Here is a 72,089-nt window from a genome sequence, read left to right on the forward strand (position 1 = left end):
CCTGAAAATTGTTAAATGCACAGAAATAGAAATATTTGACTGGCAGAAACACACAAAATATTATCTTAGTAATTAAGCAATATTATGACAAATAGTACAACATTTAATACTGACAGTATAAATATTACATACTATTGAACAGTACGACGAATAGACGGTACGTTTAAGAAAATAAGAAACACGACAAATTTTAAAAATGACGGTTGACGAACCATGCTATGATTAATAACATGTAGATGATTGGGAGCATAACCATTGCAGGTCCACACTCCTCAGGACTGTGCAGGCAGAAGAAAGTCATGATCACCGTAGCAATGGTGACGACTGTAAGAAGCAGTGTCTCTATCCATTTTGCCATTCTTGCTAGGAAAGAGGAAAGAAAATGGATGATGAAGTAGAAATTTGAAAGATGATTTAGAATTTGATGTGAGATTTGTGGGAAGAATGAGAGGTATTTATAGAATGGAAAGATGATAGAGACGTTGGGGAATGATGTGATTCCGTACAAAAGGAAATTTGAGTGGTAGTGAGATTTGAAAGAAAGTGTAAGGTATTGTTGGGAAAAGAGAGATGGATAGAATAAAGTTGAGATTTGAATTTGAAAGGATAGATTTGAAAAGATTTTGAAAATAATGGAATATAGCACAAAAGTTAGTGGGAAAACAAAAACAATTGTTACCAGTACAGTGTGAGTTTCCTGCTTTTGCGCCTGCAAAAAAGATTTAACCCTGCATGAACTGTGTTAGTACTATTTATCTGTAAAATAAATAAATAGTATTTGTGAAGTAAAGAACAGTATTTGGCGTTTGCGTAAGAATAAATTCCACTGTAAGCCAAGTTACTGTGTAAGAAAAATTCTGAAAACCAAGTTCTTCATATGTCAGGATATTTTGAAAAAATCCATGTTTATATGAGACTCTTAATTTTCATATTGAAACTTTCCTGAAAAAAGAAGTGGGCAAATTTTGGGGTATAACAATATATATTTGTTTACTTTGTTTATTCTGTATCGGGAAAGGGCTTGATTCCCCCTTGTGGTGAGAAATCCTATACCCGGATTTGAGTGCAACATAAGATAGGATGGAGGATGTCTTCCCGGTGAAGGCCCTCTAATATTGGTTTCCAAATCTACTCTTGGGATTTTCCTGGCTGGTTGTGATTAACTGCGCCACTGCATTCCGAGACTGATTTGTACCAGGAGGACCTAGAAACACATTAACCCCACTTAAAGCCTTTTTTAGGACGTAGAGCGGTGATTACGGAAGTAATTGTCACGCAGATACTACACTCAGAGGAAACTCTCTTATAGATACCAATCAACGTATCTTTAAGGTTGAGCAAAAACTCTGAGACCCCTAGAACCCGTTCTACAGGTACAAAAATCCTTAACCTTAGTTTACCATTGGGGCGGGGTTTGCGTTTTGACTTCATGACCACTATACCCTTCAACGCCATGTTTGTTTAAAACTCTTGTGTGTGCATTCATGCATTCATGCATCATTCATTAATAAACAACTAAAAACAAAAAGAGTCTTTTTCGAGTCGTTTTTCAAGGAAACTAAATAACGAACGTTTTGAACTTCATAGAAAGAGAGAAACGGAGAAAGGACTTAAGGATCTATACCATGGATTACGGAAGAAAGAGAGCTAGGAAATACACCTTCAAGATTCCCCAGGTCGAGGAACTGGGAAAGCTCGGAAAACTGGTGGTCAACCCCCAGGCTTTCAAGGAGAAGTATGGAAAACTTCTGCCTTTGCTCAATACCAACATTGTGGATGGGATCCTTCCCACCTTGGTACAGTTTTAGGATCCAACGTATCACTGCTTCACCTTTCCAGATTATCAGCTCATGCCTACGTTAGAGGAGTACTCTCGTCTGATTGGAATACCCGTGTACGCGCAAGATCCGTACTCCGGTTTGGAAAAGAATCCTGACGACGTTATCATTGCTGCAACTACTCCTTTAAACGTAGTCGACATCAGAACTCATATGGTGAGTAGAGGAGGAATTCAAGGATTGCCCTCCAAATTCCTGTTTGATCAAGCTCGGTACTTCGTCAGCATCCAAGATATGAGCGCTTTTGAGGAAATCTTGGCTTTGCTTATCTACGGATTGTTTTTGTTTCCTAACATTAACGATTTCGTCGACATCAATGCAATTAAGATCTTCTTAATTGGAAATCCAGTTCCAACCTTGCTTGCGGATGCTTATCACTCTGTGCATTCAAGAAACCTGCAGCGAGGAGGATTAATCACATGCTGCGTACCGTTGTTATACGAATGGTTCGTTTCACACCTGCCAAAGTCTAGCACTTTCTGGAACATGAGGGATGGCCTTTACTGGTCACAAAAAATCATGTCTCTCACTCATACGGACATTGAGTGGTGTAGTCCTGACAACGACGAAACCAAGATCATCTTCAGTTGTGGAAGTTTTCCCAACGTACCCCTTATTGGAACTAAGGGAGGAATCAGTTACAACCCAGCTTTAGCCCGTCGTCAATACGGCTATCCCATGAAAAATATACCAAGTAATATCCAATTGGAGGGTCTGTTCTTCAAGAACATCGACGATCATGGCAACATGTTGAAGAAGGAAATTGTCCAAGCCTGGCGTCTTGTACACAGCAAAGGGAGAAGATTGTTAGGAAAACATCTTTGCATCTCCCTGGATCCTTACCTTCAATGGGTACGCGTCAGAGCATTCAAGCTCAGGATGCCATATCAACATCAAGAACCTATTCCCCTAAGGGAACCAATTTACCTTTTCTCCACCGATGTTGAAAAACTGCAAGAGGCATTAAACAAGGTATGCCAAGAAAGGAATGCTTGGCGGAACAAGTATCGAATGGTCAACACGGAAAATGTTGAGATTCATAACATCCTAAGAAGGAAGGATGAGTTACTTGAAGTACTCGATCGACAAGTGACACAATCGTCACTTTCTCATCATATCCCTCCTGCTTCCTGGATCATCGATCAGCTCACGTCAGAGAACGCTCAGCTCAAGAAACAGAAGAAGATGTTAGAACGTGAAGTCGGCTCATCATCAAAGTTTTAGAGTCCTTTCTCTCAGTTTCTCTGTATTTCCCTTTTCAAAGTGTGTAAAAACGGCGTTTTCGCTTAATTAATAAAAGTTTGATGTTTCATAACGTAATTATGGTGTTTCCTTGAAAAATAGTTAACTTAATTGCATATCATACATCGCTTTAGTCGTACGCACTGACACGAGAATTGTCGCGGATCTAATAGTCACTTTCCTTTCTCCAGAAAGAGAGGAGGAGAAGGAGGTGAACCAAGACTTTCAAGCTGTCTCATCCATACAACACTCATTCAAGTCGCAAGAAAAGAATGGAAGACTTTGAGCAAGAGAATGAAGAACTCAGAGAAGAGATTAATACTCTCAAAGGTACTGTTGAAAGACTCAATAGTATGGTAGAAGCCCTGGTAGTTGCGCAGAATCGACCAACGCCAGAAGAACCGCAAAGGACTGTGGTTTCCGAGATTGTTTCTACTCCTATTCCTCAGTATACCATGCCGCCTGATCGACCTTGGGGCATGCCGTATAATTTTACTCCAGAAAGGTACATACCTCCAGCTTCTGAAGCTCCAAAAGTCACCATGGATATGCGTCCACCGGAGGGTTACAAACCTCTGGAAATTGAAGTTCCAAGAGCAACGGCAATGGGTTTCGCCCAACAGAACGCTGAGATTCCGAGATCTGCTGTCATGGCTTCTCCACAGCCCATTATGCATACTTTTCCCCCGCAAGGCGGACAAGTATATCATCACGCTCCAAGTGAGGATGCTGGCGTGTATGAAAGATTGGACGAGTTCCAGGAACAATTTTTGCAAATGCAGAAGGAACTCAAGACTCTCCGAGGACAAGATCTATTTGGAAAGAATGCTGCAGACCTCTGTCTGGTTCCAAATATTAAGATTCCTCACAAATTCAAAGTACCAGAATTCGAGAAGTACAAAGGGAATTCATGCCCACAAAGTCATCTTGTGATGTACGCTCGAAGAATGTCAACTCAGACTGATAATCAACAATTGCTCATTCATTATTTTCAAGACAGCCTGACTGGTGCTGCACTCAAATGGTACATGAACTTGGACAGTTCAGAGATTCGTACTTTTCGAGACCTCGGAGAGGCCTTCGTCAAACAGTATAAGTACAATCTGGATATGGCTCCCGACAGAGATCAACTTCGGGCCATGACTCAAAAGGATAGAGAAAGTTTCAAGGAATACGCTCAGAGATGGCGTGAAGTCGCTGCTCAAATTTGTCCACCACTTGAAGAGAAAGAAATGACAAAAATCTATCTCAAAACTTTGAGTCCATTTTACTACGGACGAATGGTTGCGAGTGCACCAAGTGACTTTACCGAGATGGTAAACATGGGTGTACGTTTAGAAGAAGCAGTTCGAGAAGGACGCTTGAACAAAGAACCAGAATCTTCTGTTGGTCCAAGGAAGTATGGAAGTTCTTTCCAGAAGAAAAAGGATCAAGATGTCAGCAATGTCTTGCACAAAATCAAGAAGAAATTCCAACCTCAAGTTGCAGCAATAACTCCGGTTGTTAACTCAACGCCAGCTTATCAACCTCAGGTCTCGCAACAACAAATTCAACAAAGGTCGCAGCAACCTCAGCAGCAGGTTCGACCTCCAAATTACAACAATCGGGCTCCAAGGTATCCTGCCTTTGACCCCGTACCAATGCCGTATGCAGAATTGTTTCCAACATTACTGGCAAAAGGACTCATTCAGACAAGGAGTCCTCCAAATCCTACAAACAGTTCCTCACCATGGTATAAGGCTGACCAATCTTGTCCCTATCATCAGGGGGCACCAGGTCACAATATTGAGAACTGCTTCCCTTTCAAGATTGACGTCCAACGATTAGTGAAGAGCGGAATGCTATCCTTCAAAGATACTAATCCAAACGTCCAAGCAAATCCTTTGCCGCAGCATAAAGAAGCTTCAGTAAATCTGATAGATCAACACCCCAACGTCATTCAAATCTACGACATTCGTCAGATAGGGGAAAATCTTGTCAAGATGCACGCTAAACAAGCTGGGTACGGTCATGTACCACCTCACAACTACTTCACATGTGAAATTTGTCCAAAGAATAATCAAGGATGTGCCGTAGTTCAAGCTGCATTACAAGAACAAATGGACTTAGGATGGATTCAACATATCCGAGTCAGAATTGAGCATGACATCAACATGGTTCAAGGATGTCCAGGAGAATACAAAATCTACAAAGTTGAAAATCTTGAAGGATCGGTAGTCAGGTTCCATAAGACTTTAAATGGACTTGCCTACTTTGGAACTGATTTCCACGCTTACAGTAGATGCGAAATCTGTCGAAGAAATTCACGAGGATGTTTGCGTGTTCGCAACGACATTCAAAAGCTGATGGATGACAATACCATTACTTTTCTTGCCAACAGAGAAGATGACGAAGTCCTTACCGTATCTTCCCAAATTAATCAAGTTGAACCAATGCAAGTCAAGTATGATAGCAGGAAGACAGCAGTTGCACCACTAGTCATCTACTTACCAGGTCCTGTACCGTATGAGTCCAGCAAGGCTATAACATACAAGTACAATGCTACATTCATTGAAAATGGTAAGGAAATACCATTATCGTCTGTTGTCAACATTGCTGATGTTAGTCGAGTCACCAGAAGTGGACGAGTCTTCAACAGAACAACAGAAAATGTGGAGAAACCTTCGGAGGAAGTACCACATAGGCAAGACCATCATCCGACCAATGCTGTTCAAGCGAAAGAAAATGATGAGATCTTGAAGTTAATCCAGAGGAGTGAATACAACATTGTAGATCAATTACTACATACTCCGTCTAGGATTTCTGTTCTTTCCCTGCTATTGAGTTCTGAAGCTCATAGGGAAGCTCTACAGAAAGTTTTGGAACAAGCTTTCATAGAACCAGGTGTTACAATAAGCCAATTCAACAACATCGTTGCCAACATCTCCGCCGGAACTAACCTAAGTTTCTGTGACGAAGATCTTCCTGAAGAAGGAGTGGACCACAATCTTCCACTTCACATCTCAGTTGGCTGCATGGGTGATACACTCACAGGAGTCCTAATAGACAATGGATCCTCTCTCAATGTCATGCCTAAATCAACATTGTCAAGATTATCTTTCGAAGATTACCCTCTAAGAAAAAGTCATGTCATCGTCAAAGCATTTGATGGATCAAGAAAGTCAGTTTTCGGAGAAGTGGATCTTCCCATAACTATTGGACCTCAGACGTTCAAAATCACTTTCCAAGTTATGGATATTCCAGCACAATACAGTTGTTTGCTAGGTCGCCCATGGATTCATGAAGCCGGGGCAATTACTTCAACACTTCATCAGAAACTGAAGTTCATAAGAAAAGACAAATTGGTAACCGTATGCGGAGAGCGAGCTCTGATCGTCAGCAACCTGTCATCATTCTCCGACATAGAACCAAAAGAAGTTGTTGGAACTAAATTCCAAGCACTTTCCTTAGACAAAGGAAAGGAGAAAGCAACGTCTATCTCTTCATACAAAGATGCAATCCAAGTTGTAAAGGATGGCACTACCAGTGGTTGGGGGCACATTAATATTCCTACCAACAACAAGAACAGAACAGGAGTTGGATTCTTTCCGACATCATCAAAAGCTGTTCCAGGGATTGAGGTAGTTCTCCCTATTCAAGAAACTTTCTGCAGTGGAGGTTTTCTTCAACCTGTTCAACAAACAGTCAATACCATCGGTACGGAAAACACTGATGAAGAGGAATGGTTATCCTATCTTAACAAATCAGGATACATCTCCCTATCAGAGTCTGAACCACTTTGGTGTTATCCGACTAAAGGATCTGAAAGTAAGACTCAACCAAGCAGTGATGAAGTTACTGACAGCTTCACCACCAGAAGTCATGGTTCATCAGAAGAAGTTCCTCCTATCCCCGAAGAGACTTGGGATACATTAGGAGAACCAAGCGGAAAATTCGACTACATGGTAAAATACTCCGCTCCTGAAAGTTCAAGAATCTCTCTTGAAGATATTGTTCCAACTGGATGGAACATTGATTATGAGTACCTCTCTCAGCCAAAAGAGATGTATAACCCTTGCTATTCATCATCATCTACTGGTGAAATCATCATTGAGGATTATATCCCCAAGTCACCTTCCGAGGCTACGGATATAGAGTTCACATATCTAGTCAATGCCATCTTGGGAGAAGAGCAAGACCAAAATACAGAAGAGGATGATCTCGAAAGTGTCTCCGACAACGAGTCTCTCCATTCAGAAGATTGGAAGTTTCCTCAAAAGAAAAACCGACATACTCCACTTGGAAATGGGTATGCTCACACCGCTCAGTCTGCTGAAGTAGAAGAAGATCGTCTGAGTGTTGCAAAGACAGTGGTTGGTAAATCAAGACCTACCACAGGCCAGCTTAAGCCTAAGGTTCCAGATTACTTAGTGCACAATGGGGTTCGCCACTACTGGACAGCTGTTGAAGTTACAACTGTTGTTCGCACTCCTAAGTAGGAACTTTCACCGTTATTTTGTCCTCTCACCATAGCCCAGGGTGAAGAGATGTTTCATAGGGCTTTGCATTTTACTATTTCTTAGGAAAATGTCCCTCTTTGCTTCGCCCAAAGCAATAGAGTTTTGTTTTATAGGGTCTTTGTTTCAAAAAATGACTGTCCATAAATAAAAATGTCATTCTGTTCCTTCGTTTAGTTTTTCCTTTTCTTTTTTTCGAAAATTGGTAATCCTAAAAAACACCCTAAAAAACATCAAAATATTCCATTAACTGCATACACCGAGTCTTCCCTCGTTGTCTAAATAAAACTTATCATACATATGCAGATTAATCATAAAATACCCCGTTGAAACGTACGACCGTATGACTTCTCCAAGCTTTGAGTTTCCTGTATTCGAGGCAGAGGAAGAAGAAGACGAAGAAATATCGAAGGAAATTTCACGATTACTTCAACAAAAGGAAGAGGCCATTCAGCCATACAATGAGCCTCTAGAGATCATTAACCTTGGTTCCGATGGAAACAGAAAAGAGGTTAAGATTGGAGCTTCGCTCAGTTCAGAGATCAGAGAGAGTTTGATACAGCTGCTCAAAGAATTCTCAGATGTCTTCGCTTGGTCTTATCAAGATATGCCAGGGTTGGATACCAGTATAGTGGAGCATCACTTGCCATTAAAAGCAGAATGCCCTCCGGTCAAGCAAAAATTAAGAAGAACTCATCCGGAGATGGCCATGAAAATCAAAGAGGAAGTTCAAAAGCAGATCAACACAGGTTTCCTCATCACTTCAGAATACCCTCAGTGGTTAGCTAACATTGTTCCCGTTCCTAAGAAAGACGGAAAAGTCCGCATGTGCATCGACTACAGAAATCTGAACAAAGCTAGCCCTAAGGATGATTTTCCTTTACCACATATTGATATGTTGGTAGACAGTACAGCAAAATCCAAAGTTTTCTCGTTCATGGACGGATTTTCAGGATATAACCAAATCAAAATGGCACCTGAAGACATGGAGAAAACAGCTTTCATCACCCCCTGGGGCACGTTCTGCTATCGAGTTATGCCTTTTGGACTGAAGAACGCAGGGGCAACTTATCAAAGGGCCATGACTACGCTTTTCCACGACATGATGCATAAAGAAGTGGAAGTCTATGTGGACGACATGATTGCCAAATCAGAAAATGAAGAAGATCACATACAGAATCTGACAAAGTTATTTCAACGCTTACGGAAGTTTCAGCTTCGCCTGAACCCCAACAAGTGCACCTTTGGTGTCTACTCAGGAAAACTCCTTGGTTTCATTGTCAGCAAACGAGGAATTGAAGTAGATCCAGACAAAGTCAAGGCAATTCAAGAAATGCCTTCACCCAGAACCGAGAAACAAGTTAGAGGATTTCTTGGACGTCTGAATTACATCTCGAGATTCATATATCTCATGACTGCAACTTGCGCTCCTATTTTCAAACTTCTACGGAAAAATCAAAGTTGCGTCTGGACAGACGATTGTCAGAAAGCGTTCGACAGCATTAAGGAATATCTGCTCGAACCACCCATCTTGTCTCCTCCAGTGGAAGGAAGACCTTTGATAATGTACTTAACCGTCTTAGAAGATTCCATGGGTTGTGTCCTTGGACAGCAAGACGAGACAAAGAGAAAAGAGCATGCCATTTACTACCTGAGCAAGAAATTCACTGACTGTGAATCCCACTACTCCATGCTCGAGAAGACGTGTTGTGCTTTGGCCTGGGCTGCCAAGCGTCTCCGCCAGTACATGATTCGACATACTACTTGTTTGATCTCTCATATGGATCCAATCAAGTACATCTTTGAGAAGCCTGCCTTAACCGGGAGAATTGCCCGTTGGCAGATGTTGTTATCAGAATATGACATTGAGTATCACGCACAGAAAGCCGTGAAAGGAAGCATTCTAGCTGAGCACCTGGCTCACCACCCACTCAATGGTCATGAATCAACCAGTTTCGACTTTCCGGACGAGGACGTCATGTACCTCAAGATGAAAGATTACGACGAGCCACTACCAGACGAAGGACCTGAGATAGGATCCCAGTGGGGCTTAATCTTTGACGGAGCTGTCAATGCTTATGGACGAGGAATTGGGGCAATCATTGTTACACCTCAGGGTACCCATATTCCATTTACTGCCAGATTAACTTTCAAATGCACAAACAATGAGGCCGAATATGAAGCTTGCATCATGGGTCTCGAAGAAGCCATGGATCTAAGAATCAAACACTTGGATGTATACGGAGATTCTGCTTTGGTCATTAGTCAAATCAAAGGAGAATGGGAAACACGCCAACCAGGGCTAGTTCCTTACAAAGACTACGCGAGAAGATTGTTACCATTCTTCGACAGGGTAGATTTTCATCACATTCCTCGTGAAGAAAATAACTTGGCTGATGCATTAGCAACACTCTCTTCCATGATTAGGATAAATCATTGGAATGACGTTCCTCGGATCGATGTTATGCGCCTGGATAGGCCCGCTCATGTTTTCACAGTAGAAGCAATCATCGACGACAAACCGTGGTATCACGACATCAAGAACTTTCTTCAAAAGCAAGAGTACCCTCTTGGGGCATCAAAGAAAGATAGAAAGACTTTGAGAAAGTTAGCTTGTAGATTCTTCCTGAATGAAGATGTTCTGTACAAGAGAAACTTCGACATGGTTCTGCTCAGATGCGTTGACAGAAAAGAAGCAGAAATACTCATGAGAGAAATACATGAAGGTTCCTTTGGTACTCACACCAATGGACATACCATGACAAGGAAAATACTGAGAGCAGGATATTATTGGCTGACAATGGAGTCAGATTGCTACCAATACGCAAAGAGGTGTCACAAATGTCAGATCTACGCTGATAGAATTCATGTGCCACCATCTCTTCTCAACATACTCTCTTCCCCTTGGCCTTTCTCCATGTGGGGAATCGACATGATTGGAATGATCGAACCAAAAGTGTCCAACGGACATCGCTTCATCTTGGTAGCCATAGACTATTTCACCAAATGGGTTGAAGCAGCTTCATATGCAAACGTTACAAGACAAGTTGTCGTCAGGTTTATCAAGAATCACATCATCTGTCGCTACGGCATTCCTAGCAAGATAATCACTGACAATGGGTCAAATTTGAATAACAAAATGATGAAGGAGCTTTGTGAAGAATTCAAGATTGAACATCACAACTCATCTCCTTACAGACCAAAGATGAATGGAGCTGTAGAAGCAGCTAACAAAAACATCAAGAAAATCATTCAGAAGATGGTCATCACTTACAAAGATTGGCATGAAATGCTCCCGTATGCTCTTCATGGTTACCGTACATCAGTACGTACTTCGACTGGAGCAACTCCTTTCTCCCTTGTATATGGCATGGAGGCAGTCCTACCTATAGAGGTTGAGATTCCATCAATGAGAGTTTTGATGGAGGCAAAATTAACAGAAGCCGAGTGGTGTCAAAGCAGATTCGATGAACTGAACTTAGTCGAAGAAAAGCGCATGACAGCTTTATGCCACGGACAGCTATATCAACAAAGAATGAAGAAAGCTTTCGACAAAAAGGTTCGACCTCGCACAATCAAATAAGGCGACCTTGTACTCAAAAAGATTCAATCTTTTCTCACAGATTCAAGAGGGAAATGGACTCCCAATTATGACGGCCCCTACGTGGTCAAGAGAGCTTTCTCAGGAGGAGCCTTAATACTCACGACTATGGATGGAGAAGAATTCACCCGTCCTGTGAACGTCGACGCAGTCAAGAAATACTTCGCCTAAATAATTAAAAGAACAGCTCGCTAAGTTGAAAACTCGCAAAGAGCGGCTTAGGCAAAAAAGAGCGTCTCGGTGAATCGAAAACCCGAAAGGGTGATTCAGGCAAAAATTAGAGACATATAAAAAAAATAATAATAATCAATCCCGGTAGACTTAAAACCCGAAAGGGATAGTTTACGCAAAAGTTAGGGATATATGGCAAGTAACTGTGTTCAGGACAAAACTTGATCATTCAAAATCCATAGCGGAGTATTCATCAGCAGTAGGTCATCTTCTACGAAGCACGAATACAGCGCAACTCGGAGTGGAAGGGAAAGATAACGGCCGTCACGTTTCATCGTAGCCCTTTTCCCGAAAATTACCAATTTCCAACTTTGTAAATACTCCATGGAATCAAGCATTTGGCTGATTACCATTCCATATATAATAATTTGAGCCTTGTGCTTTTTCTTTGCAATCTAGTCTTTTTCAGTTTCTTGAAATGCATTTTAAGTTTAAACAGTCAATTTCTTGAAACAAATGTTTTCATAAAATAAAATGAATTTACTTGCAAAAATAAAGGTGAAATTTCTTTCTAAGGTTTACAAACAATAGGAAGAATGCAAATAGTTGCTCCGAGAACGGTTGAGACTCCGGGAACCAAGATTTCCCCATGAGGTCGCTTTGCGAACATATCCCGATGACGGATCTTCACTTCAATTCATATTACTTACTTCGGACAGCGGACAACTGATAACCAGATATTCCCAAGAGAGTTCGAACTACAAGAAGAGGACATCTTCTGATCAACAAGAATTCAAGTCGTATCTTAGGATTTTACATCCGCGACAATTCTATTCACATTCACTTTACATTTTATCATTGTCATAATGCATACATTACATCATAATTGCATAGCCGAATCAGGCTTTGATCCTGTGAATGCCCGAGTCATTGAGGCATGAACTCAAGTTTCCCCTGCGAGTTCCGGAGAAACTTTTTCCTTCGAAACGACAGTTCATACACAAGGATCTCACCAAGCAAGTCAACAGATGGTAGTCTCCCTCAAAGACATAGTTTGTTCACTTTTGGAATTCCTCAGCCGAGAATCCCCTGCAGAGCGGCATTCGACAGTCTTCTTCAGATAAGATAGTCTGCTTCGCATTTTGGAATTCCCTACAGGTTTGGTATTTCCCCAGCAAGATCCGGAAATGCCGCTTTTCGTCAAAAAAAAGTAATTCAGAATCTCCCAGCAGATCGACAAATGATTCCCCAGCAGAATCAGTGAATGGTAGTCTTCGTCCAGAAGATAGTTCATGATCCCTAGCGGAGTCAACAAATGGTAGTCTTTCCCCAAGGAAAGACAGTTTGTCTGTTAAATACTCAAGAGATCGACAAATGGCAGTTTCTTCAAACAGTTTGTCTGTTTCAGGGATGTTTAGTTCCTCACAGCGTCGATGAATGGTAGTTTTCCCCTTAGGAAAACAGTTTGTTGATTCCCCAGGCACCAGTCGACGAATGGCAGTTTTCACCCCGAAAACAGTTCGTCCGCCTTCAAACAAAGTCATTAGCCCCTCAAAAGATCATGAGGCCATATGACATTCTTTCAAAGACGTCAAGTCAAAAGGGAAGATGTTGAAGTTTCTTTATTACCATCAAATGGTATCTTACCTCCAAGTGCTGGTAAGAAGTTTGATGAGGAAACAAACCTTTGAAGTTTCTTTATTACCATCAAATGGTATCTTACCTCCAAGTGCTGGTAAGAAGTTTGATGAGGAAACAAACCTTTGAAGTTTCTTTATTACCATCAAATGGTATCTCATCTCCAAGTGCTGATGAGAAGTTTGATGAGGAAACAAACCTTTGAAGTTTCTTTATTACCGTCAAATGGTATCTCATCTCCAAGTGCTGATGAGAAGTTTGATGAGGAAACAAACCTTTGAAGTTTCTATTTACCATCAAATGGTATCTTACCTCCAAGTGCTGGTAAGAAGTTTGATGAGGAAACAAACCGTTGGAAATTTTCTCTTTATCTGAGATATTGTCCAAACACAGCTGAGGCCAGTTTCGAGATATGGACATCCGAAACGAGGGGAGGTTGTTTACCTTTTTCTAAGTATCAACACTTAGTTAAAGAAGATGGATTACGCATCCTACATTGCCATCCATTCACCAGAATCCACATCAAGTATTTCTGCAGGAGTTTGTCTCCTCATCCCCCGCCAAGTGCGACAACGGGATCAAATCATGCAAAGATTTTATCATCTCAGGAGCGCCCAAAATTCGGGCATTCTTTGATATTTAAGTCTCTTTCACGCAGGAGAGATCGAGATATCAATCTCTCTCCCTCCAGATAAAAGAAACTTAAATAGGGGCATCTGTCATACCCTAATTTTTGACCCCCTGAGATGACATATCTTCAGGATTTTTCATCAAGTCAAAGCAAGTACCCAGAACAGCCTGACATTCAATCGAGGGTGTTCAAAAACAAGAAAACTCAGGCAAAGGATCAATCAATAGAGGGATTAGTCTCTAACACAATCATGAGACTCAAAAGCCTCATTATTACACCTATGATTGATTAAGACACCCAGTCATCTAAGTACAGGATTACTCAGATCAACAGACTAGGGTTTGGAGCCTATCAAGGACTAAAATCAGGGATCACCTTTGGGAAACCCTAAAAAGCCCCAGGGAATCATTCAAAGACATCAATCATCTTCAAATAACTCATATAACAAGATCCACTGGACATTACACCTCAATTCAAAGTCTACACTCATCATTGTCCTCTGGTCGACAGTTAGGGTTTTTGACCTAATTCACCAAGATAGTTGACTTTTAATCAGGGCATGGATCCAAAACTCAAGACATGATTCAAGAATCTCTACTACCTCAATATAATCCATTTACACCATTCATTTGAGGATAAGATCTTGTTTCTACACAAAAGTCCAAAAATTCACTTTGTCAGGAAAAGTCAACTGTGTGGGATCATCATTGACTTTTAAGGTTTTTGGTCAAAAAATGACTTTCAAAGATCAATATCATCAATAAATGGATATTAAAGTCATTTGACCAAAGAAATTCAAAGAAATTCATCAAGGAGCAAAAAGTCGGGAATTAGGGTTTTTGAAGGCATGGTGAGAACTCAAAATTTCACCTACACAACTCAAAAAACTTCCAACATGAAAGTTGTAGATCTTGCAAAATAAAACAACATCTTACAAAGGAACTTTTTTCAAAAGATCAATCATTTATGAAGTTTTGGAAATTTTGAAGTTTAGGTCATAAACACTTAGAAATTTTTCTAAGTGTTTTAACCTAGTTTTCATCCAACTTTGGGCTCATTTTTCACAAATTTCCCAAAGGATTCTGAAGAAACTCCAAACTAATGATTTTAAGTAGATGTTTAGGGCTTTCCAAATTGTGTTTAACCTTCTCCAAATTCAATTTGAGCTAGGAGTTATGCTTGTTCAAAGTTGGCCTCATGAAGTAAAATTATAGGTCATGTACAATTTGGAACTTTGCAATTTTGTGCATTTTGCTTCACTAAGTGATGCTACACGACCTCTAATGCATCTGAAACCATACCATACATCAATTTCCATCATTGCATAAGGATTAGAGAAGATTCCCAAAAACAAAGGCATGTGATTATGTAATGATTGCATTTTTGAATTTATGGCAAATTGGTGATTCATCAAAGGAATCTTCTCCCAACCAATTGGAGCTCATTTCTGCAGCCATTTGGTCCCCTAAGATCAAGCAAAACCGATGGCTAGGGAGTGGTATCAAAGAGCTCATCATTGCACTTGGAATATTCTTTGAATTCCTTCATGGCTAAGAAACCAAACTCACTACACTAAGCAAGCTTACTATGATCAATTGCTCTGAACCAATTGCCTATAAATAGAGGCCTCTTTCTCATTCAGAAAACACACCAAAGCAACCATATTCCTTGCTTTCTCTTTCTCTTCTCATGTTCATTGTTTTTCAAAGTTCTTTGGCAAGAAGAATCGATTTCTTCAAACCAGAGCTCATCTTTGAGAAGTGAACATTCTAACATCTCAAGGGAGGTCATTTGAGGTGATCCAAGCACCTGGATCACTTCTGTAAGTGGAGGAACACCATTGTTGCTCTCACTTTGGATCATTTGCAGTTGGAGGTCCATGGAGTAATTCAGGAGGTTCTGAGCCAAGCCAATCATCCAGGCACACTCCTCAGGTCATAGTGAAGCTAACCAGATGGCTGCAGCTCATCTGTAACTCCAAATTCAACAACCTCCATGTTCACTTGAAGCTGAAATCGAGGGAGGTCCATAGAGCAATTCAGAAGGATTCAAGCTCCAATAAGCATTCAGTTAGCATCATTGAGTCTCAAGGAAGCTATTGAGATCATTCATTCAAGCCCAGGTGCTCTCAATCATCCTCACGACCTCCATTTTCAGAGGTAAGTTTCTGAACTTCACCTCTTTAATTTAAGCACTCTTTGAGTTAAAGCTCGATTCTATCTTGTTTAGCATCATCAGAGGATTGAAAACCCTCTATCATCTTTCATTTATTCATCTTGTTTGTCATTTAATTTCAAATTTAGGGTTCATGTGTTCTTAGAGTTTTCTGAGAAATTAGGTAGCTATAGTTCATATAAATAAATGTTAGTTACATATCTGAATTCGTGAGGAAATTTAGAACAAGATTGATGTTTACATCATGTCATTTAGTTGAGAAACCAGAGAGTTAGGATTTTGAAAATCCTTGAGCTCGAGGAAGAAGATGACAATGGCCATGGCGCGCAAAAATTTAAATCTGGGGCCAAAGTTTATTTTATGTTGAATGGAAGTTGTTTCATAAACGACTAAAACGTGATAGCCCAGTGGTAAAGAGTGTTTGTGTGTTGCGCGTGCCCAAGGTCTGGGGTTCGAATCCCCCTCGCCCCAGACCTTTTTGGTTTTATTTTCTTTTTGTTCTATGCACTTGAATAACATATGTATTGCATTGGAGTCATTCCTTTGACACCAAGCGCGCGTTGGCTCAGTGGTGTTGTTTTGGGCTGGTGACTTCAAGGGCGTGGGTTCAAATCCTCCAAGGGCCAAAAACTATTTTTTAACACATAATTTCTTTTATTTTCTTCACAACTTCACATGAATAATTCACCTACCAAATTAAATCATTTTCACTTCATTTTTCACACACTTGTCATTTAATATATCTATTTTGTGAATAATCAAAAAAATCATAAAAATATTATTTATTTCATGTGTTTTAATTAGGTTTAAAATAGTATGTTTTAAGTGTTTTTTTCTTAAATACTTTAAATATATATATTCACTTTGTTTTAACCTAATCATTTTGTAAATAAGTTTATGATAAAACCCTAATTGTTTAGGTCTTAATTAGTTAAAAATCTTTATTTTTACCTTAATTAAGTTGACTTTTGTCAATTTTCAAAAACTGTTTTCAATCTTCGAATAAATCAAATGAATAAGGTTTTCAAACAACAAAACCTTGTATCATTCTAAATCATTTTTCAAATTGCTTTTACACCAGTACTGTAAAGTACTGGGCCTCTAATAGAGTGTAAGTCCCAAAAAACCTTCTCTTCTTAGCTTGTTTTCAAAACTGTATTTTCAAAATCTTCTTTCTGTTTTCAAAACATTCTTCTGGTATTTGAAGGGCATTATTCCCGGTGAAACTCTTCAGATACCTATGTGACCTTTGTCCATCTTCACTTCTTCTGTTTTCAAAAACCATTAACTGTTTATTATATATACTCAACTGTTATCAACAAAACAACAAAATTACTGTTGAGGCTCTGTACATACTTCTTCAAAGGCCTCCACTCCATCCAGGTTAGGCTTTACAAGCTTTCAATTTACAGTCTTTATTTAAATTACTGTCAAATATAAACTGTGCATATATTAGTTTAGAACTACGTTTGAGTATAAACCCTAGGACAGTTAAACTATATATATATTATAGGAATATGGCCTAGGATTGAGAATGTTTTCCCGGTGAATGCTCTTTCCTAATTAGAGATCTGTAGTTCAAACCCCCAAGATGAATTATTCCCGGTGAAACATCTTGGCAAAAACCTTAGAATCCAAAAAAATAGGACACATCCACCCAAAGAGGAATTATTCCCGGTGAAACCTCTTACCCCTTTGCTTAGAGCCAAAATAAGTTCAAAACCACATAGCCTCCTCTTGGGCTTTGTACAAGGACCCACAGGCTTCTTAAAAGCATTTCTAGCCTCCTCTTGGGCTTTGTACAAGGACCCACTGGCTTCTTAAAAGCATTTCCAGCTTCCTCTTGAGCTTGTATACAAGGACCCATCAGGTTTCTTATAAACATAGGAACAGGTCTTTAGTCACCTTTTAGCCTACCCTGGTGAGTTTCTTCCAATTTAAACCAGACTTTAAACAAGCTAAGTTTGTCTCAATTCTACATTTGAGTACACTTTTGGAATGAGAGACATGGACAGTCTCTGTCACCCTCATCTTCATCAATTCTCCTTAATAGAGTCTAGGATCCATGTTTTGGTCATCCTCAGCATTGAGTTAGCCTTTATCTTGGGCTTTAAACAAGAAGTCTCCACTAGATAATCTTTCTGCCAATCCTTTCATCCTTTAATAATTAATGGAGAGCTACCCAAATCATTCATTTCAATAAAAATCCCTGGAAAGGGTTAGCCTCCAAAGTCAATTAAAATCAACCTCCATTTTAATAAAAATCCCTGGAAAGGGTTAGCTTCCACACATTCCTCCATTTTAATAAAAATCCCTGGAAAGGGTTAGCCTCCAAAGTCAATTAATAAAAATGTCAAAAACTAAAGGTTCATTTCTCTTAGGAGATAATTTCCCCAAAAGAGTCAAAACCCCTGGAAAGGGTCAGTCTCCAAAAAACATGATAAAATCAGTCTTTTAATAATTTCTCCAGCTGAGTCTAAATCCCTGGAAAGGGTTAGCTTCCAAAGAAAAACAGTCTTTCAATAAAATCTCCTCAGTAGAGTCAAAACCAACAAAAATAGTTAGCCTCAACCTTGGGCTTCATACAAGGCACCCAAACAATAAAACTCCCCTGTCAAGAGTCTGCCTCAACCTTGGGCATTGTACAAGGCAGATAATAGAGTCTCCCCAATGAGTTCTTCATCACTCAGTAGCCACAACCTTGGGCTTTGTACAAGGCAGAAAAACCATATTTTCATGTGTCAAAGATTCCTAACACCCAGGATCTTTTCCCCATAGAGTCATCCATACTCAGTTTAAAAAAGAGTCCGCCACAACCTTGGGCTTTGTACAAGGCAGAAAATAATGTTTTCCTTAGCTAGAGTCAGCCACAACCTTGGGCTTTGTACAAGGCACATAAAATAGAGTCATTCATTCAATTATCCTCAACAGTCAGCCACAACCTTGGGCTTTGTACAAGGCACATAAATAGAGTCTCCCTAAGTAGAGTCAGCCTCAATTCTGGGCTTTGTACAGAACACAAAAATACCCCTATAATTAATTCCCAGTGGAGTCATCTCCCAGAGTCAATAATAATTAATTAATCAATCAAAAAGCCTCAAGCTTGGGCCTCATACAAGCCAGCTAAAGTCAAATCTTTTATACAGTAGATAGACATAGCTTATCTCTATAGAGAGATATTTTTACTACTCTACCACATTCAAACAAACAAACATTTCCATTTCAATTTCAATTTTAATCAAGTCTCCCATTTAGGATTTTGAAAGGCATGAGCTGGCAGTAAAACCCAGACATGTGGTAACTTTCCCTAATTTGGATGAGCATCTTTCTTTCATTTAAGAGGCATTTGACTGGTATACTTGCACATACACAAGTAAGGTCCCCCTCTTGAATGAAATGAATTCAGTTATTCTGTCACTCCTTTAATTGTTTGTGGTAGAATAGTACAAATACCTCTCTGTAGAGATGATTTCATGTCTCTTTACTGTAAACAGAGATTTAATTCCAAGCTTCAACCTTGAGCTTCAAGCAAGGCACGGAAAACAATTAATTTCCCTAGTTAGTTCCCCGAACTACATTAAGCTCTGACCTCCACTAGGGATATGTAGGCACGAGGTTCACAAGGAATCTCAGCGAGCTAATAAAATTCCAAAAATAGTCAGTCTGTCTATCTGTCTGTCTTTCTTTAATCAATTCAATTCCTTCTCCTAATACAAAGGAGAAACTTTCCCAATCATTAGCAATAAACACAAACACAATGACACAGAGAAGGTTCCTGTAGAGTACTACAGATATGTAGGGTGTTTAAACACTTCCCTATGTATAACCAACCTCCCGGACTCCAGAATTTCTAGTCTAGGTGAAATCCCCACACTTAGCAAACTCCTAGGGTTTAGTTGAGATCTTTTTTCCCCTTTCCTACTCGTAGGACAAATAAGAAAGTTCGTGTGATATCGTAGGAAGAACTGAAACAAAATTCATCCCACCACGGGCGCATTCTCCTTCCAAATTTCGCGTGAAGGGTTTAGCGTGCCGTCCTCCCAAGTGAAACGGGGAGGTAAAGAAAACGACCACCACAGCAGCCGCAACTGCAATTTAAAACAATGCTTCCATGCATATTTCAATGTTTCATCAATCACTTTTCCAACCTTGTTCATTTTCTTTCTCCTCTATTCCATCTCCAAAATCTTCCTATTTTCTTCAACTTTCACACTTCGATGTAAAGAAATTGCGATGGTTGAGACAGAAAGCTCCTCTGGGGTGATTTTCTCAAATTAAAGAATTCATCTTTCAGTTGAAACTCAAAACTGGGTAGCACAGGGCTCCAATATAGGATAGGTTCCATTTATTCTCCTCTTTATTCAGATTATGAGATTGTTTTGTTTAAATTAAATCCAAAAAATAAGGGAAGATATGTCACTAAGATCATGTTATTCGTCACTACAATAGGTAGACAAGAGACAAAAGACCTGTGGGAGAGAATCACATCAAAGGGTGTGAGGTTAAAATGACATGGATGACAAGTTCAAATCATTGTGTTAGCAATAGGTCGAAGCAAGTTTTGGACCAGCCTTTGTGCACACATTGGCATCTTGAACAATTTCAAAATCGAGGTATTTAGAGGAAAAATTGATGTTTGACCCTTTAATCGAAGTTGTAGAGGTGTTCAAATGTGACATTTTGATAGACGTAGATTTCAAAAATGTTGAGAATTGAGAGAGTTATGTTATTGTGACCAAGTGACATGTCATACTCGAATTTAGGTCAACCAACCATGCACTAACTTGTGTGTTTTGCTATTTCTTTGCATCCAATGGCACAATGATGAACACTTTAATACCAAATGAAGAAATCTTGATTGTTCGTTAAATAATTTTGATAATTTGGTGGAGATCGCATGGAATTAAACACATGAATTATACTGGAATCTTCTTTGAGATCATGCACCAACTTGAAATTTTCTTGACCACATAAAGTTGAAAGAACTTTGATATGAATATGACATAAGATTATAGGACATGGCTTGAAGTAAAAAGCTCTTTGGACCACTTGTTGACCAAACTTTGACTTTTTGAACCAAAACCCTAATTTAGAAACCAAGCTTGATCTTTTGATATCTTCATCCCTAAACCAAGTTACGTGGAACCTCCAATCATTCCTGATCAGGGAAAGTTAAAGAAATAACAAGAAACTTATCTGAACGCGAGCTTTGTAAACTGAAATCAAACTATGTTGTAACCTTCAGCCCCCCTGCAATCCTTTCGTCGGCATTTCCCAACCGATGTCGGTGATTGGATTCCATGGATTGCGATCCAAATTGACGACAAGGGCAGTTAGCCTTTGCCGCTGTCGTTCATGTTTTAGGCTCAACGCTTTTATTAGCAATTACATCCATGGAGGTCTTCGATTTGTTCGGGAAAATGAGATCGTCTATGATATGATTGAAACCCCTAAAAGACAGACCCCTTAAAGTCATACGAATGACAACATGACAACATAAACCAAATCTAAGTTGGTGCCGACGTCGTTCCAAATGACTTTTGATGGAGTCCCAAATGACTAATACTATGAAGAACATTCACCGAAAAATCACACTGTACATGTGATGAGACCGAACCAGAATCGATTTGGATCGACGTGCAGCTCAATTACAAAAATGATCTAGTTGTTACATTATAGTAAACAAATAGCTCACAGTTACGAACATCTTATATGGACATTTATTGAATTATTATTCCAACAGTGAATTAAAACTCAGGAAGCCAAAATGAGACTTACCTTAGTTCACATGCTGACGTCGGAAATTTGATTTTTAAAACTACAAAAACAACTTGATTGCAATTCTTTCTTAAAGAGAACTAGTGGAATACCCGTGCTTCCGCACGGGTACTGGTGTGGGCTGGACCGGTTGCACCATATAAGATTTATTGTTCGCCACAATGAAAAGGCTTAAAATATCTGAAGGTGTCAGAAATTATCAAAAAGATAATATTGAAGTAGCTTAAACTATATTTGAAAACTATATTTGAATATTATTAGTAGGTTGATTAAAATAATAACTTAATCGATATGCCAAAATCAGTTGTTTGAAAAATAAATTAGTAGTTTCACAAAATATGAGATGAAAAAATAAGTAATGTACATTAAGATAATATCATATTTAACTAATATATTATTATAAAACAATGTAGAAATTTGGAATGTTAATTGAATTAAAAGCAATATTTTGGTAACCCAAAAAGGTGGTAAGTAAAGAACGCGAGAATTGGAACGGCAAAAAGTATTCAGATAGATTTGGGCTGGACCGAATATACCAGATAGATTTCATATTTAATTTTAAATCGAGAAGTATTACATGTAAAATTAAAAGCATATATATTTTAATGTTGAAAAGTAAAACTAAATCGTTGTTGAAAGACAATGATTTAAAATATCAATAAAATATGTTTCAACTAATCATATATAACCTGTGCGTTCACACAGATTTTGACCTGATTACCCGTGCATTCACACGGGTACTGGTCTCTTACCCGTGCGCTCACACTGATTTTGGTCTTGTTACCCGTCCGTTCACACGGTGTGTTACCTGTGCGTTCACATGAATTTTGGCCTGATTATTTGTGCGCTCACACCGTACTGGTGTATTACCCACGCGTTTGCACGAAATTAGTATGTCACCTGTGTGCTCACACGGTACTGGTGTGTTACCCGTGCGTTAGCCCAAGTACAGGTATGGTACGTACATTTTTGTTTTCAAAATGCATTAAAAATGTAAATAAGAAAAAAAATTGTTTTACTAAAATAAATTATTATATTTATAAGATATATTTAAAAAAAAAAACAAAATTATTTTAATAATGAGTGGAATAATAAAGATATACAAAATTATTTTAATAATGAGTGAAATAATAAAGATATGCAAAAATATTTTAATCAATAATATATATATATATATATATATATATATATATATATATATATATATATATATATATAATTATATCGCTAATCAATATTAAATAAATATATAATTATATATATATATATATATATATATATATATATATATATATATATATATATATATATATATATATATATATATTCAAGTTTTTATTTTAAAGCCTAATTCATTATTCTTACCACTAAATGTTGAAATATTTAAATTGATAATCTATGAAAACTATATGATTTTATATAACCATTCTATCTAATCAATGTAATATATCGGTAAAAATTCAAGAGGTCCTTTAAAATGTATAAGCACCTAAATTATTTTATCAAACATATATTTTGAATTTTTGGGTTATATTTTTATGTAAAGTTTCAGAATATATTTTAACAAATAAGATATGTAAAACAACCTTCTTGTGAGTAGTGTTTTACTTTTAAATTAAAAGACACATAAAAGATATGATTCAAATGCATAGTAGAATTATAGTATGTTATCAACAAACTCATTGACTTGACACCCTAAATTCCAAACAAATAAAAAAAACGCAACTATCCTTAATAAAGCAAAAGAAATACAATTCAAGCAACTACCTTCATCTTTTGATGATTGATGAATCAATAATTACTATGTATATATTTGAAAATGAAAACACAAATTAAGTTACATTCTTCTCTATGCATTCAGCAGACTTTATTATTGTAAACTTTGTCCTCAACTCTATCAGAAACTATAGTTTGTTTTGAGGATATTCTTGAGCTGATGTCTTTGATGAATCTTTCAACCCTTTGAATGCTCCATTCCCCCAAATGAAACTTCAACCTCGTCTTGAACTGCATCAAAAGCTGGATGGCTAAAAATATTACTCAGCAACAGTGTTCCTCTGAGTGCATTTGTCAAAGGTAAATGACCCTCTGGTGTATCATCATTGAGCTCCCATATAAACTGTGTAGGAAAAGAGCTATAGTTATATTGCTCCATCTCAGTGAAGTTTCTTCATCCAACCAACCTTAATGAAGAAGTTGGCTAAATCCATGCTTTCTACATAGTGCAGTTGTGCTAACTTTTAAATACGTTCTTAAAAATAGCTTATAATCCTGAATTTTACAAAGAACTAAAAAACATTATCATAGTTTCTATAAATATCAGATGATGCCACCTCTGATTAGATTCAGATCCACGGCCATTCTAATGTTCACACTGTAGCAACATGTGGGCACTTACTAAGAGTATTCCATAAAATATAGTCCCAGAAGTAACCTGGAAAATAAATAGTACATGATAATGAATATATATCATTGACACAGGAAGAATCGGAAAATTTTGGGTTTCCTTAAAATATGAATCACCGATATTACAGACACAAAACAAACAAATACCTGCCGTGAAAACTCGACCGGTGCTTCTACAGCTGGATAGATGCTTAACTGCAATGTACACATATAATCAGACATACATTAAAAGGATGATGACTCCTATAGTGGTGAATTTGTGATTACTTCAATAAAATTATATAGATCTTAATTCTAGGGTTTCAGCCAAAAGTGAAAGAGACTCACAAATTTCGAATCAATGGAAATTACAGATACTGATGCCCCGACAACCTTGAATGATACCTGTATGATAAGTATATATCTATATAAGAAAACCAATTTGTCACGGAATCAGGACTTTAACGTGCATTCAACAAATGTAATTTCTACGCGCAAAAAGATAACAACTAATACTCTAAGCATCAAGCAGCTAACACAGGAAAGTAACATATTATAATGACATAATAAACTAATGAAAAATGAAAAAGTAAATAATCAAACAGATTTTGGCTAATAAAGAAATGTAAAAGTTCATAAAATACTAATGGGGAGGCATGTACTTTAGCATAATTGTATGTTAGCAAGCAAAATGGATCCTCTAGATCAACGGGAGGAAGATCCTTGTTCATTTTCTCCATCAAATATTCTCCATTAACCATATTGCTAGCATTTTCTGCCTTGTTATCACTATCCTCGTCAACAATCATTCCAAAGGGTGGCCTAGAGGAAGGAACCACTTGTTTTTTCCATGGTGCAAACTTGACTGTTCATGGGAATGTCATTTCAATACTTTTTCCACTCATTCCCCGTCCACTTGTCACGATTTTCCATTCAACGGAGTGGTCTGAAATTGATATGGTTCCCATGAAAAGAGTGTCATCCAAGGTAATTATCTTCCTCCTATGAAAAGGCATAGTCACAGTACAGAACTCAATTGTTAAAGGAGACTTGTAACCTTCCATTAGACATAACTTGAATAGAAATACACCTTTGTCGACAAAAACCATTGACAACTGATAGAATCCCTTTACAGGAGGTCCAAGAGCATAAGTTGCCTAATAACACATCAACACAAAATTACTTAACGGCAGAGAAAACACCACCCCTTGCTTATCTGGACCTTGGTCTGAAACTTGGGCACAAAGATGGTATAAAGAAACCTCAATATTTGCGGTGTTTAATCCTGTTAAGGGAAATGATACATCTGGCAACCCTTCCAGATCAGCTCTACAGTTAATTTGACCAGAAACTCAATATTCTCTTCTTTCCTTTGAATATATACGACTTCCATGCTAGTTGTTTCTGGTTTGTAGGGGCCAAATCTGAAGCAGAAAAACCATTAGCCTTGATGGTAAAAATATTGGAATAATTAAGGACCAAGGGTGTGCCTGTATATAAAATATACACTGATGGAATAAATTTGCGAGCAACAGGTAATTTCAAGCTTAACTTGTAAAACAACAACAAAAATATGAGATGAGGAATACCATAATAAAAGGTACCAACCAAAGGGCATTGAACTACTGATAAATGTTCTGAGTGCATCTTTGTATAAAGGCCTAGACCCCATTTTTGGAGTATCGACTGTGATAGATCCTTGTCTAGTTGTTCCCATAGGAGAGGAAGAACAAACTTGCGGGGTTAGAGGTTTGGCCCGAGAAGATATGCCCATACTACCAGTTAATGAATCAAACAGTCCACCAACAGAGGGAGCTGCAGCTATGATTACTTCAGGTTCTACTATATCACCGACAATTATGTCACCAATGTTATGGTTCCACTACTTTCAGAATCAACCATCCTGAATAACTTTTTCAAACCACCAATTTCTTCCTCGAACAACCTCTCCGTAATAACCTCGGAATAAGAATGCAAAACATGACACACCATACAAGGAGTTCACATATATACACATAACTATTAAATGAAGAATATATATTCCAACCCAAAAGAAAAAAACATAAGCTTAAAACAAAAACTGAAGAGTTACCATAGAAATTAAGCAAAAGAGAAGGGCACAATAACCAAATCAAAACCTACATGTTCATAAAATCAATCAATTCAAATATTAGTCCGAAATCATCACTATATAACATGATATTATTTCTAATTGGATCATAACTCATACCTCACCAATAACTATTTGAAATCTACTTCATACCGAACACAAAGTGCTACAACTGCTACAATTGCGACAGAGGGAGGAGACCAGAGGACAAAGATGGAGGCACGACAGAAGGAGGATACCAGAGACATCTGTTACTGTATCCTTGTTTTATCAAGGAAAAACCTTAAGATGATTAACATGTAATAAAAGACCATAACTAAGCAAGGTCAGCTTAAATAACCATATGAACCTTAAGCAGAACAACACCCCCGTAAGCTTGGCCAATATTTCTGTAATTTCTCTTCTGAAGTCCAATTTTCAACTGCAGACCTAGTCCATAAATCAAAATTCATAACATGAAAAAAATCATAAGAAACATCATTGAAAAACCAGACCTAGATCTATATGAAAATGGTAAAATCAAATTAAATAGGAGATTTAAACAAACCTGCTCACATCTTTCCTCGATAGCTTTCTTATCTCCAGCACCGTAAGAATGACCGTCTACATTCTTTACCAAAACCAAGAGTTCGCGGACATCAACCAAAGAAGTTAATCAAAACTCGATTGGGAAATAAAATCATACAATAATAAAGCTAAACATCTAACTTTTTGCAAGAACCAGCCATTTACAGATCCAGTTTCCAGTGAACAACTAACTCTCTAAAGAGTGAAAACTCAAAATTCTCCAATCTCCACCATCTTCAAAACTCAAAGCTTCTTAGAAAACTTGAATTCAAAAACCAGACAGATATTTAAGAAGCTCAACACCAGTTAAGCTACCAATGTCCAATTCCTGTGAAAAACAACATTAATTAGTCAAATCAAATACCAATGAGAAGATACAAAATCGCATCTGTATGATTGAGTTCAATAATTTTATTGGCTTCAGTTAGGGCTTCGTTAGCGACGTGTTATAGAATCTTGATTTGTTATGGGAAGAACTTGGACGGTATTATTACGGCTTAGAAAGAAGAGGAAAAAGGAAGCAGGATATGAAGAAGGAAGAAGAAGGAAGAAGGAAGAAGGAAACAAATCATCGAGTGAGAGAGAAAGAAAGAGAGAAAGGACGAGAGGGAAAGAAAGAGAAAGAACATGGGAGGGATCTGAGATATGGAAAAATGAGAGAATCGTGGGTGAGTGAGGGACAATTTGTGCATAGATGAAACCGCTTGGGAGGTTGAAGATAGAAGATGGAGAGGTTGAAGATGGATGAAGATGGAAGCTGGCTTTGATTTCAAATCGCCCGTGAGTTGGAGAAAGAGGAAAAAGATTGAGGTAGATAGAAAGAGAATAACAAAACCTAATGAAAAGACTTTTGAGAAAGAGTTTGAGTATGGCATAGTGTAAAATTGTGTTTTTCAAGAAACATAGCAATATAAAAGTATTTTTATTATATTCAAAAATCTGAAAAGATTTTCTTTGGCTTGTTTTGAAATCAGACTCGGTGGTATAGAAAAGGAGAGCAAGTAAGGTGTCCATGTGGCAGTTTGGGGAAGCAAAGGGGCATAAATGTACTTTCCAGATCAGTTAATTTTCTTATATTGTAGATAAAACATATGTACTTTATCCAACAAGTTAAGGCGCCTTCTGAAAGCTTAAAATTAAGTATGCTGACCTCTTTGAAAATGATGCTATGCATGGTTTTAAATTGCGGTCCGCAACCGCAATTGCACCCGCAATATTGCGGATGCGGTTGCCTCCGCAACCGCATCGGACCGCAATTGCGGTGTGATTTTAAACTCTCGTCTCCGAATGTATTTGGAACCCCATCGGACAATTTTCATCATGTTTTTTTTAAGTATTTTCATCAAAAATCAATATATTAGATTTCTAAAACTCAATTTATTTTTTATATAATGAAAAAAATATAACATTAAGTGTTTTTCAATATAATATTTCAAACACTTCCTTTAAAAAATTCACGCCGCAACGGCCGCAATGCGCATCGCAACAAGCGCAATGACCGCAATCGCAACATCCGCAACCGCAACCGCATTCGCAGCCGCAACCGCATTCGCAGCCGCAACCGCAATTTAAAACCATGATGCTATGTGATGTTTCCACAAACCCCTACATCAAAACATAAAGCTAAGTCAGCAGAAGAGAAATTAACAAGTAGAAACCACTTAAAGCTTCTTAACACTAGAGTACATGAACTTGAAAGATATAGAAATTTTAGAGACAAACCAATTTTTTGAACAAGTTGATGGATTCTAAATTTGATTCTCCAATTTTAACCTGAAAGATGTTAATCCCTAACTCATCAATAGCAAAGGTCATCATCATCAGAACAGTCTCCTTTCCAAGTCATATGCCACGACTATGCTAATAAAACACAAACAATGTCACAACTTTTTTTAATTGGAAATGGCGTTAATTTCTAGGTCAATTTCCAACACAATTATGTGATGAATTTCAAAATAGTAGTTACCTGGTTGGTTCATCAATCATAATTTCAATCTCAGCAATTTGGGGATTATTGATGTCATTCATGAAAAGTTGTGAGAAAGTCCCGGCAAGCAGCTCAATGTTGTGATGCGAGACGATGAAACTATGTTGAGAAAATTCAAAAACATGGACGCCTCCTTAGGACTTCTTCCTCCCTGAAGCATGAAGCATTGGTCTTCATTGGCAGAGGGAAGTTGGTCATCGGACTTCATGAGACATATGACTTCTTTTAAATTCTTCATCATCAGATTTAGAAGCTTAGGAGGCTGTTTTGGGTTTGTAGATGTTGCAAGCGTATCCCTCAGTTGTGGGGATTAACAATATTTTGGAATAATAGTCAAAAGTTGTGGAAGCTTTTCGTGGAGAGATGGAGTTTGTGATTGTGTTTGTTGTGTTTGGCTGTGTTCGTGGAGAGATGGAGAGACCGCTGGAGCTTTTCGTACGGCAACAAGAAGAAGAAAAGATTTGTGTTTGTAAAGAATGTCTAGGGTTTTAGGGAAAAAATGGCCGTAACATTTTCCATCGATTCTTGAATAGCCCGATGTGTAGGCCCATTGTGCCTAACATTTCCCATCGAGTTTTAACTGAATCGATGTAAAGGTCCACTGTTAGTAACAGTTCTCCTATCGGGTATTATCTAGGCTCGATGTAAAATCTCTTATAACAAAATTTTCATTTTATTTACGATTCTGCCACCTCATGTTTTTTTTTTTCATTTTATTTACAATACTGCACTGTGTTATACATTTTTCATTTTTTCATATATCTTTTATATTATTGAAAATAAATGTCTAATGTAAAATCTTTTGAAAAATATTTTTCACATCATATATTTTGATACCTGATGTAAAATCTTTTAAGCAAATGTCATATTTTAGTAGTGATATTTTCTAGTGTCAATGTCAACTCTGATGATGTTTCCGCTGCTTAAATACAAGTTGAATTATCAGACATGTCTATGTTACTTATAATAACTATTATCGCCAAATTGAATGGTATTTTTGAAACAATCTATATTTATTTACTTATTTATTGTAATTTATAGCAATATCACTTTTAATTATTGAATGTTAATTTCTTTGATAATTAAACTACTACCTCTTTAAATTATTAAATTATTATCTTTTTAATAATTAAATCACTAATTAATAATTTTATATCTATATTCAATTAGGTAATGTAACCTCTTTCCACACTTTTTTTTTATTTAGTGATATTTTATACTTAATCATGTAATTAATCTATAAAAACTTATAATTTTGTTATTATTATTTTTAGTATTATCAAATCCATTTAAGTAACCCACTAAAATATTTGAATTAATTTATTGAAAACGCTCCCATTCAATCTTCTATTCTTTCAACCTTCTTATTTGTCACCTTATCTCTCATCTCATTACCATATTAACCACCCATTAACACATTATTAAAAACTTTTTTTTAAAATTAAATTGTCTTTAATAAAATTTGTCAATTTTTATTTATTTATTTTGGTATTGTTTTTCTTTTACTTTTTATATTTTTTAATTTTTAATACAATGCAATTTTTATCAAATGTATATATCTTTTCAATTATATCTAACTTTTGCCTAAGGATGTATATGTAATTTTTTTTATTTTGTTTTGCATTTTTCTAGTTTATTCTGTTGTTCTATTTTATGATTATAAATTCATATTTAAAGATGTAGAGCAATAAAAATTTAAAATGTGTTTAATATTTTTTTATTTATTTAGGAATTATTTACGATTGTTAAAGTAATCTAAATTTTTTTGACTAATTTTTATTATAAGTTGGAATTGACACAGTAGAAGTTGAACAATATTTCTTTACTCTAAAGAGAAATTTGGACGTTGCATGAGTTATCACACATAAATTGATGACCAATTATTTTTAATATTTTTTAAGTTGTTTTCTAAAATTATATTTGTTATTAATAATAGATCTCACAATATTATGTACCACTATTTCGTGCTATCGCACTTGCGAACATCTAGTATGGCTAAATATATTTTTAGCTTTTATAAATAGGGAAATATTAATTTTATCTCCTAAAAAATTTTCCTTTAAATAATAGTTCTTGTAATTTTTTCCGTCGAAACATTTTGTCCCTCGAGTTAATTTCCACAAACAGAGACTTAGGTGGAATTTGTTTCATTTGTCACGTGGATTATATTTTGAATTATATACCAACGTTGATGCATGGAACGAGTTTAGTGAAGAAGAAGAATGAAACGAGTTGTCGTGAAGAACAAACGAGTTGGGAAAAATGAATGGAAGTAGCCAATCGTTAAGTAATTTTAACGGGAGGGATCAATATTATATATGGAAAAGTTTATTGAGGTTATTATTTAAAAGAAAATTTGACAACAATAGTTAGGGTTATTAACATTCATACAGTATATTTAAATTTATTATATAAACTACTTAAATTTATAATATACTAATATTTATTATTGATTCTCAATATATATTAAAAAAATTATTTATACATTATACATTCAATAAAAATTAATTGGCGTGAGCACCCATGGGATGAAATAGTGATTGTTACAAAATGTCATTTAATAGTAACCAATCTCTTCCTCTTCTACTTTCTCTCTGTGCAATATCATTCAACATTCAACATTATTTCTCACCGTTAAACACACACTCTCTCTCTCTCTCTCTCTCTCTCTCTCTCTCTCTCTCTCTCTCTCTCTCTCTCTCTCTCTCTCTCTCTCTCTCTCTCTCTCTCTCTCTCTCTCTCTCTCTCTCTCTCTCTCTCTCTCTCTCTCTCTCTCTCTCTCTCTCTCTCTCTCTCTCTCTCTCATTCATTTTTAGCTCTTGACTCAATTAATAAAATTTTCCTATTATTTCCCTCTAATTAATTCTCCTATTATAAGCAAAAAAATATTAATTATTTTTAGCCCTTGACTCAGTTAATAAAATTTACCTACATTGCCCTTCATTACTTTATTAGTATTTGTGGTTCCAATAAAACTAATTATTTTCAATGCCAATTTGTGGAAAAGCCACCATACTGGTAGTAGGAAATCATGGCTCAAAACAGTTTCAAACTGCCTTAGTCATCTCCGTGTTATTCTGGCATAGGGCATACTGGTTCAATACCCTTGCCTAATTAATGGGATATATAAATGATGCAATATCAATGGTTCCTCTAGACGGCATAATCTTGATTTTCAATGGATTCTTGCTTTTTCTTTGTTGGATCAGTAATCCATTACCAATATTAGTTGCAATTTATTAAAAACCATCCGATATGTTGATTTTTGTATTCAATTTGTTGTTTCTGTTCTTCGTATTTCCTTTGTTGTGTATGTGAATTTTTATTGACACAGAGAAAGAAAGAACGACAGGTTTAAATACGAAGAGAGCGAGACATTCGTTAACACAGAGAAATCAGGAACGACGACATTGTGTAAATATTGTCAACAATCAGGTGTGTGAGGTTGAATATCTTATTTGCTTATTATGGTTATTTTGATCAACAATCATTTAACTTGCATCTTTATGATCATATTGATACCGACCATAAGAATGCTTGCAACAAACACATGTCATTTTATAGGTATAGGTGTTTCCGATATTGTGAGATGCATGAAATACATCTCACAATAAAATTGAAAAATAGGATCTATTAACCAGAGAACAAAACCTATACATAAGTCAACAAATGTTAAGATGAAAGAAAACAAAATTTGTTACAGCCATTATTTCAACCAAAAAAGAGAACAAAATTTCAACAATAATAGGCTAATAGTAATAGTTATGCAATCTATTCAGGACATGAATTAAGAAGAAGGGTCCCCATTGGCTTCTTGATAATTCTCTATCTCATTCCTCTTTAAGGCATTCGCAATAGCCTGCAAAAGAATTTTGGAGGCAAGGCTGATTTCATATGTCTTGGAACGGAAGGAGAAGAGAATTATCAAGTAGCCATTTGGGGTGCTTCATATTATACTGAGGCAACATGCTGCCAAACAGTGCGTGGTTTTCATAACTTAATATATATATATTTTTATTTATTCTATTGCAGAGGTTGTCTTCTTGTGCCTCAAAATGACTTCCACGATGATGTTAACAATTTCACAGATGTAGGAGGTGTTTGTTTTGAAATTTGTCATGGTTCCATTATTTTATATTATAAAGCATTGGTTTCATTTATAGTTGACTGACAACCTCTTTTTAGTTTTTTTTAGGAACTGTTGTGGACGGTCAAATTTGTCATCCAAGAAATTATGACTTCTATATGTGTGCTCATGCAGGAATGATTGTGAGTATCTCCAACTCATTTTGACTGATCATTTATGTTGAGTTTGAAGTTGTATGATTGTCAACAATACCATAGTGTTTCTTTAAGTTATGCATGTTCTTTACTCTGATGGAAAATATTTTTGGGCGTTCAAACCTTGCGTACGGGGATTTGCACATTGTAAACCCATACTTCAAATTGACGGTACATGGTTATACGGCAAATACAAAGGAACCATGCTCATGGAGGTTGCACAAGACGGAAACAACAACATATTTCTAGTGGCGTTTGCAATCGTCGAAGGTGAAACTGCGGCAGGTTGGACTTTCTTTCTAAGGAACCTCCGAGAACATGTTGCTCCTCAGCCTGACATATGTTTAATCTCTGATAGGCACGCTTCCATAGAGAGTGCTTATAATAATCCAGCAAACGGATGGCATGACCCCCCTTCAAAACACGTCTATTGTATTCGCCACATCGCCCATAACCTCATACGGGAGATCAAGGACAGACATCTAAGAAAGGCCTTGGTCAATGCTGGTTATGCATTGACCCAACCCACATTCGAGCATTATCGGAGTGAGATTGTAATTACAAATCCAGAGGCAGGTAGTTGGGTAGATAACCTTTTTAGGGAGAAATGGACAAGGGCTTACGACAAGGGCGTGCGATGGGGCCATATGACGACAATTCTCGTGGAATCCATGAATGGCGTTTTCAAAGGCATTCGTAACCTTCCAATCACAGCACTAGTGGAGGCTACATACTTTAGGATGGCTTCACTCTTCTCAACGAGAGGGAGGAAATGGGGTGATGTTAGGCAATCTGGTCAACTATTAAGTGATAGTTGCATGAAGTTTATGCAACAGCAATCGGCAAAAGTGAACACTCATCAAGTAACTTCTTTCGACCGTTTCAATCGCACGTTCAGTGTGCGGGAGACAATTGACCACAATGAGGGATTGTCAAGACAACAATATAGGGTTCTTCTCGACGAAGATTGGTGCGAATGTGGAAGGTTTCAAGCTTTTCGTATGCCTTGCTCGCACGTCACAGCTGCATGTGCGTATGCGCACCGCGACGCTAAATCACTACTGTCTCTGATTTACATGACTCAGACATTGCTCAGAGTTTACAGTGTTGCGTTCCCTGTGGTGGCCAAGGAGGATTACTGGCCTGAGTATGATGGAGAGGTAGTTTGACACAACGACGCAATGCGGCGAAAGAAAAAAGGGCGTCCCAATAGTACACGGATTAGAACCGAAATGGACGTCCACGACAAAATGGAACAAAAATGCAGCATTTGTCGTCAGGAGGGGCACAATAGAAAAAGATGCCTTAATCGTGTCGCGAACTCGTCGCAAGTTTAATATAATCTATATTTTTTTTCGACAATGTATCAGTTTCCCTTACCAACTCTTGTAACCGTTCATCGGTCTCTCATCAATAAATTGTGCTTTTATGAAAATCCGATATCGATAACGCAAACGTTATTTAGGGTTAGTGATAATTTTACGAACTCGATTTATAAGACGTTTTTACGAAAATAAAAGACCGGAATAAAAAACAGTACGCGGAAATACCCGAAACGGGTTAATTTAAAAAAAAATGGCACACACATAGGAGCCAATTGGTTTGGCGCCTATGTGTTAAGGCATGGCCATATGCGCCATTTCAAATGGCTAAAACAACTTTGCCCTAATTTTTGTTCATTTGCGCCAAATGGTTTGGCGTGTGGACCATGCATGCGCCATTTCATTTGGCGCATTCTCTTCCAGTCTGTCCCAAACCTAGACAGTTTGATAAATACTCCGAAAAGTTGATTTTTTCTGTAAATTTTTTATTAAACCTGATTATTTTAATTTTTTTTTCTTGAAACATAGGTTTTAGAAATAAAACAAATACAGTCATGATGTATCACACCACTTACCTTTAAAATATATTTAATTTTAAACATGTTTAAAATAAATAATCGATTTTAATCTAACAATTATTTACTCAGAGTATTAAAATGGTATTAAAGTTTTGGTGTATGAAAAAATAATTGGTAAAATAAAATGTTTAATATGTTAAAAAACATCCTTTAAAAATAAGTTATTTATTTAAAGAGAATATTTTTTATGTATTTTGCTAAGTACCCATTTTTAGCTAGTATTAAATTAATTCTTAATAATTTAAGAAAACATAATTAATGCTTTTCTATACATAAAGTTAAGTTGTTAAACCCCATTGTTAAATAGATAAGCTTCAATCATATACAAGTAAACTTATGAATCCAATATTAAAAAAATCATGAATAATATAAATATTTTTGACTTTGTAAAAAAAAAAAACAAGAATAACACTGTATTCAGTTTAGAAAAATTTTAAGTTTAGAAAAATTTCGCAGTTGTCGGTAACATTTATTTTTGCATATTTTTACTTTATGATCCACGTACAAGTTTATGTAAAATTATTCAATCTTTAAAAAATTTGTAGAACTCATTAATGTTATTTTAAATTCAAGTATGATACTTCATTAATTGTTATAATATGATGAAACTGGAGAAAATGAAATCCACTTTTTTAGTATAACTGTTTTCTACGTAGGTTGCGGTTGTGTCGATTCTTTTCCATATAAATCCTTTTTGGCTACTTAATAAAGCCAACATCAAAATTATTATCCACTAGTTGCACCTATTCAAGTTTTCTCCGGTTCAAAAATGGACTCATTGAAGTTTTTTCCATTTTCGGTTGAGAGTAAACATAAGTGATTATAGAAATTGAAATTGACACAACCGCATAACATGTAGAAAGTAGTTGTGACTATAACACTTATCAAAATAGTAGTCTTCACTTTGTTTTTATTTTCTTCGGCTTCATAGTAACATAACAAACATTTGAGTATCAAACTTTTATTTGAAAAAATATAATGTGAGTTTCACAAGTTTTTTAAATATCAAGTTTCAACTATGCTTGTCTTGGATACTCTGTTAACTCTGGACAACAAGAATTCAAAACAATTCCCTAAGTTGCCTCTTTGCGTTATTGGTCTTGTGGTTTTGTATCTTAACCCTTAATTTATATTATCTTCCGCGAAATGTAGTGTGTTGTATAAGTTTGTGATCATTTCAATAAATGTTGATGGCTGGGAAGAAGCCTTCTCGATGTCTTGTTGATCATGTTCTAGTTTTTGTTCATGGTCCTAATAAAACTCACGTAGTTCTCATTTTCTTACAATTTCTTTTATGTTCATGTATTATTTTTGATCCACTTATGTATAAATAATATCTATGATTAATGAGTTTAGGGTATGTTAGATGGAGGATTTTAAAGAGGATATGAAAGTTTTTTCTAGGTTAAGGAGGCTGTAAAATGTTCAAATTAAGTTTGATTGAAATTGAAATAAATATGATTACCAAAGTATAGACTTATTCCTCCAAAACTTTTTTGATTCTACGGGCAATTGGTTTAGTTTTCTCTCTATGTACATTCTCACAAAATGTGAAATATGTAAACTAAGAAAATCGTTTTTTTTTTAAATAAGCAATAGAATTATAAGGAGCAAAAGGGATGCTCCACCCCGAAACAAAGCGGAAAGTTCCTACCTCTCAAAGCATTCAAGAGGTAGAATATTTCAATAGTAATAATTACAAAGGTTCACCTTCTTATAAGAGGAACAAAGCCAACACCACGAATTGTAGACTATCTCCGACATACATTCGGTGAAACTAAAAGATTCTTCTTTAAAAATCACCGCATTACGCTTTAGCCATATGGACCAAACCGTAACGAGCCAAACTATTGCCACTATCGATCTCTTATTCAAGCAAAGAAGTTTACCACAATTATGGAAGAAAGCCACAAAATCCTCAAGAGACATAAACTCGGATAATTCTAGCCACATATAAACCCTTCTCCATATGCTAGAAGTAACCCTACAAGAATAAGACAAGTGCTCTATAGATTCCTCCTCCAACAAACAAAGGGCACATAAAGAATCGTTACCTTCTCTCAAAATCCCCCTTCTCACCAATTGGTCCCTAGTTGCTATTCTATCAAGAATAAATCTCCAACCAAAAAATAAAATTCTAGAAGGTGAAATACACTTCCAAAGATAGGACAAAGCCTTTACCTTATTAACCTCCAAAGGGGTTCTGGATAGAATTGCCATAAAACGATCATAGCACGACTTCACCGTAAAGCTTCCATTCGTTGTCAACGAACACGAGAAACTATCCTCATTAAATTTGAGCACCTCCGTATGCTTCAAAATAGCCAACAAACGCTGTAGAGAATCGTGCTAAGGCTGCTCAGCAGCGCTGTCTGCGTCGACATTAAGGGAACTGTCAGCCATTCTCGCCGCCACATGCTCCGGCAGAGGCATAAACTGCCCAGCCACGACAGCCGCAACAGAAGCGATGTCCGCTCCAGCCGACTGGGTGCTGGCGGCATCTCCCACTCCCATTTGCTCCGACCGAAATAAATTATATTCCCTCATCGCTACAGCCGCTATCTCGCTCCCCACTCCAAACCACTTCTCAAAAACCCATCTCCATCTTCCACCCTCAATCGATCCTGCATCAATGACAACTATCATATGGTTAACAGACAAAAAGAAAAGATCGGGGAATCCTTCCATCTAGGAGTATTTGTCCGCCCAAGTCGCATACCACAATGGAGTATAAGCACCACTACCAACTTTACATTTGATTGCACCTGTAAAATGATCAAATAGGAGCTTCTCATAGTTATCCGAGATAATTAAATCTCTCCACCAAAAAGAATCCTTATTATTCAAAACAGAAACATCTCCTATCAACACCTTATGCTTTGGATTGCCATATCTAGCTTCTAACAATCCTTTCCAAACCGCCTCCTTTTCCGTTAAGATACGCCACTTCCATTTACTTAACAAAGCTATGTTCATTATCTCCACATTTTTTACACCCAATCCCCCTTCTTTCCGAGATTTACACACCGAATCCCAACCCAACCAATTAATAGACTTTTTGAGATCAACTCCTCCCCATAGGAATTTGCTTTGAATCGATTTAATCTCCTTCAACGCCTTCTTGGGAGCTTTGTAAAAAGAGAGCGAATAAATCGGAATGGCACTAAGAACCGAGTTTAACAACCCGACCCGCCATGTTAAGATATTTCCCTCTCCAAACATTTAGTCCTTTTCTTAACATCACTAAAAGGTCCTTCCACGTTGATAATTTCCTTGGGTTGTCGCCTACCCTAACACCAAGGAATTTGAACGGAAGAGAGCCCACTTTACAACATAAAAAGGATGAACCCGCTTCCAAGAACCACTCTCCCACATTAATTCCATGAAGATTGCTCTTATGAAAGTTAATGTGGGACCCCGACAACAATTCAAAGCCTCTAAGAATAGCTTTCATACTCCAAAAATTCGCGGTGTCACCTTCGGCTTGTATCATCCGCAAGTTGAAGCAAGTCAACCTCATAACCATTATTAAATCTAAATCCCCGGAACTCACCTATTTCCTTAGATTTCTTCATTAATGCTGTGAGAGCCTCCATGACTAAAACAAACACAAACGGGGACAAAGGATCACCTTGCCTAAGACCTTTCTCCACCTTAAACTCTTTCGTTGCACTCCCATTGACAAGAACGGAAATTGAATTGTTAAAAATGCAACACTCCATCCATCTCATCCACCGATCCCCAAACGCCATTCTCTTAAAGATGTTTCTCACAAAATTCCAACTTACTCTATCATAGGCCTTTTCAAAATCAACTTTCAAAACAACACAACTTCGTTTCTCCCTTTTGGCAAAATCCAACACCTCATTTACCACTAACACCCCATCCGCTATATTTCTTCCTTCTATAAAAGCCGATTGATTTCTAGATACAAGATTACCAACCACTCTCTTTAGCCTAGCCGCCATTAATTTAGCCAAAATCTTGTACAAACTTCCCACCAAGCAAATGGGTCTAAATTCATGCAAAGCTTGAGGATTTCTAACTTTAGGAACAAGAGTGATGAAAGACGATGTACAAGCTTTGATAAGTTTCGCCCTATCATAAAAATCTTTAACAAAGAGGAAAACATCATCCTTCACCACCTCCCCATATTCACCTAAATCTCCTTATCAAGATCATTAATCTTCTCCCTAGCTTCCTCCACCTTCAAATCTATCCAACCAAACACCTCCTTGTTCCACACCCTAAGTCGATCCTTTAACAACTTCAATTTCTCAAAGAGAATATAATCCCTCCTTCCTCTAACATTCAACTTCTTCCATTCGACTTCAACAAAGGATTTAAAGTCTTCATGCTTAAACCAAGTATTGTTAAAACAAAAAGGTTTAGGACCCCAATCTAGTCTCCCCATATTAAGCCGAATAGGAGCATGATCCGATATGTCTCTCTTATCAATCCTTTGGTCAACCACCTCCCACTTCTCTTTCATATTCTTCAACAATAAGAATCTATCTAATCTACTCATAGCCTTTCCATTGTCTTTGAACCAAGTGAACTTCCCGCCAACGCAATTAATGTCAATAAGATCCATTTGTTCAACAAAGCTCCGGAACTCCTCCATACCTTTACCATTCCTATAACCTCCCTCTCCAATTCTCTCTTCCTTACGTAAGACTTCATTAAAATCTCCCACCACACACCATTCCTCGTGACTTCTCATTCTCTTTCTAGATAAAAGCGATTCCCAAAGATAGAGCCTATCCGCCCTATTACAAGCGGCATACATATTCACCAAATAGTACACATCACCCTACCAAGAAATATTAATACCCACGTAACCTTTATCAACAAAACTATAATTGACGAAGAAATTATCTTTCCTCCAAAGAATCACCATTCCTCTCGATGATCCTATCGAATTGCAAGTCGTCCATTCTGTAGCGGGGAAAATCTGACATCGAAGCCATGGGATTGACTCGAATCAATATTCCGTTTTGAAATCGCCACCGCGCTTCATTTTTTCAAAGGAAAAGGGAAAAGAACGAAAAACCCAAAGTTTTGTTTTTTAAAACAAGAAAGAGAACTCAGGTTCGGGTGTTGATTATATGAGGGGAAGGTTTTAAGCACCCCTCATATCTGTGGTATTCCACAGGAACCTTTTTGAAAATCTGTGTTGTGTGTGTGCTAAAAAACGGTTTGTTTTATTTTTAAAATAAGCTCGGCAAAGCGTTAAGCTTTGGGCCTACATACCTCCTCGGTGCAATGGAGAAGTCAGAGCTAATGTAGTTCCGCTTTTGGGAAAAACGTTTTTAAAACGAATAAACACTTTGTTGTCGTTAGAGAGAAATACTCAGCCATTGATCTTGAGCATGAGAACAAACAAGTTCTTTGCATCGCAAATGAAAGAAGGGCGCCAACTCGGATAAAATCAACGAGTATGCCACTAGCTCTCTCACGCGGAAAAGATCTCGTTATTATCAATCAATTCCAAAATCGTGGGGTATAACCACTCGTTTCGACAATTAACGGTGTCTAAACTTTTGAAGAAAAGCCACTAAGGGCGAAAGATATTTTTAAGAAAAAGGTTTTGAAAAGGTTTGCAAACATAAGAATTTTTTGGAAAAAGAGAGAAGATTTTGAAAATTTAAGAATGGGAGGAGATGAAGAGGCTATCCTATTGCGTAAAATAAAAGCTAAGGAAAAGAACGGTCTAACCGAAATAAGAAGCCAACACTTGACATTGTGAGTCAAGGTAGATTTCCCTTCCTTTGGATTTATCAATACCAACACATTAACACTTGGGGATCCAGATGAACTTATTGTCTTAGCACCATTTTTCATTAAGCACACTAAGATTCTGACAAAAATTGGGCAGAGTAACGGCTGTTTTTGGGTAAAATCCTTATCTCAATGCCTTGGAATTAACTATCAAGGGCTTTCAAGGAAATACCTGCACACATAAACATACAACAGAACATTGCCAGACAGACAGAACGATCACAGGATAGCAATGGAATGAGTCCAGAGGTACTAGGTCCATAAGTCCGAATCTCCAAATTGCTAGGGATAGTAACTGATAGTCCAAAGAGAGCCTTATGTATTTTTTAGATTTTTGATTATTTATTAGTGTTTTAGCGAAAAATAAAGTATGGTCCAAGTGGACAAAGAGAAAATGACAGAAAGTAAATATGATGAAATGATAAAGTAAAGCGATAAAGCGAGAAATATAAAGAGCGGTAATATAAAGAGCGGTAATATAAAGAGCGGTATAGTAAAGGTGCGGAAATTAAAGTTAGTTGTTAAATGTTAAAGATAACCATCTTGAAACTTGTCAAGTATGTTATCAAAGTTAGTAGGAGATCGATGGTGAGTGAATGATGTACTCGGATTTAAATTCAATGGGGTTTATCAGAAGCTTGATAAAATCATAGCGACTACACGATAAAAACCTCCACAAGTCTTAAATCAACCGCATACAATTCTCTTCCATATTTGATCTTTTTTATTCGGGACACGAAATATTGCGCTATGTTAAGCAGATCGCCAAGTGATTTATATAGAAATCACCCTACAACGAGGCCGGTCAAAACTTTATGTGCTAATGCATGCGAGAAGAGCGATATGTAGATCGCCTTCCGAAAGCAATACCGCACGAAAAGAAAATAGGTGAGTGATCTAGTCTTCACCAAGAATCCATAAGAATCCTCAAGGTATTAAGACTTTCATCGATCAAAATAAAGAGAAGTAAAAGATGGAACCACATTAAAAGCTCCTTTCATCTATAATTTCAATCACTTAATTTTGCGGATTTGGATTCTCATCCTATCGACGCCCTAAGTCCATTGAAATTAGAGAGAAATTAGGCCTCTAACTTGTGATTCAAAGAAAATATCAAAAGAATGGAGTAGAAGATGAGTTAGAACCAAGAACAAGTCAAAAACCACAAAAATCAGCATTCTGCCCAGTGTAAATCGATTTGCACAGAGTGTAAATCGATTTGCATAACTCTGTTTTCAAAATCTGCGCAGTTTTCAATTATGTAAATCGATTTGCACAAGATGTAAATCGATTTGCACAACACAGTTTTCAAAAAAAACAGCAAATAAAGAGAAGAAACTTTGTTTAAACATAAAACCAAACACCTTGTGATCTTGGATCAATTTGTGCACGAAAATGTATCAATTAAGCAAGCAAATCTCATCAATGTAGCACCAAAGGTGCATCAAGCATAAACAACAAAGGATCACATCTTGAATTATGGATTGGATCTAGAATTTTACCAAATCTTTCACAAACTTTGAATCTTCTTCAAGAACACACAACCACAAGCCTTGATCTCTCACAATTGATGAAGAAACTAGTGTTTATGTTGAGGTTTAGCTCTAAATTAGTGAGGTTCAAGATGTGACTCACTAATTTGTGTGGAAGAGAAAGAGCTTTGAGTGATGGGTTTGGAAGAGGTGAGGAGAGAATTTGCTATACGTTTCTTGGCTATCAAAGCTTGAAAAATGAAGAGGGGAGTGCCTCAATTTATAGCACTTAGGCTTGGGAAATTTTGTGGCTTGGAGTTAGGATTGGAAAATAGAATTAGGCTTGGAAAATTGATTTGGAGCCAAAAATGAGATCCAATGGCCTTGATGCAATCACATGAGGGTACATGATTAGATGATGTAGGAAATCAAATGTAAGAACCAAGTCATGCTTCCGCTTGCAAATGATGTCAACACTTCAAAAAGCTGAAATTTGCCTTCATTTTTCCAAATTCGTGCTGGTGCAATCGATTTGCACATTATGCAAATCTATTTACATGGCTGAAAAAAGGCAAAATCTGGGGCAAAAATAGTTATGCAAATCGATTGTTGTCTTATGCAAATCGATTTGCACTGATGGCAGAAGCAAATCTGGTGCAGAAACAGTTGTGTAAATCGATTTACACCTTATGCAAATCGATTTGCACAGTGAAAATGTTGAAAAATGCTCCTTTGATGGGTATTTTGACTTGGTACCTACAAAACACAAACATACAAGAGCACAAGGCAATATTTTTGGTATTTTGGTTAGTAAAACAATATACACAAACTAAAACATGGGTGCTCGATGATTCCTTTGCAGATGAATTGAGCACAGCATTGCAAGTAGAGATCTAGGTTAAAACTTCTTGATTGATGATTGGTATGCAAATGATGTGTGATCTTAGGGTCAAAAATTGGGGTATGACAGATGCCCCTATTTAAGTTTCTTCGATTTGGAGATACGATGATTGGAAATCTTCGTTTTGACGAAATCGAAGAGACTTAAATATATAAAGCACAATTTTTGAACCTAAGATGCTATGTAATGCATATGATGATGATGAAATATGGTAACACTGGGGAGTAACTGGTGTTAGACGCTGGCCTAAAGATCTAGAGGGGGGGTGAATAGATCTCTCTAAGTTTTTTAAGGATTTTTCTACTGACTCGAGCGAAAGCGGTTCTGAATCGACTTGCGTCTATTCTGGACCGCTATTGCAAAGGTCGTATGTGTTTCAAAACCAAAGAGTAAGTGGAATTGATGGTGAAGTAATATGATAGCTAAACATTACGTTTTACAACTGAAAACCAATTAACTTCTAGATTGACAATTTTGATTTTCAATGCAGTAAGATTGGATTAAGCAAAAACACAAACACTTGGTGATACGTTCAAATTGATAGTGATTCAAGTTGTGGTGAATTGTGATGTTTGTGCAGAACTTTAATTCACAATTTTAACACTCGAATCGTTGATCAATTTTGCACTTATAACCAATTATGAACAGAAAGTAAAAGAGAAAGTAAAAGCGACAAGAACACGATATTTGTTTAGGCAGTTCGTCGATCGTCCTCGCTACGACTACGTCTGCCCCCAATTCCAAATTGAAATTGGGTAATCTTTCATTAATGTTGAAAGTAGTATATACAAAGAAGATAACAAAGCGATAAACGATAAACCAATTATGTCGATCCTTTGAATCTTCTTCCCCCTTAATCTTGAGCCAGATCAAGGTTATCCAAGAGCTTCACTTTGATTCCCTTCTGCAGTGTCTTGATTCCTTGAACTCCCCGTTCCTCAATCGTTACACTCAGCCGAATCCTCAATGAACGCCTCTTGATAAAAACCCCCAAGAACCACCCGTCGTGGAGGACAAAACCCGCAGATTTTATTCACCAACAAACCCCACAAACCTTCACCCACTAGGAATCTTCAATTCCGTTCCATGGACGTTATCGAACTCATCACTAACCCGCAACGCAAGAATGATTATGTGTAATTGTGTTGGAGATGATGAAGAACGAAGATGAGAAACGTTTATGTATCTTTCAGTCGTTGGTGTTACTTGAATAATTACCCTTGCACAATATATATGATTGCATAACAGTTAGAACCAAGAAAAACTGATTTTTGAACTTTCTTGATCAGTTAGGTCGACCACTTGTAGTGCTTAGGTCGACCTAACAGAGCTTGCAGAATTTTGCTCCCAGTTAGGTCGACCTGTTGAAGGAGTAGGTCGACCAGAATCCTCTTCTGATGCATTCTGGGGATATTTTCACATATTAGGTCGACCTAGTTGCCATATAGGTCGACCTAGCAGACTGATATGAAGATTTCTTCATTTTGAGTCGACCTAAATGGTCTGTGAGTCGACCTAGCAGAGGTATATGGATTTTCCTTCATTTTAGGTCGACCTAGGTTGACAGTAGGTCGACCTAACTGCTGATTTTCTGCATTTTTCATGTCCAGCTTGTGTTGAGTCGACTTATATGCATAGTGGATCACCTTGTGCTTTCATGAGTGATCAAATTCCTCCTTGTTGTTTGAATGCTCATTTGAGTTTGCCATAAATCAAAAACATCTTTGAGTGTAATCTTGTATTCATATACTCCCCCTTTTTGATGATGGCAAACCAATAGTCAAAAGCTTTGGTAGTAAGTGACACAGACTCAACAAGGCTCCCCCGTACATCCGGCATCTATCTCTCAACAGGGCAATCTCTCAACAAAGCTCCCCCGTACGCTCAGCATCTATCTCCCCCTTTGTCAACATCAAAAAGAGAAAACAGGAGAATAGAAGAGTAACAAGAGAACCATAGATAATAATGCTAGCATGTATAGTATAGTAGGTAAAAGGTAGTTAATGGTAGAATGAGACACATATGTGAGCAGGAGCAGTTTTTATGCATGAGGTCACTATAAGCATGTTAATTGATAGCATATTATAGTATCAATAATATTTTTGGAAGTGAGCAATAAACATGTTACCTTTTCTCAGTATGTAGGTGTTTTGTCATCATTGTGTGGAGTCTTCTTGTCAGTGTGCCATACTCCTAGATTTGATAGTGAATTGTTTTGATGGAATGTTTCACAGGTAGATTTTTGCGAAAAACTTATTTAGTATCGATTACTTGATGTTCTCCCGGATGCGGGACATAGTCCCAAACAATATTCTGCTAAGAATAAGTTTAAAATCTCTTTGCAATGCAACTTGCCAATTTGCACATCAAGTACTGCGTCCTAAGTGTTTTTCGGAATATCTGTATTTGTGATGTATCTCATACATTTGTGATGGATAGAACACCTACATTTCCTTTGCCGAGTATGATTCTTCAAACTGTCTACATAGATGACCTACCAAAATTGGTATGTCTACCTATATGTGTCTTGAGCACCAGCTGTCAAGGAATTTCCACCGTTCGGCGATGTCAAGACACTTTTCCTGCGAGATTAAATTAGAGTGGAAGGTCCCCAATCTTCATTGGGTCCTGGATGGTGAGTACACAATTTGTTGCACTTAGGCAACCATTGAAATACTCCTTTAGGAACTAAAATTCTCCTAAATTTGCATTTTTCAATGGTATGTCCCTTTTTGCAACAATAATGACAGGTAATATGATGAGAATATGGAGTTTTGCTAGTTGATACTTTTGGTACAAAAGTGTATTTACTATATAAAGGAGTATACGATCTTTTGAACTTGTTTGGATCAACCGCAAAAGTCACTTTTGGTTGTAGAGCCTTGTCTATCTTGGCTTTTAGATCTCTCACTTCTTTTTGCCAAATGTGACATGTCTCACAACCAAACCATGATGTAGGATCTAATTCAACTTTGTCCTTTTGAATGTCTAGCATAGATTGTTTTAAAGCTTCCATATCCCTTTCGGTTTTCTCAACTTTTGATTCAAGATATGAAAATATTTTCTTATTTGAGGCCAAAAGTTTGAAAGCTTTAATTGCATCTCTATGTAATTCTTCAAAAGCAAGTTTTAGTTGAGAATGAGATACCTTATCTACGAGTTCAGGTTTAAGATGACTTACAGCTTTCTTTTTCTTGTTTTGATGAGCCATGAAACATAGGTTTGCTGATTCTTCTTCATCGCTTGACGAGCTTTCACTAGATGAATCACTTTCCCATGCTATGTAAGCTCTTTTAGATTTGTTATGACCTTTGCTTTGGTTCTTCTCCTTTTCTTTCTTAAGGTATGGACAATCCGGTTTGTAGTGACCGGCTTTCCCACAATTGAAGCAAAGACCTTTGATCTTTCCTTTGTTGTCGTCATCTTGTTTGAACATGTTTGATTGCTTTCTATAGTTGATCAATCCTTTGTCGGAATGTTTTGCTCCATTTTTCTTTAGATATTTGTTGTATCTTCGCACAAACAGTCCCATTTCCTCATCATCGGAGTCTTCGTCATCACTTGTGTCACTATCCTTTGGCTCTCGTTTTGAGGTCTTGGAGCTCGAAGCTTTTAGAGCTATTGACTTCTTCTCTACCTCTTTCTCCATGTTCTTTTCTTTCTTTGTCCTCTTCTCATGCATGTCAAGGCATTTAAGATGCTGTTCATGTTCCTCTAGTTTACCAAAGAGAGTGGTAATGTCTAAAGTGTTGAGATCATTTGCTTCCTTAATTGCTGTAACTTTGGGCTGCCATTCCCTGTTCAAACACCTTAAGATTTTGTTAGTAGCAACTGCATTGGAAACAGGTCTATCAAGAGAATTTAATCGATTTTTCAGGTGAACGAATCTTTTCTGCATGCTTTCGATGGTTTCACCATCTTCCATGTGGAAAAGTTCGAACTCTTGAGTTAACGTATTGATCCTAGCTAGTTTGACATCATCCGTTCCCTCGTGGGCAACTTGCAATGTGTCCCACATAGCTTTAGCTGATCTACAATGGGAAACGCGATAGTATTCATCAACTCCTAGAGCTGAGATTAGAATGTTTCTCGCTTTCCAATCGTATGCATATTTCTTTTCATCTTCAGCATTCCAAGTATCTTCTGGTTTTGGAACAACTGCACCAGCTGCATTTGTCATAGTGATCTGAAATGGACCATTGACAATAGCTGTCCAGATGTTCCTATCAATTGCATTGATATGGACACACATACAATCCTTCCAATAGCCGTAGTTTTCTCCGTTGAAAACTGGAGCTCTATTATGAGCCCCTTTAGGTCCAGAGGCCATCTTTCCAATAAGTGTTTCACGAAGCACGGAATAAACCAGAGCTCTTGATGCCACTTGTTAGACGCTGGCCTAAAGATCTAGAGGGGGGGGGGGGTGAATAGATCTCTCTAAGTTTTTTAAGGATTTTTCTACTGACTCGAGCGAAAGCGGTTCTGAATCGACTTGCGTCTATTCTGGACCGCTATTGCAAAGGTCGTATGTGTTTCAAAACCAAAGAGTAAGTGGAATTGATGGTGAAGTAATATGATAGCTAAACAGTACGTTTTACAACTGAAAACCAATTAACTTCTAGATTGACAATTTTGATTTTCAATGCAGTAAGATTGGATTAAGCAAAAACACAAACACTTGGTGATACGTTCAAATTGATAGTGATTCAAGTTGTGGTGAATTGTGATGTTTGTGCAGAACTTTAATTCACAATTTTAACACTCGAATCGTTGATCAATTTTGCACTTATAACCAATTATGAACAGAAAGTAAAAGAGAAAGTAAAAGCGACAAGAACACGATATTTGTTTAGGCAGTTCGTCGATCGTCCTCGCTACGACTACGTCTGCCCCCAATTCCAAATTGAAATTGGGTAATCTTTCATTAATGTTGAAAGTAGTATATACAAAGAAGATAACAAAGCGATAAACGATAAACCAATTATGTCGATCCTTTGAATCTTCTTCCCCCTTAATCTTGAGCCAGATCAAGGTTATCCAAGAGCTTCACTTTGATTCCCTTCTGCAGTGTCTTGATTCCTTGAACTCCCCGTTCCTCAATCGTTACACTCAGCCGAATCCTCAATGAACGCCTCTTGATAAAAACCCCCAAGAACCACCCGTCGTGGAGGACAAAACCCGCAGATTTTATTCACCAACAAACCCCACAAACCTTCACCCACTAGGAATCTTCAATTCCGTTCCATGGACGTTATCGAACTCATCACTAACCCGCAACGCAAGAATGATTATGTGTAATTGTGTTGGAGATGATGAAGAACGAAGATGAGAAGCGTTTATGTATCTTTCAGTCGTTGGTGTTACTTGAATAATTACCCTTGCACAATATATATGATTGCATAACAGTTAGAACCAAGAAAAACTGATTTTTGAACTTTCTTGATCAGTTAGGTCGACCACTTGTAGTGCTTAGGTCGACCTAACAGAGCTTGCAGAATTTTGCTCCCAGTTAGGTCGACCTGTTGAAGGAGTAGGTCGACCAGAATCCTCTTCTGATGCATTCTGGGGATATTTTCACAGATTAGGTCGACCTAGTTGCCATGTAGGTCGACCTAGCAGACTGATATGAAGATTTCTTCATTTTGAGTCGACCTAAATGGTCTGTGAGTCGACCTAGCAGAGGTATATGGATTTTCCTTCATTTTAGGTCGACCTAGGTTGACAGTAGGTCGACCTAACTGCTGATTTTCTGCATTTTTCATGTCCAGCTTGTGTTGAGTCGACTTATATGCATAGTGGATCACCTTGTGCTTTCATGAGTGATCAAATTCCTCCTTGTTGTTTGAATGCTCATTTGAGTTTGCCATAAATCAAAAACATCTTTGAGTGTAATCTTGTATTCACAACTGGTGATCCACTGGGGAAAACAAATGTCTTGCTATAACTCCGCTGGGGAAACAAATGTCTTGGAAACTCCACTGGGGAAAGCAAGACTTTGTTGGAGAGACGGAACTTTGGTGGGAAAAGAAACTTCTCTGGGGAAAACACTTCGCGTCAGAGAGGTTATAGCATCACCTTTCGCGCCTCAATGGTTGACGATAGGCTACCAACTCAATAGTTGAAGGTAGAAGAAAATTGAATTACCGCCTCAATGGTTGACGATAAGCTGCTAAGAACAATGAGTTGCCGCTGAGAATAGGGATCAACTTCTTCTTTAATCAAGGACATGGCTTGAGAAAAGGAACTGGATGCAAACTGTCACTTACACTGAAGCGACTTGCCATTTGCTGACTTTGCTGAGGAATCTTTAAGCAAAACGAACTGTCTTCGTGAAGAAGGCTGCCATTCGTTATCTCAAGGGGAACAAACTGTCTTCTGTTGAAAGAGACTGCCATTTGCCGACCCTGTCGAGAAATCCTTAAGCGGGACGAACTGTCTTCTGCTGAAAGAGACTGCCATTCGTTGACCCATCTTAGGAAAAAGTGAGCAAACTGTCTTCTAATGGAGGAGACTGCCATTTGCTGACTTTAGAATTCTTAAACGAACTGTCTTCATGAAGAAGACTGCCATCCGTTATCTCAAAGGGAACAAATTGTCTTCTGCTGAGAGAGACTGCCATTTGCCGACCCTGTCGAGAAATCCTTAAGCGGAACGAACTGTCTTCTGCTGAAAGAGACTGCCATTCGTTGACCCATCTTAGGAAAAAGTGAGCAAACTGTCTTCTAATGGAGGAGACTGCCATTTGCTGTCTTTAAAATTAGAATTCTTAAACGAACTGTCTTCATGAAGAAGACTGCCATCCGTTATCTCAAAGGGAACAAACTGTCTTCTGCTGAAAGAGACTGCCATTTGCCGACCCTGTCGAGAAATCCTTAAGCGGAACGAACTGTCTTCTGCTGAAAGAGACTGCCATTCGTTGAGCTTCTTCCATTTGGAATCAAGAAGTTCATAAAGTATGAGAGATTATCACTTGATTTGAAGATAAGATTGATATGTGGAGACGCACAAACTTGCTCAAATAAAGAGGCTTCAATTTGTTGTCAACCAAAACATGATGGGGATAACACAAGTTGCTCAAAGTCAAAACCTGCCCCTTGCTTTCAAGCACATCATTGCTGGAAAATAAGCCTTTCAATATCTGATAAGAACATCAATCACAAATGAATTTTCCATTGTTGAGGAAAGCATAATCCTCAAGAGGTGCAAAATAAATGCCTTCTCAATCTAGGTTTCCCAGCCTAGAGAGGTTCAAAAAAGTATTACAAGAGACCAAAGTTCAACTCCAAGAACAAGCTGGATAGAAACGGTCAAACAAAGCTTTGCCCCTTGAGGAATAAACTCAACTGGGGATTAATTCCGTCCTGACAAATGAGCTGAGGAGGAACACTGAAGAAAAATTCTTCCACGAAGAACAAACTCAGTGGGGATTATCAATTTCTGCGAGGAATTTACAGATAATCTTCTTCTTATCAAAAAGGTTGGACAACACATCAAGCTCTATTATGGGAAATCAGAGAAAATTTCTTTGGAGAAAATCACCATTCCGAACTTGCAGAGGAACTAAGAAGTTAACATCAAAGCAAACAAGTTAACGTGCGGGGGATTTTAGTTCAAAACTCAACACAAGGTGAGAAAGAAAACCCAACAGTCAACCGTTGTCTCAAAACCTCTTGGTAGAGAGTGACATACTCTGGATTGATCATGGCAACAACCTTTGTACTTCAAGCTAGTGAGGTGATCAAGGTAACTTCTGATTCACAACTTGCCCCAGACTACGTGGTCTATGAAATGAAACTACCTCAAAAAGGTTCATAGAGATCCTTGGCGTCATGCAGACTTGGAATCATCTTCCCCGGATCAACAGAATTTTTTGAGAGATTTGTCAAATCTTGACGTAACTGCCCCAGATTGACTAAACTTGGCACATTCTTTTACTCGACAAAGTCTTCGAGATTTGCCCCATGATGGTAATCAAACTTGCAAAAACATTATACTGGGAAAACAACATGCCCCTGGCAATGTTTTAGTTTTCTACTGATGATCAGATGTAAACTTCCTGGATGTCAAACAAATGTTTACAAGCAGAAAAATGTTTATTCTAAGAATGATAATGAAAATGCAACAATTATGTAAGTCTTGAAGTTCTATTAAAAGATGTCGCAAAACCTTGTGAATGAATCACTAGTTAAGAGATGACATTGATTTTTTTTTGTTTTTTATGCATATGATACCAACACAAGTTTTCAGCATAACCGATAGGAGTCAGGAACGCTTTCTTGTTTTAAGTGTGCTTTCAAAATAAACCCTGCTTCAATTAGGACTTTCAAGGGTTGTAACTTGGCCTGGTTCACGGTTTTCAGAAAAAAGATTTTTAGGCTCAAAGTTTATTTAGCCCACCCCAACTCCGTGATGTTCTCCAGTCCTATGTTCAGTTAACTTAACACGAGTATTCATCTCTCAAAAGGATTTTGTGTCATTAAGGACCTGATGAAGCTTTCTTGGAGTAGCAGTCACCCTTCTGTCTTCATTTTTTGTATTCACACAGATTTGTTCATTGTTGAGGACTTTTGCTTTGTAGTCCTTTCTTTTCACTTTTCACTCTTTTCTTTTCTCTTCTTTTTTTTTCTTTTATTTCCCTAACTTTTGCCTGAACTGACTCTTTTGAATTGGTCGTCCAGCGGGATGCTCTAACTTTTGCCTAAGTCACTTGTTTTCAAGTTTTTGACTTAGCGAGCTTTTTTCTTTCTTTTTTTTTTCACTTTTTCTTTCATTCTTTTGATTTGAACAAATCGTGTGACATTGACTTTGTCTTGACTTGTTGCGAGGGTTGTGACTGCCTCATTTCTTGGCGGATGAAGGATAACCATTGTGGTTTCACATTTTCCAGCCTTTTGATGCGCGGGGAATAACCATTGTGGTTTTTCCATGATCCAACCATTGATGTGGATATGACATGCTTGACCTTTGGATGCACAATCCTTTTTGAAATATGAACACTCGGTCAAATTAACTGAAGACTACCCTGCCCCAGGTTAAAATTAGGGTTTTTCGTTTAGAAAAGAAACTCCTACTTCAAGGCTCAAAGGGGTTAACAAGGGATTATCTTCCTTATATCTCCGGTGTTTGGGAATTTGAAACAATGCCTGTACATCATCAGCAGGGTTTTATTCAAGAGCATACAACCAGAAATTTTGCGTTTTCAGATCATCATCCTCCCTCCAATCTTTGCATAAGCAAGAGTTTGGCAAAAGCAATTGGTATCATAATGCATAAAAACAAATAAACATGAGTGAAACGAATGGATTACTTCAAGACAAACATTATCATTGTGTTAGCATTAACATTCAAAAATAAACAAGTTTCTGCATGCAAACAATGCATTGAAAAACAAGAAATATTACAAATGGAAATCAATAAGAATACTAAAAACTGAGAAAAACTCTCTCCATCTGGGCATATGCTGAACGAAACATCTTTCGAGCTTCAAGCTACCATCAATAGTGATTCAATCATGCTTTGGCGAAGAATTGGCTTGAACATCATAACCAACATCTTGGAAAGTCAAAATACCAGCATGGATTAATCTTTGAACTTCATTTTTTAGAGGCCAAAAATTCTCTAAGTCATGTCCAGGAGCATTCTGATGAAAAGCACAAGTGACATTAGCATTGTACCACCAAGGAATCTTCTCTAGAATTGGAGGTGGTGACCTTGTCTGAACCAAATTCTTATGAACTAGAGCAGGAAACAATTCTGTGTAAGTCATGGGGATAGGATCAAAATTCCCCTTTTGAGGTTGATTTTGCTCGTTCGGCGGAGAATCTTGTTGACGAGTGCTCTGCTGATAATCTGGGATTGCATGAACTGAATCGGATACAGGAATGACATAGGAAACATTCTGATGTTGATGATGATTGTTTCCTCCTCTGATTATCTTCTTTGAAAAGTCATTACCAAACTTCTTCACACTACCAGCTGAGTTACCTTCTTCAAACAAACATTCCTTTCGGGCATCCTTTTCTAGAAGCGCTTTCATATCCATCTCTCTGTGGAAGTCAGCAGGTGTACTGACTACTGTCCCCTTGGGAAAGAACGAGTTCAGAGTTTCAAGAAAGACCTTTGCCATCCTTTCTTCCTTCATAGGAGGATTGACTTGGGCAGCAACTAGAGCCTCAACCAGAGCAGTCAGATGCTCCATACCAGCCTTCAAAGTAACCACCTCTTTGCGGAGTTCAAGAATCTCTTGTTTGATACTTTCCATTTCTTCTTAGCACGAGCGTTGTACTGATGATACCAGGAGAAAGGAAATAAGGCTCGGGAAAAAACTTCTTTAGAGAGCAAGACCAAATGCAGAATGATGCATGCAATGCAAATAATTTGTTTTTTTTTTATTTTTTTTATTTGAGTTTCAAGGAACTTGAGATATTAACTTGAAAACACTCAACATTGGACTAAAGCTTCGATTAAGTTATCATCAAAATCAATCATCCATTTTGGTGGATTAGAGTTTTCACCCCATCAACACCCAAGATCCATTGAGTTTGATGAAACTTATGATGTTTACAAGGAAAGACCTCTAAGTTCCTTGAAAATCAAAAGAAAAAGAGTTTTCATGGATGCATGAATGCATGGTTTATGCACCAACCACAACCAAGAGCATGCAAGGTCACATAAGATCATAGTTCAAAGGTTCGACGTCACGAGCATGGAGCCATGGGTCCAACCATCCCACAAGGTGTGATCTAGGGAGTTTTGTACCTGCCAATCGGGTTCTACAAAGGTTCCCAGAGTTTTCAATCTTCTATCGGATATTACCGGCACGCACAATTGCTCATGGGCGCCAATAATATGCCTAAAAAGACCTCGTCTGAGCGTAGTATCGCATGACAACAAGCTCAAATTCGTACTTGATCTTGTTTCTGCACTACATCCTAAAAAGGCATAGATGGGTTAAAAAGGTTCTAGGTCATTCAGCTTCTACGGACACTCACTATTGAAAGTAATAGCGTTATCACGGTGGTTCGTAACAACCTCTACTACCTTCCATGAGGCCTCCACTGATTGGGGTTCCACCATATGACGCTCATGGTAAGGATTGCTCCTGACATGCGACTATTGGTCTTACCACCTCCTATCTCAAGTTACTCACCAAAGTCCGGGTTAGAACTTTATCTCATCACAGAGGAACCATCGAGCACCAAAAAGAAAAAAAGAAAATAAACAAACAAAGCACACAGCAATATATACTGATAAAAACACACAAATAAACAAAAATAGGCTTAACACACTTAAAACCGATTCCCCAGTGAAGTCGCCATTTTTCTGTAGCGGGGAAAATCTGACATCGAAGCCATGGGATTGACTCGAATCAATATTCCGTTTTGAAATCGCCACCGCGCTTTATTTTTTCAAAGGAAAAGGGAAAAGAACGAAAAACCCAAAGTTTTGTTTTTTAAAACAAGAAAGAGAACTCAGGTTCGGGTGTTGATTATATGAGGGGAAGGTTTTAAGCACCCCTCATATCTGTGGTATTCCACAGGAACCTTTTTGAAAATCTGTGTTGTGTGTGTGCTAAAAAACGGTTTGTTTTATTTTTAAAATAAGCTCGGAAAAGCGTTAAGCTTTGGGCCTACATACCTCCTCGGTGCAATGGAGAAGTCAGAGCTAATGTAGTTCCGCTTTTGGGAAAAACGTTTTTAAAACGAATAAACACTTTGTTGTCGTTAGAGAGAAATACTCAGCCATTGATCTTGAGCATGAGAATAAACAAGTTCTTTGCATCGCAAATGAAAGAAGGGCGCCAACTCGGATAAAATCAACGAGTATGCCACTAGCTCTCTCACGCGGAAAAGATCTCGTTATTATCAATCAATTCCAAAAATCGTGGGGTATAACCACTCGTTTCGACAATTAACAGTGTCTAAACTTTTGAAGAAAAGCCACTAAGGGCGAAAGATATTTTTAAGAAAAAGGTTTTGAAAAGGTTTGCAAACATAAGAATGTTTTGGAAAAAGAGAGAAGATTTTGAAAATTTAAGAATGGGAGGAGATGAAGAGGCTATCCTATTGCGTAAAATAAAAGCTAAGGAAAAGAACGGTCTAACCGAAATAAGAAGCCAACACTTGACATTGTGAGTCAAGGTAGATTTCCCTTCCTTTGGATTTATCAATACCAACACATTAACACTTGGGGATCCAGATGAACTTATTGTCTTAGCACCATTTTTCATTAAGCACACTAAGATTCTGACAAAAATTGGGCAGAGTAACGGCTGTTTTTGGGTAAAATCCTTATCTCAATGCCTTGGAATTAACCATCAAGGGCTTTCAAGGAAATACCTGCACACATAAACATACAACAGAACAATGCCAGACAGACAGAACGATCACAGGATAGCAATGGAATGAGTCCAGAGGTACTAGGTCCATAAGTCCGAATCTCCAAATTGCTAGGGATAGTAACTGATAGTCCAAAGAGAGTCTTATGTATTTTTTAGATTTTTGATTATTTATTAGTGTTTTAGCGAAAAATAAAGTATGGTCCAAGTGGACAAAGAGAAAATGACAGAAAGTAAATATGATGAAATGATAAAGTAAAGCGATAAAGCGAGAAATATAAAGAGCGGTAATATAAAGAGCGGTAATATAAAGAGCGGTATAGTAAAGGTGCGGAAATTAAAGTTAGTTGTTAAATGTTAAAGATAACCATCTTGAAACTTGTCAAGTATGTTATCAAAGTTAGTAGGAGATCGATGGTGAGTGAATGATGTACTCGGATTTAAATTCAATGGGGTTTATCATAAGCTTGATAAAATCATAGCGACTACACGATAAAAACCTCCACAAGTCTTAAATCAACCGCATACAATTCACTTCCATATTTGATCTTTTTTATTCGGGACACGAAATATTGCGCTATGTTAAGCAGATCGCCAAGTGATTTATATAGAAATCACCCTACAACGAGGCCGGTCAAAACTTTATGTGCTAATGCATGCGAGAAGAGCGATATGTAGATCGCCTTCCGAAAGCAATACCGCACGAAAAGAAAATAGGTGAGTGATCTAGTCTTCACCAAGAATCCATAAGAATCCTCAAGGTATTAAGACTTTCATCGATCAAAATAAAGAGAAGTAAAAGATGGAACCACATTAAAAGCTCCTTTCATCTATAATTTCAATCACTTAATTTTGCGGATTTGGATTCTCATCCTATCGACGCCCTAAGTCCATTGAAATTAGAGAGAAATTAGGCCTCTAACTTGTGATTCAAAGAAAATATCAAAAGAATGGAGTAGAAGATGAGTTAGAACCAAGAACAAGTCAAAAACCACAAAAATCAGCATTCTGCCCAGTGTAAATCGATTTGCACAGAGTGTAAATCGATTTGCATAACTCTGTTTTCAAAATCTGCGCAGTTTTCAGTTATGTAAATCGATTTGCACAAGATGTAAATCGATTTGCACAACACAGTTTTCAAAAAAACAGCAAATAAAGAGAAGAAACTTTGTTTAAACATAAAACCAAACACCTTGTGATCTTGGATCAATTTGTGCACGAAAATGTATCAATTAAGCAAGCAAATCTCATCAATGTAGCACCAAAGGTGCATCAAGCATAAACAACAAAGGATCACATCTTGAATTATGGATTGGATCTAGAATTTTACCAAATCTTTCACAAACTTTGAATCTTCTTCAAGAACACACAACCACAAGCCTTGATCTCTCACAATTGATGAAGAAACAAGTGTTTATGTTGAGGTTTAGCTCTAAATTAGTGAGGTTCAAGATGTGACTCACTAATTTGTGTGGAAGAGAAAGAGCTTTGAGTGATGGGTTTGGAAGAGGTGAGGAGAGAATTTGCTATAAGTTTCTTGGCTATCAAAGCTTGAAAAATGAAGAGGGGAGTGCCTCAATTTATAGCACTTAGGCTTGGGAAATTTTGTGGCTTGGAGTTAGGATTGGAAAATAGAATTAGGCTTGGAAAATTGATTTGGAGCCAAAAATGAGATCCAATGGCCTTGATGCAATCACATGAGGGTACATGATTAGATGATGTAGGAAATCAAATGTAAGAACCAAGTCATGCTTCCCATGCTTGCAAATGATGTCAACACTTCAAAAAGCTGAAATTTGCCTTCATTTTTCCAAATTCGTGCTGGTGCAATCGATTTGCACATTATGCAAATCTATTTACATGGCTGAAAAAAGGCAAAATCTGGGGCAAAAACAGTTATGCAAATCGATTGCTGTCTTATGCAAATCGATTTGCACTGATGGCAGAAGCAAATCTGGTGCAGAAACAGTTGTGTAAATCGATTTACACCTTATGCAAATCGATTTGCACAGTGAAAATGTTGAAAAATGCTCCTTTGATGGGTATTTTGACTTGGTACCTACAAAACACAAACATACAAGAGCACAAGGCAATATTTTTGGTATTTTGGTTAGTAAAACAATATACACAAACTAAAACATGGGTGCTCGATGATTCCTTTGCAGATGAATTGAGCACAGCATTGCAAGTAGAGATCTAGGTTAAAACTTCTTGATTGATGATTGGTATGCAAATGATGTGTGATCTTAGGGTCAAAAATTGGGGTATGACACATTCGACTTCCTTACTACCCCAAAACTCCTCCGCCATTAACTCATTAAACTTAGTTAATTTTGTCTCTTGCACAAAACACACATCAATATTATTCGACCGGATTAGAAAATTAACTCTTTTTCTTTTTGAAAGAGCTCCACCCCCTCTAATATTATATGATAACAAATTCATCATAAACAACCTTCGGACACCTTCAAACTCCTGATCCCCTCCTTGTCCCTATTCTCCATATCATTAATCAACCCCTCATTAACCTCATCTGCCTTATGACTAACAAGACCAAGATTGGCAATAGATTTCCAGACCTTCAACCCCACCTCAGATTTACTATTCATGCGCTTATTAAATCTAACTATATCAGAGTCAGCGGTAGAGGAACAGAGGAATGACTCACCTGAAGAGATGGAGTCTACCGAACAATTCGAATTGCCAATTCTGTCGCCACCTCCTTTGAGATTTTCCATCCTGGGCGCGATACATGCGAAATATGAAGAAGAAATGGAAACCTTCTCACCCCGTTTTGCAACCAACTTTTTCTTTCTAAAATCCTTCCTCGGCTTAATCTTTGGGCCCGCGGAATGCATATTGCGGGAACCCCCTTGGCAAACCTTTCTACACACTTCATCAAAAATAAAAGGCCCATTAACCCGATCCATTAACTTTCTTGGCCCACAAACTTTTGAAAAAACGTCTCCCTTCTCAATAACCGTCGGTCCCACTTGCTCTACAGACTCCCCTACACAGCTAATAGAACAGTTCTCAACCTCTGCATTAAATGCCACCTTATTATTAGCCTCGATACTCTCCACTTTTCCTGTTCCAGAAAGGTCATAAAGCCCCTTTTCGTCACTAGGCTGGCTATTATTCTTCTCCTTTGTTTCATATAGACTGACACCTATAGGATTTGACTTGTTACGGTTTCTCTCTCCCACCGTTCCTTCAACTGCCACGTGTGCGTCCTCCTATTCTGCCCTGTTCAGTCCCTCACCGTCTACCTCCTCGCTGATCAAGTCTTCCTCCTCCGATGCTGATACTTCTGTATCCGATTCTCCCAAATAACATTTTTCGGAGCGATTCCAAAGCAAGAATGAAAATCCTCAATTAACCTGATGTCAAAGCTCATTCCTTCAACCGTTAATCTGATCAATTCCTCCACTCTTACCATACATTTGCTTCTGATGCAAACCCTAGCTTCGTCCATCCTTGATTTCAGATGTACCTTCATCGCTCTTAATAAAGACACCTAATGATTCTGTTAATAAAGCAAAGCATCTATCACCCCATGCATGGCATGGAACTCCCAAAATCCGCAACCAAACCAATCTTTCTAAATCGATATCTGAAGGTTCCCAAGGTTTTATTGAAAAGAACCATTTCTCCCACCATAATCTTCTCTCCTCTTTGAACAATTCAACCTCACCACCTATCAAGTCCTCCAACAGGCACATGTTAGGCCCCAAGCTGGTGACCCTAATAGAAAAGATCCCTTCCTCCAGGAACAACTTTTTAAGATCTATCATTTTCCCAGGCTCCTTAATCTTTCCTGTGAAAGCTTTCAAATAACGGGACATATCTTCTTGACTCGTAGAGAAAAACACCTGTTTAGTAGTCTTCTTAACACTTTTCAAAATATCATCACCATGATTATTTTGCAGAATATCTGCATAAGATGTATGCCCCCTTCTGGCTTCCACTTTGGACCTGTTCCATGCCACATACTTAGATCCCATAACAACATCATTCTTCTTCAAGACATCCTTTGTAATATTTTTTCCTTGAGCACCCTTATCTCTCCTGAATCTTGGCAAGTTTGCAAAGATCTTCCTACCTTCGAGAATAATATTGTCCAGCTTAGTTGCCAACATCTCCTCATCCTTAACGTTAAAATATCGGACAAAACCAAACCTTCTACCATGTTTATCCCTTCTAGGAGGAATAACCACTTCCTCAATATCTCCCAACTCCTTAAACTCAAAGAACAAATCTTTGGCCATCCACTTATCACCAAACTCAGTAACAAAAAAGGAAGATGAAATAGAACCTACTAACCTTTTTCTCCGATCATCTCTTGCAATGTCCCATTTCACAACTCTCCTACCACCACCCTTGACCCTATGCCATTGGTTCTCCATTGGTTCCGTTACCGGAAAGAAAAGAAAGAAGCTTGCTCACACTACCGCTAAAAACCCGAAACGAAAAACTAAATAACACGAGAAAACCGTTAATACGCGACCCAAAACCAATGCCCCTAACCCTAAGCTTAGGAGTTTAAGCCGAAGATTTCAGATCTGTATCACATAGTCTTCCATGTTAGTATCACTTAGTGTTCTTCTCTTGCTTGTTAGTGGAATTCCTATAAGAAAAACATTTCTATTATGGCTTTTGTCAATTGGAATGTGTATTTTGAAACGACCTTAATGTTATCGTGATGGTAAGCTACAGAAACAGGATGTTAAAATATGTTTCAACTTTTCAAGAATTTCAGTCCTCTTTTCCATTTGAGTTGTGGACATCCTATGGCTGATACTTGATGATATATTAATATTGTACTCCCAATAAAATTGCAGATAGGTAGACACATTTCTAGAAGTGTATTATATTATATATTTAATTAGTTTCTTTTAGCAGAATTTGCACTAAGTTTTCTTTTAATGAACATGTTCCTTAGTCATCATGAAACCGATATAGAAAAAAAAATTTAAATAACCATCTTTAATAAATAACATACAGAAAAAACCAACTTTTCGGGGTATTTACCAAACTGTCTAGGTTTGGGACACCGGTTAGGAGGATGCACCATTTGAATTGGCGTATAAGTGTTGGATTTAGGTGTATACGCCAAACCATTTGGCTAACCCTAAAATGGAGGGTGTTTGCGCCAAATGGAATGGCGCATAAGTTTAGGGTTTTGCCCTAGCTGCCAAACCATTTGGCGCATAAGGCCAAGACTCTTTTTTTTTCATTTTATTTATTTATTTTAGTTAAGATTTGTTAATAGTTTTATTTTTAAAAATTCATTTTTATTTTATTTGCTAAGATATATGTATAGATAAATTTTCAAAAAATTTTTTTAGCCTAAAAAATGTAGTGCACAAAACGCAAGTTGACATTTTGTAAACCGAAAATGTAACATCGATTTCAATATAATAAAGAAACGAAACATTGATTACAAATAATTAGAGAAACGATACAATTGATTAAAGAAAATACAACAAAATGATCAATGGCGTCCATCGCCAAGATAGTCACCCGTTCCGCAATTTCGTCTTGTTATGACACGTTTGCCACGATCGTTGATCCCGCCGCGAATATTGGCACCACCCCTTTCCCTATAGCTCTACCCCTACCTCTTCCCCTTTGTGCTTCTTGCTGGGTTTGTGTCACTGGGCCCGCAATTGGGATGTCTCGTGGATCGCTGTCTATGAATTCGTCGACGCCCCCATAATTATCCAGAAAACCGCTGTTGTAAAGTCGGTTACCCATCCCCTCAAACGTGTTAAGTCGTGGTGGTGGAGTGGGTTGGGAAAAGACTTCAGGTTCGTAGCATCCAGCAGCACTAGAACTACCCTGATTAAAGCCGAATTGGTTTGAAGGTGTTGCGTAGCCGGAGGGGGTGCCACGGTAAGATGATTCACCATGAGGACCATCGTCGGGACTAAGATGAAGGCTAGATGAACCGGGAGTAAGGTTTTGGCCGAATCCCCTTGTGGACCCTGCAAATGCTGCAAATCCGAATGGTTGTGAATGAGTCTGATATTGGTCCGAGGAATGATGGTGGTCTTCATATTCTTGTAATGGTTGAGACTCGGATTGGAAAATATTTGATTGGCGGTAGTTGCGTGCGGAACGGGATGGAGTACTGAAAAGATTTTGTTGTTGTTGTTGGAGTTGTTGTTGTTCCTGGAGTTGTTGTTGTTGGAGTTGTTGTTGCTGTAGTTGTTGGCGTTGTTGTAGGCGTTGTTGTTGTCGTTGTTGTTGCCGTAGTTGTTGTTGTTGTTGTTGTTGTTCCTCTTCCGGTTGTTGTTGTTGTGGCAAGATGTAGTTCTGTGCACGGGGACCAATTAAATAGAACGGAGCTGCAAGAAACAAGTTAGGGGATGTAGCTGTACGATACCAACTCATGTATTCAGGAGAAGGTTTCATTTCATAGTCACTGACGGGGAAGTTCAGGACATACTGGCGACGGTCCTTCCACATCTGGCGGTGATCGGGTGCAAAATCCTTCCAGTTTTTGTGTGTCCATTGATGGTTAACTCTTCTGAGGTGCCACACTCCCAAGTCAACTGGAGGGTCGGGTATCCGTTGACGCATCCCAAACTGAAGCATTACCCGGTCACTTTGATGCATTTCTATGATGTTGTACCGGATTAGGCAACACTTTGTCGTCCAAATTTCTGCATCCTGAGCTCTAGGCTCATACTCGCACTCGAGATACGGTCGCCATATGAACTGCATGCATGAGAGTTATACATTACTTCGGGAAAAATTATTTATAAAAAATACTTAAAAAAAGAAGAAAAGAATTAGAGATATTTGACCGCGGATTAAGTGTGAAGTCCATTTTTTTCACACAAAATCTACAACGAAAATATTATGATTTAGTTAGAATGGAGTAGAATGTGTGCGAAAAAAATGGTATACTAAAAACTTACCTCAGGGCATACGGAAAGGGCCAACTTCCATTGTTAACCGGGGCCAGTATGGGAATCCTCCACCACCCCCACACCTGCACCAACAGGGCGCATCCATAGAATGTGCAAGACTCAGCTCTTGCGTTCTTGCACAGTGATTGGTACACCGTAGCTAGAACTGCAGACCCCCAGCTGTATAGACCAACTCTAGTAAAATCCATTAGTAAACGAAGATACATAAAGTTAACAGTGTTACCAGTGCTATCTGGGAACAAAACGTTTCCAATAAGCAAGAGTAGGTAACACCTAGTTTTCTGGAGTATGGTCTCCTGGGGAGACGCATCATTCAAGTGAAAATTGTCATAATAAGTCCTTAACCTCTTAAGGTTAACACCTTGCCCCCTAGCACCAACTGCTCCATCTATCAAGTCTATCCCAATTGCCTAAAAGCATAAGGAATTCGCCTACATAACACAGCCATTAATTGCCTTACCGTCAACTGGAAGGCCTAGTAGCATATGAACATCTTCAAGGGTGATGGTGCACTCCCCTGTTGGAAGATGGAAGGTGTGTGTCTCCGGCCTCCAGCGTTCTAGCAACGCAAGAACAAACTTGTGGTCAATAGAAGACTCGGCGATTCTGTTAATCGAACTGAAACCAGCAACTTCCAGGTATGGCATAATGCGGTCGTCCGGAGCGATGGTAGAGTGACTACGAGTGCGAAAACGTTGAGCGTTCTGAAAAAAGTATGTATGCCAAAAAAATTCAGTTAGTTGATCACGGACAGTTGCATGCTGTTAAAGTAATACTAATATACTTACGAAGGTAGCGATGTTCTGGAGGGTTCCTCTGTGTGTTTCTCCCATTGTTAGGAGAGACATGGTTGAAGGATGAAAATTTGGAAGTTGATTGCAAAAGGATTCTTGTGAGAGTAGATGAGTGAAAGTGGTGCGGATTTTGCAGAGTCCTAAGTGGTTTATATATTCATGAGGCAAAAAACGGTAACAAGCTGCATGCTGGACATGTCAACACATCCATAATTGCTAGGTGTTGCTCCTGTAGAAATTGTTGGCATGCATGCAAGCTAATTTTCGGTGACAAGAAATGCATGCAGCTCAAAACTAGGTGACAGCTCGGGTAGCATGCATGCAGTGGTAGGAGGAATCGTGGCAGGAATCTTATCAGGAACCTTATCAGGAATCGTTTCAGAAAATGATTCAGACGCATGCTAGGTTACAGTAACTCGTTTGGGACGCATGCAGGTGGGGACCATGTGGGGCCAAGAGGGGGTCCACATACACTACATATGCGCCAAATGATTTGGCTATTTTTTTTTAAATTTCTTCTTATGCGCCAAACCATTTGGCGCCTTCCTGTTAATGCAAAGCACTAATGCGCCATTTCATTTGGCGCATTAGTAGGATCCTTTTTTTTTTCCAAAAATTAGGGTTTACGTTTTTTACTTGTATGAAAAACCCTATATGAAATCCTAAATGTGATACAGACCTAAGGCAAGGCGTCAATGCCTCTATAAATTAGGGTTTCGTGTGTGCATTAGTACACACACTCAAAAATGAGATCTCGAATAAGGCCAGATAGCTCGCACCGGACTTCTGAGCCTCCACCACCTGTGAGGCGTTTGGACTATCAACCGGACGTTCGTAGAAGGAACGGATACGTTATCTTCTCTGCCGTCAAACCTCCCATGCAGGTGATGTTTTGGAATATCCAAACCATGGACCAGCTTAAGAGAAACATCCTTAGGTTTTTGGACGGGGAGTGCAGTCCAGGCGAACAAATCAGATCTATCAAGAGACTTCGAACAAGGGGAGGTGTTTTTCTCGAAAGGCAGCGTTGGTGGGAGACTATGGAAGACGACATCCAATGCACTCTAATGATGGAGGACAGAGAAGACATTGTTTTAACCGTTGTAATATCCTAGACGCCACAGTTTCTTTATCATTTCAGTAACTTATGTACCGTTCAATTAAATGCTCTTAGCATATCTGTACCGTTCAATTAAATGTTGTTAACATATTTCAATGAAATGATATTTTATTGTTACAAAGTTTCCAATTATTATTTAAGTTATTAATAATTAACAATAAAATTTCCCTCTGCCTTGCACCCGCTATAAATAGTAGTGTGTGTGTGGAGTTGAAGTACTAACTCTTCTTTCATTCTTACTGTAAACACTAAAAAATGAACTCAGTTTGGGCTGTGGTCTTCTTTGAGGAAGGTAGTCACATGCGGGTTTGCCTTAACCCTCACTGGAATTTCCAGAGAATTGTTAGAGCCATCAACACTGGGTTTCGTCAACTAGATGGTCCAACCAGAAAAGTTAAACATCTAGATTACCGATGTCCATACATTACGTTGACGGATAATAACCCTGAAGGCACGTACATGTATTATTGGGATCGTGTGAAAGACGATGTGGATGTGGATCTAATGTTTTGGACACACAGTGGAGAAGTTAACTGAGGCGTTGAAGATCCCCTTGTTCTTGCAGTGATACTTGAGTAGTTTAGATTTACTGTTGTTTTATTTGTTGCAATTAGTGAGCGTGTACTACCAGTTGTTCTGTGTTCTTTTCTTTTCTGCAATGTAACATCGTGATTTACCGATGGTTTTGTGTTGTCAACGCAGGGTCATTGAATTAAAATAAATGTGGTTGTTGTGTTAGTTGTTTTCGTCTGAACAATAATTACCCTAGCGGATGTGTACAATAATTAAAATACATTATTAAAATACATTTAACTATTAATTAGAATATATACATTTATTAAATAAAATATATATACGTAATTATTAATTAGAATATATATATATATATATATATATATATATATATATTTATTAATTAAAATATATATACGTAATTATTAATTATATGTATAATTAATAATATATATAATTAGTATTTTAGTAACATCATTATTATTTATATATACAGACCAAGGTCAGTGTGTCTGGCTTTTATAATCAATACGGAATCTTATGGCAGCCCTAGATCAGTGTGTCTGGATTTTATAATCAATTCGGAATCTAGTGGCAGACCTAGATCAGTGTGTCTGTCTTTTATAATCAATTCGGAATCTAGTGGCAGACCTAGATCAATGTGTCTGTCTTTTATAATCAATTCGGAATCTAGTGGCAGACCTAGATCAGTGTGTCTGTCTTTTATAATCAATTCGGAATCTAGTGGCAGACCTAGATCAGTGTGCCTTTCTTTTATAATCAATACGGAATCTTGTGGCAAACCTATACTAGTGTGTCTGTAAGAACCACCATATATAAGACACTCAGTGTTTTCTAAATATTACAACTCACACTAGCAATTCTACCTAATCTGAATTCATCTTAAAGCAACCAAACACTTCTCCGTCGAAATGACTTCATCTACCCAGTACCTTGTGCATGCCCATCTAAACGGTGAGACTTACTCTCACGAAATAGCCGGTTTTGTGATGCGGAACACTCAGGTTGTTCCATTTTTGCTAAGCAAAAGAGCAAACTATTCGTACCTCATTTAGCGACTATACGCTAAGATTGCAATGGGTCCTATTGCAACCGTTTTTTACCAATGTCCCTCTTTCAATGACGACAACACCGTCAAGTTTTATGAGATGGAGATTGCCACTGACGAAGACCTGCAAGATATGTTTACTACTCACGAATACTCTGGCTTGGATTCCATCGAGTTGTACGTTACTCTACAGATTGGGACACAAGAAACTCAGATCGTCCAGTCACAAGTTATAGACCCACCAGTCAACGAGCAAGAAGAAGCTGATGTCATAGACGAGGAAGAAGAAGATCTGGAAACTGATTTTGACGACATGGTCAGCGAGGAATCCGACGACGAGCAACAAACTTTGGTGCCTCCAGCTCACGTGTACGCACCTCCAACACATATGAGTAACCTGAACCTAGAAGGTGACGAACCATCATCCGACATCTTCTTCACACCGTACATCCAAACTGACGATGAATTAAAGGAAGGAGACAAGTTTCCCTCTAAGGAGGCTTGTCTTAGAACAATAAAAAAATGGCACATGGCGCACAACGTTGATTTTTAAGTAGATCGTTCTAACCTAGAACGGTATGTAATCACTTGTAAGAATCCAGAGTGTGGCTTCAGACTGTTGGCTTCTTATAGGAAGAGAAGTAATGCATGGAAAATAGGATCGATTACGCAGCAACACACGTGTGTCAACCCTAACACTTCCCAGGATCATACGAAAGTCAGTGCCGATCTCATCTGTCAGGAGATCTTGCCTCTAATAAGTTCTAATCCGTCTCTGAAGGTCAAAAATATTAAATCGCATATCGTTACAACCTTCAACTAGACTCCATCTTATAGAAAGGCATGGGTTGCAAAAACAAAGGCAATTGAGACCGTCTACGGCAACTGGGAGGAGTCATACAAAATTCTTCCCCGATACCTCAATGCGCTACACAGTTACGCACCTGACACTGTTACTATTCTAGAGACACTGCCCGCTCATGCCCCGGATGGAAACCCTGTCCAAGGAAATGGAATATTCCATCGGCTTTTTTGGGCATTCAAACCTTGCGTACGGGGATTTGCACATTGTAAACCAATACTTCAAATTGACGGGACATGGTTATACGGCAAATACAAAGGAACCATGCTCATGGAGGTTGCACAAGACGGGAACAGCAACATATTTCCAGTGGCGTTTGCAATCGTCGAAGGTGAAACTGCGGCAGGTTGGAGTTTCTTTCTAAGGAACCTCCGAGAACATGTTGCTCCTCAGCCTGACATATGTTTAATCTCTGATAGGCACGCTTCCATAGAGAGTGCTTATAATAATCCAGCAAACGGATGGCATGACTCCCCTTCAAAACACGTCTATTGTATTCGCCACATCGCCCAGAACTTCATGCGGGAGATAAAGGACAGACATCTAAGAAAGGCCTTGGTCAATGCTGGTTATGCATTGACCCAACCCACATTCCAGCATTATCGGAGTGAGATTGTTGTTAGGAGTAAATTAATGGTAAATTCATGTGGTAATATAAATGATTTAGTCTCTAAACTAATGCAAATTGTGGTAGATCCATAGGTTTTTAGTGAGAATTGAACTGAAAAGGTTCAGTTCATGTGTAAAGCAAATCGAATCACTTGTGGGTATTATTGATGCAGGTTTAGAGCTGAATTGGAACTTTAGGAAAACAAGAAGAGGAAAGGAAGCTGGAAGTATCAAAGGCAAAGATAAAAGTTGAAGTCTGACAAGGGCGCGCCGCGGGAGTTCTAGCCAGCGCCGCGCCAAAGTCTCTGTTTTCGATCGCGCCGCGCTCATCCGTTACCGCGCCGCGACCTCGGCGTTTTAAAGCCCAAAAACTTATAAATAGAAGCCCTAGCTTCCAATTGAAGGGGGATCTTTTGTGAGCGAAATTAGGAGAGCAATCTGATTCTGAGGCTGAGAACAACAATTGAAGGTGGATTCTTTACCAATTGAAGGCATTCTATTGATGAAGATGAATTCCTCCATTAATTCTTGTGTGTTCTTCATGTCTATGGAGAGCTAAATCCCTCTTGTTGAGTCTAAGGTAGTAGTTAACCTATGAATATACATTACCATTGATTAATTCCTGTGAACAATTGTTTGAATTTATTATCAATAAGAAACCTTGCTTTTAATTTACATCATTGTTGAATCTTCGATCGAAAGAGAGGATTTTTACTTTTTCCCTAGGTTACTATATTGATTCAATTATAATTTGCAGAGATGGAATTGTGATTGGGTTTTCATAATTATCGTTCTTAATTACTATTATTGATATTGATATTTGAAGAGATCGAATCTCATATCGGTAAAATTTTATCTAATTTGATTTACAGACATGGAATCTTATTTGAGGATAAGTGAAGATAATGATTCAAAGGATTGTTCTATTGTGAATTGGTTGATAATTGTATAGGATTAGGTTGATGAACCCTAAAGGCTCAACATATTTCTTTATTTGTTAACACAAAGCCCTTTACTTGCTTTTATTTTATTATTTGCTTTTGATATTATTAGAAGTATAAAACAATCCAAACCAAATTTCCTAACTCAAAATAAACAACTATAGAACGGCAGTGATATTAACCAATCCCTGTGGATACGATATATTACAGAAAATATTTACCCAAAAATACTTTCAACAAATTGGCGCCGTTGCCGGGGATTGGTGTCAATATTGCACGCATTGCAATAGTTCCTATTTTGAGTTTTAATTTTTATTTTCTCTATTTGGTTGTTTCACGTGTTTGCTAGTTTTTGCAGAAGATCGTGTATGCGCAGCAAAGTTTCTAGCGATCAACTTCTTTTTGATCCCGAGATCGAAAGGACCGCTAGGAGGTTAAATAGCAAAGCACGAAGAAGAGCAAACATAGCAAAAGCAAGAGACAACGCAACCTCGACATCGTCACAACAACTTGAAACCATTGACGAGTTGCAAGAAGGATTCTTCTTTCACGAACTATTCACGGAGGAAGAACCGGAAGTTTTTATACAACCTACTGTTGTCAACATGGCCGCTAATGGTCCATGTGCTAATAGTCCAAGACTTAACCCGCAGTTCGCCAGAACTGCCGCCAACGGGCGACCGACAGAACTGAAGACCGGTATCATACAATTGATTTGTGCAAGTCCTTTCGCCGGATTGGACCATGAAGACCCGTACACGCATCTTACTCGATTCTATGAGTTAGCGGGTACTACGGGTGTCGCTCAAGCTGATGAGGAAGCATTATTTAAGAGGTTGTTCCCACACTCTTTGCTATCTAAGGCAAAAGATTGGTATCTGGATCAACCCGAGGCAGTGATGACAAATTGGAACACATTGGAAGAAAAATTTCTGGAAAGGTTTTACTCTCAAAACCGATTCTTCGAAGCAAAAATAGCAATAGCAGTATTTTCTCAAGGTAGTAATGAATCTTTGAATGAAGCATGGGAAAGGTATAAAGCTATGTTGAGAAAGTGCAAAGGACACGGTTTTACAGACGTCGATCAAATCCATATGTTCCGTAACGGTCTCACAGCCACAAACAAGACACTCTTGGACGCCACAGCTGGTGGTTCACTCATGTCCAAAACACCTGAAGAAGCTACTCAGATAATAGAGCGAATGGCTCTAAATGATCGTCAAGGCAACCATGATCAAACGGTAAGAGATAAGAAACCCGGAATGTTTGAGTTGAACAACAGTGATGCTCTACTTGCTCAGAACAAATTGCTAACTTCACAAGTGGAAATTTTGACACAACAAATGTCCAAACTACCACAACAACTTAAGGAGCTGAACGGGATATCCAATTCTTATCAGGTTGCGAAGTGTGAATTGTGCAAGGGCAATCATCAAACAGGATTCTGTCCACCAGTCCTAGAAGAAGAAGTAAACTACATGAACAACACTCAAGGACCAAGGCAGAATCAATACCAAAATCAGCCATACCAACAAGGGTACCCACCGAGACATAACAACCAGGGTTACCAACAAAGGCCACCAAATCAAGGGTATCAACAACAAGCATTTCAACCATACACTCAACCACCACAACAGCAACAAGAAGGACAATCCAAGTTGGAGGAGACCGTGAATCAGTTCATTCAAACGTCAATAACAAATCAGAAGAACCACGAAGCTGCAATTAAAAATCTGGAAACTCAAGTGGGTCAATTGGCTAAACAAATTGCAGCCACTCAATCAAAGGCAACATTCTCCGCCACCACTCAAGATAATCCTAAAGAGTATTGTAACGCAGTGGTAACTAGAACCAGTCAGAAAGGCGCTGAGAAAGAAGTTGGAATCAATGATACCGAGAAAGAGGATAATAATCAGGCTGCAGAAGATGAGGAGAATGAAATCATAGTGAGCACCATGAGCAAAGATGTTGAAGGAGAAATAGATGAGACCAAGAAAGAAAGAGGGATGACAGAGAAAAGAAGAAGTTCTAAGAAAAAGAAATTAGATCATGTGATACCAAGCCAACATCTACCATACCCCCACGCTCCGTCAAAGAAGGACAATGCCAGGCAATATACCAGGTTTATGAGCATCTTCAAACAACTTCACATAAACATACCATTTGCCGAAGCATTAGAGCAAATGCCTAAATATGCTAAATTTATGAAGAACATGCTCAGAAAGAAAAAGGGATGCACAGATGAAGAAACTGTGGTGCTTGACGCTCAATGTAGTGCTATAATCCAAAGAACTACTCCAAGAAAGGAATCCGATCCGGGGCGAGTAACCTTACCATTAAATATTGGAGGTAATTTCACTGGCGATGGGTTAATTGATCTGGGGTCGAGCATCAACCTAATTCCTTTATCCATTGTCAAGAAGCTAGGGAATATTGTGATGAAGCCCACTAGTATGACTTTACAATTGGCCGACAAGTCTATCACTTCACCCTATGGAGTGATTCAGGATCTGCTAATTAAAGTAGACAAATTCTTTTTCCCGGTAGACTTTGTGGTTGTTGACATGGAAGAAGATCATGAGGTACCGGTGATTCTAGGAAGGCCATTCATGAAAACCGCTCGGATGATGATTGATCTGGATGAAGGGATCATGAAAATAAGGGTGCAAGATGAAGAGGTAAAGTTTACTCTGTTCAAGGCCAAGTGTAGATGTTTTTGATTGGCTGTATTTTTTGGTAAAACAAATAGTGTCTTTATCATGTCAAGACCGGTGTCATGACATGCATTGTTTTGAAGTTTTTCTTGTGCAGGTTTTTACTGATGTCAAGACCGATGTCATGACATCCGAAGCTGCTGTGTTTTACTATGTTCCCGTTATGGTTATTTGATCTGTTAAGTCTTTGCGCGCCTCTTTTGGAAACTTTGGATATTGTTTTGTTTCAGAACAACGTTATGCGATGGATCTTTGCCTTATGGAAATGGTTTTAATTAGGTTTAAAATTATTATTGGATCCAAGGCCCAGCTGCTGTAAGGTTATATATATCAAATGAAGAAGCTGCTGGATGTAGGTTTTTAGGGTTTGCCGTCCAGAAGTTTGTTGTGTTGTTCGTCTGTGTACTAGATTTCTTGTAAGCCAAACAATCATCATGATGATTGTCTTGGTCTAGGCGTTTTTATTTTGAGTTGTAAAAAGTACTCAAAGCTTTTAAGCAAGAGTACTATTGTTCTTGATCAAAGCTTTTAAGCAAGATCAAGGTGTGTTTTGAAGAGTGTCTTCTTTTGCTTTTCGTCTGTTAGTTTTTCATCACTGCTGTGATTGAGGGGGAGTGAGTAGGAGCTCTGGTCTAGCAGTTTAGATTGAAGTTGCATTGGGTAGATATTAAGTGAAAGGCGTAATATTGAGTTGTATTACCTTGAATTAATATTACTTATAGTGGACTTCCTCCCTGGCTTGGTAGCCCCCAGATGTAGGTGTGTTTGCACCGAACTGGGTTAACAATTTTCCTGTGTTGTTTACTGTTTACTCTTTGTTCATTTGTTTGAAAACATTCAGATAGTGATGTCGTGACATCCTGTAAGACATCGCGTGTCTGAGTCCAGAATTACAATTGGCATCAGAGCAGGCACCCTGCCTGTTTTTACTGGGTGAGATCTAGGGAAAGTATTTTCTGGTTCGATGGACAAAGAAGGTGGTGGATTTATAATGAGACCACCCATTCTGGATGGCTCTAATTATGATTATTGGAAACCTCTCATGGTGGCTTTTCTGAAATTTGTGAGCAGCAAAGCATGGAGAGCTGTGAACAAAGGATGGGAACATCCTGTTATTACTGATAAAGATGGCAACAAAACTCTTAAACCAGAGGAAGATTGGGACAAAGATGAAGAGGCATTGGCGCTTGGCAACTCTAAAGCCCTAAATGCTTTATTCAATGGAATTGACAAAAATA

General features: G+C 38.0%; 1 protein-coding gene and 1 pseudogene across 1 annotated transcript; both read right to left on the reverse strand.

The window, feature by feature from the left end:
- Positions 1–23,362: 23,362 nt before the first annotated feature.
- Positions 23,363–37,020, reverse strand: LOC131636113 (AP-5 complex subunit mu-like; annotated as a pseudogene).
- Positions 37,021–38,273: 1,253 nt separating this feature from the next.
- On the reverse strand, positions 38,274–38,768 carry LOC131636102 (secreted RxLR effector protein 78-like). Its single transcript, XM_058906754.1, has one exon. The coding sequence runs from the start codon at positions 38,766–38,768 to the stop codon at positions 38,274–38,276; it is 495 nt and encodes a 164-aa protein (XP_058762737.1).
- Between the last annotated feature and the right edge of the window lie 33,321 nt (positions 38,769–72,089).

This window comes from Vicia villosa, unplaced genomic scaffold (assembly GCF_029867415.1).
Source record: "Vicia villosa cultivar HV-30 ecotype Madison, WI unplaced genomic scaffold, Vvil1.0 ctg.001633F_1_1, whole genome shotgun sequence".
NCBI classification, from domain to species: Eukaryota; Viridiplantae; Streptophyta; class Magnoliopsida; order Fabales; family Fabaceae; genus Vicia; species Vicia villosa.

Bases quoted from the DNA above. Each gene is read 5' to 3' on its own strand.
- LOC131636102 (XM_058906754.1), bottom strand. From the start codon at position 38,768: ATGGCGGCTAGGCTAAAGAGAGTGGTTGGTAATCTTGTATCTAGAAAT.